Source organism: Thrips palmi, unplaced genomic scaffold, assembly GCF_012932325.1.
Source record: "Thrips palmi isolate BJ-2018 unplaced genomic scaffold, TpBJ-2018v1 HiC_scaffold_11, whole genome shotgun sequence".
Taxonomy (NCBI): domain Eukaryota; kingdom Metazoa; phylum Arthropoda; class Insecta; order Thysanoptera; family Thripidae; genus Thrips; species Thrips palmi.
Window position 1 is genome coordinate 1696743 of NW_023144622.1, and position 67257 is coordinate 1763999.

At 52.2% G+C, this 67257-nt stretch overlaps 6 protein-coding genes across 13 annotated transcripts; 4 read left to right on the forward strand and 2 right to left on the reverse strand.

Annotated features, from left to right (window-relative positions):
- Nucleotides 1-12710: 12710 nt before the first annotated feature.
- LOC117639669 (fibronectin type-III domain-containing protein 3A-like) lies at nt 12711-27386 on the forward strand. The gene is made up of 18 exons (XM_034375543.1): nt 12711-12778; nt 17017-18415; nt 18765-18909; nt 19348-19506; nt 19766-19926; nt 20011-20186; nt 20267-20617; nt 20703-20949; nt 21062-21266; nt 21344-21565; nt 21692-21870; nt 22031-22492; nt 22583-22836; nt 22926-23135; nt 23207-23373; nt 23458-23585; nt 23663-23851; nt 23930-27386. The coding sequence occupies exons 1-18, from the start codon at nt 12711-12713 to the stop codon at nt 24038-24040; spliced, it is 4833 nt and encodes a 1610-aa protein (XP_034231434.1). The 3' UTR covers nt 24041-27386.
- A 658-nt stretch (nt 27387-28044) lies between these two features.
- On the reverse strand, nt 28045-32163 carry LOC117639158 (mRNA-capping enzyme). 5 transcript variants are annotated; one of them, XM_034374543.1, is made up of 14 exons: nt 32022-32163; nt 31329-31543; nt 31046-31238; nt 30856-30967; nt 30666-30769; nt 30515-30584; nt 30296-30436; nt 30113-30214; nt 29874-30009; nt 29636-29764; nt 29357-29542; nt 29173-29273; nt 28894-29084; nt 28045-28804 (listed from the first exon to the last, which is right to left on the reverse strand). In XM_034374543.1, the coding sequence occupies exons 2-14, from the start codon at nt 31515-31517 to the stop codon at nt 28680-28682; spliced, it is 1779 nt and encodes a 592-aa protein (XP_034230434.1). In that variant the 5' UTR covers nt 31518-31543; nt 32022-32163; the 3' UTR covers nt 28045-28679. The 5 variants fall into 5 exon arrangements, with proteins under 5 accessions (XP_034230434.1, XP_034230436.1, XP_034230437.1 ...); XM_034374545.1 differs by having other exon boundaries at nt 32001-32131; XM_034374546.1 differs by having other exon boundaries at nt 32062-32130.
- A 255-nt stretch (nt 32164-32418) lies between these two features.
- LOC117639340 lies at nt 32419-39863 on the reverse strand. The gene is given in 6 exon segments (XM_034374906.1): nt 32419-33925; nt 34007-34333; nt 34430-34868; nt 34949-35068; nt 35323-38553; nt 38556-39863. Coding segments are annotated over 6 exon segments (5067 nt in total). The 5' UTR covers nt 39253-39863; the 3' UTR covers nt 32419-33672.
- Nucleotides 39864-40226: 363 nt separating this feature from the next.
- Nucleotides 40227-46771, forward strand: LOC117639493 (uncharacterized MFS-type transporter C09D4.1-like). Of its 3 annotated transcripts, none has more exons than XM_034375203.1 (9): nt 40227-40404; nt 42677-42970; nt 43314-43538; nt 43615-43756; nt 43927-44132; nt 44706-44809; nt 44895-45005; nt 45203-45308; nt 45793-46771. In XM_034375203.1, the coding sequence occupies exons 2-9, from the start codon at nt 42713-42715 to the stop codon at nt 46003-46005; spliced, it is 1365 nt and encodes a 454-aa protein (XP_034231094.1). In that variant the 5' UTR covers nt 40227-40404; nt 42677-42712; the 3' UTR covers nt 46006-46771. The 3 variants fall into 3 exon arrangements, with proteins under 3 accessions (XP_034231094.1, XP_034231096.1, XP_034231095.1); XM_034375205.1 differs by lacking the exon at nt 40227-40404 and adding an exon at nt 42275-42432; XM_034375204.1 differs by lacking the exon at nt 40227-40404 and adding an exon at nt 42320-42578.
- Nucleotides 46772-47041: 270 nt separating this feature from the next.
- On the forward strand, nt 47042-50757 carry LOC117639492 (organic cation transporter protein-like). Of its 2 annotated transcripts, none has more exons than XM_034375201.1 (9): nt 47042-47590; nt 48010-48253; nt 48604-48710; nt 48881-49035; nt 49117-49448; nt 49768-49868; nt 49960-50174; nt 50281-50462; nt 50535-50757. In XM_034375201.1, exons 1-9 carry the CDS (start codon nt 47337-47339, stop codon nt 50706-50708), a joined length of 1764 nt encoding a protein of 587 aa, XP_034231092.1. In that variant the 5' UTR covers nt 47042-47336; the 3' UTR covers nt 50709-50757. The 2 variants fall into 2 exon arrangements, with proteins under 2 accessions (XP_034231092.1, XP_034231093.1); XM_034375202.1 differs by having other exon boundaries at nt 49771-49868.
- A 218-nt stretch (nt 50758-50975) lies between these two features.
- Nucleotides 50976-59801, forward strand: LOC117639670 (synaptojanin-1). The gene is made up of 22 exons (XM_034375544.1): nt 50976-51173; nt 51432-51518; nt 51606-51748; nt 51826-51950; nt 52030-52194; nt 52307-52451; nt 52528-52701; nt 52779-52945; nt 53031-53112; nt 53197-53349; nt 53438-53594; nt 53676-53858; nt 53971-54079; nt 54166-54353; nt 54429-54574; nt 54652-54789; nt 54872-55046; nt 55126-55319; nt 55402-55584; nt 55667-55826; nt 55948-56111; nt 56184-59801. Exons 1-22 carry the CDS (start codon nt 51047-51049, stop codon nt 56730-56732), a joined length of 3714 nt encoding a protein of 1237 aa, XP_034231435.1. The 5' UTR covers nt 50976-51046; the 3' UTR covers nt 56733-59801.
- The last annotated feature ends 7456 nt before the right edge of the window (nt 59802-67257 follow it).

The window sequence follows — 67257 nt, forward strand, 5'->3', positions numbered from 1 at the left end:
GGCGCCCTATGGGTGCGAGAGAGACGGAGTGACGAGAGGCGCTGCCGGAATCAGCCCGCTCCCCCGCAGAGCGCGCGGGGGAGAAAAAGGCGCAGGTTATATTTCGGGGAACCGCGAGGCGAGAATTTCCGCCAAAAGTATGAAGAGGCGTTCTTGTTTCTTTTTTGTTTGGCCTACTCCAGCGGGACTTTGGGAGTTGCCGTCGCCGCCTTTGGCAAATGGCGCAGCTTGGCGCGGCTTGGAACGCCTCCGCCCGCTGTTCCGCTGTTTTGCACCTGTCGCGCTGACGGCGGTCCGCCCCTGCCCCGCGCCCCGCGCCCCGCCCTGCGCCCCGGCCCCGCCTAGCCGCGGGCTAGAGCTTCTGCCGCGGGCGCAGCGTGGATTTGGCGCGAAACCGGCATGGCGGCGGAGGCATAGACTGTGTGTGTGTGTGTGTGTTTGTGTGTGTGTGTGTGTGTGTGGGTGTGGATGTGTGTGGGTGTGGATGTGTGTATGTGTGAGTGAGTGTGTGCTAGTGGTTGTAAATGGGGTAAGTGTGTGTGCGTGCGTGTGTGTGAGTGAGTGGAGTGAGTGAGTGGAGTGAGGGTGAGAGTGTTAGAGAGTGTGAGAGAGAGAGAGACTTTAGGTCCAAGTGTTGGTGTAAGTGTTATTGTTAGTGACTGTGTTTGTGTATGTTGGTGTGAGTGTAGGCGAGTGAGGTGGCGGCGAAGGGACGCAACAGGTGTTGCTGGGCCGGGGGGCTGGTGGCGCTGCCTATGCCTATGGCCCAGCCGCTATCTTATGAGGATCTGCCGCACTTCCCCGCTGAATTTATACATGGGTTCGTGACTTGCGTGCCCTGGGAAAGGGCTGACCTCTGCCCGGCCAGCCACTGACGACCCGCGATGAATGTCATCACGAGATAGAATCCAGCGGTGCGGATAGGCCGGATAGACGGGCCAGAGGATAGAGAGAGAAGGCCTGCGGCACGCCTCGATGGCGCCAAGCGTGAGCCTCTTTCTGGGGGATCCCACTTTACATCGGCGTCGCCGCGGTTCAGGGGATCCCACTATGCTCTGGCATGGCCTCAGTCCAGGGGGGTCCGCGAGGGGGCCCGATGCCGACGCAGGAGGGGCATCCCGGGGGGATCCCAGGGCATCCCAGTGAGCTCCAGTCGCCACGCATGTACAGTCTGGGCCGGAACGTGTTTGTCCGCGCTGTCGGCCAGGACTGTTTCGACGGCCCGCCGGCGCGGCTCGGCGCGGCCCGGCCCGCACACCCACGGGGACTTCCGCTTGATAAGCCCCGCTCGTGTATCTCACCCACACAGTCCACACAGGATCTGAGGTTGGCCGTCGGCGGCCCTAGTGAGCCCTAGTGCTGTCCAGCGGGCTGAACGCTGCCGCGGGAACTCCCCCCAATTCACTGTGACATTGCTCAAATTCCATTGTGGAAAAGATTTAGAGTGTTGGTTGGTTTCCACTTGCATTCCGTGTTCACCAAGGCCTCCTGCTGTGACAAAGCTAGTGGTTACCATACTTCTGCTCTAATTATGTTGTAATTGAATGAATTGACTGAGTGACTGACTGACTCTAAATGTCTGACTGACACTAAATGACCGACTGATACCGAATGACCGACTGACACTGAATGAATGACTGGCACTGAATGAATGACTGGCACTGCATGAATGACTGACACTGAATGAATGACACACCGAATGAATGACTGACACCGAATGAATGACTGACGAACAACTGACACTGAATGAATGAATGATTGAATGAATGAATGATTGAATGAATGGCAATGAATGAATGAACGCTTGAATGGCCAGTTTGTAACTCTGCTGTGTACTCGCGGGGTCGATGTAGTAAACCCCAGTCTATCGGGGGCAGACGGGGCGTGGAACCTTCTCCTCCCCCTCCCTTACCCCCTTCGTGCTGTGGCTTGGGGAAAGGGGGGGGAGAGCAAGCGAGCGGCCGACTGTGCTTGAGAAGTCAATAATCAATGTGTCAGTGGCGGGAACACGCACTACTGCACCCCGCGGAGCCCCGCCACTCCACTGCCCCGACCGGGGCCCCGCCCTTTCGGCGGCAGGGTCCACGGCGGACTTGGGAAACGGTCGCCGCCTGCGCATTGACCCCCAGCAGACTGAGACTCGTTTTCGTCGCTCTGTCTCCCTCGCACTCATGGGCCGTGCCGCACAGTGCGAGAAAGACGGAGCGACGAAAACGACTCTCAGTCTGCTTTGTTGATTTACTGTGCCCCGCAGCTCTAGATCTCAGAGTCCGTAGAAAGGAACAACGTGGAGAGACATGAATGAAAATGTGTGTTTTGGCAATGACATGTCCTCCACTGCGAAATGTCCCCGCTAAATGCTGCAACTTGACTGTCTCTCGGCTTGGGTACAAATGGCCCACACTGTAGGAATATCGCAGCATTGAGACCGACGTCGGTTCGAATTACTTACTAACAACCACTGTGTGGCGCTACCGCGAACATAACACACAAAACAGATGTGCACTTCGAGTGAGAGTATTATCGCAGCGCAGAGTAAGAGAGAGAGAGAGAGAGAGAGAGAGAGAGAGAGAGAGAGAGAGAGAGAGAGAGAGAGAGAGAGAGAGAGCAGGGTATATACCCGTACTTGGCCGCATGCACTTTGCGCGAGGTGAGCTGTCCGTGTTCCTGGAGGTCATCTAGATGCCGGTGCGGCATGCCTGGAGGAATGGGGTCGCCAAGTCCGTATGCTGCTACACCTTTTTATTTATTTATTCTCTCTCCCCCCCCCTCTCTCTTTCCGCCACTACATTCTTTCGCACTCACACACACAGACGCGAGATACGCAACGCCGCACCATAAGTGTATGTGTGTGCGTGCGAAAGGGAAAGTTTTTTTTTTTTTTGAGGGAAGTCATAAGTGCTCGACTGACTTAATTGGTGCATAATAATGATAATCGGGTGGAGCAGAAAGTTCGTGGCGGGTCGTGTATGTGCCTGTGTGTGTGTGTGTACGTACGAGAGAGAGAGAGAGAGGCCCTGGATCCGTTTCGGCGGTATAACGGGAAGCGCGTCGTGGCGCTGGAAAAAGGGGGCGGATCCAGAGGGGGCGTGGTCGGCCTGGCCCTCTCCATTCACGGCCGAGGTGTTGACGGACATTATTTGCGTTGCAAATTCGGACCGGGCTGTAATAGACGAGACGCGTGGGTGATGGGGCTGCTGTGGTGTGGGCGTAGCGCGTCGCGGGGGGGGGGGCTGTGGACGTGGACCCAGCAGGCTGACTCCGACTGTCGCTGTCGTCGCTCTGTCTCTCTCGCACTCAAGAGGTATCCCGTGTAGGTGCGAGAGAGACAGCGCGAGGCGGGGGTGGCTGAACACGGTGAAAATGGGTCCCTGTTTTCCCAGGAACTCCCTGGAAATTGCCTATGTCTTTACCATAGGCCTCCTTCGAAAACCAGGAACCGTGGGTGAGCCTGGTGCCCGTGTTGTCGTTGCTGCTGATCTCTGCGCGTGTGGTTTCGCGTTTTTCTTGTTCGTCCGAGCGTGCGCTTGATTGAAGGCTACTTTTGTCGGTGCAACCCTCTGGCTTCCCCCCCCCCCCTTTTCTCGTTTCCAGCCCCTAAGTCCTTCCGGATGCGGTGGATGGTGCTTGCCAGAGAGTCGTGTCACCGCTGCCCGGTCGCGGCTTCCAGGCTACACTGTAAAAATAATGGATTGCCTCCTTTGGACCCCCCCCCTTTCCCCTCCCCCAAAGCGTCCCTGGATCCGCCCTTGCCCGTCAGGACGGAATCCCTGACTGTTCGTCGCACCGGATACGCTTTTCGCAGTGGCGGTCCCGGCTGTTGCTTTGGGCGTCGTTATCTGCAATGCCTTTCTCCCGCCGCCTTATCAATCGTAATCTGTCGTTTATTAGCGCCACTGTGCACAGCGCCGCACAGCGCCGCACAGCGTGGGGGCCGGCCTGCACTTGACTGCACTTTCACCCACTCTTCCTCGTCGACCCGCCCAGCTTTGGCGGAGTCGACTGTGTCTTGGAGTGCGGTCTGCACGGCGGCACGCGCAGCCTGCACAGACTGGACTGCAGGTGTATAGTCGGATCAGACCAAGGTGGGTCGAATCGAGTCGAATGCGGTTTTGTGAGGCGGCGTTCCGCAGGGGTTGCCGGTGGCGCAGAGGGGAAGGGGTGGCGGGACAGGGAAAGTCTGACAGCTGATTAAACGGGCGCGGGAAGTCGGGGGGAAATTCAGGGAAGCGCGTCGTTTCGGGGGAAAATCGCCTGTTCTCGGCGCGCCACTGGATTTCCGCGCCACGGGGTTCTCCTCCACGCCGTCGCCGCGGCTGCCGCTTCTCCTCTCGCGGTTCTCCTCCTCCTTCGTCGTCTTCTTCCCCTCCCCCATTATCGAGTCCTCTTGGAGCTCTTTGCCGGTTGTTTTGCCCGCTCCTCCCGGCGTCGCGGCCCGGGCGGCACTCGGCGGTTCCGAGAATCGCCAAGGCCCTGCGCCGCTCGCTGCGTCACGCCGCCCCGCCCCGCCCCGCCCCGCCCCGCCCCGCCGATCGTTGCGCAAATGAAAATGTGTCTGCGTTGTCGTGTGGGTAATTGCCCAGCGACGAGGTGCTCGCGTGGTGGAAAAGTTCGGGATGCACCCACCGGCCAGCCTCGGGTTCGAGTCCCGGCCGGGGCGGCTTTTTCTCGCGTTGCCTGCCCTCGCGGCTTCGGCGTGCCCGGCCGCGCTCGGCGTTTGCACGGCGGTGAGGCGTGTGAGATACTCGGCAAGCTGTGACCTTGCTGTATCCATCAAGCAATTGAGTCGACGAGCCCCTTGATTCGTCCACGACTGTCGCGCTGGCCGCCGCCGCCTCTGCGAGCCCGGCTCACTGTCTCTCTCGCGCTCGTGGGGCGTCCCGTAAGAGTGAGAGAGAGTGAGTGAGTGAGTGAGAGGAGAGAGAGAGAGAGAGAGAGAGAGAGAGAGAGAGAGAGAGAGAGAGAGAGAGAGAGAGAGAGAGCGGCCAAAACAGTGCTCGGAATCAGCCTGCAGCCCCGCTTGCCCCGCCGGCCGAGCTGTCAGCCGCGCCGCGACGGCAGCCGACGGCAAAGACCCGCAAAGTTGAAGAGGGCTGGCTCGGTTCGGCTCCCCGAGTCCGCCGGTCGGTCCCAGGGCCGTGCCTGGCGAGGCGACGAAGGCCGTCCGGGTCCAGGGCGGCCCAGGGCGGCAGCGCGGCACTCTGCACCTCGCCGAAGCCAAGCACGCCGAGCTGCCTGGCGGTCTCTCTCTCGCACTCGCGGGGCGTGCCGTATGGGTGCGAGGGAGACAGACCCCTTCGGAATCAGCCTGCTGGGGTCCTGGGCCAGCCGGCCCCGAGGAACGGGGAATCCCGGCCGCGTCTGCGCCGCCCGTACAGTGGCGTGCCCGGCGCGAACACGGACTCGACGCACGCGGGCCGCAGAGCGAACGCGGAGGCCGTGGTCAGTGATGGCTGTGAGTCACTGGTCTGGCGGAGGATAGCGGACCCGGGCGCCGAGGCGCCTGCACTGCCGCCAGGGACTCACAATGGTCGGGTGGCCTCGCTGCGCCAATAGACTCCTCGCTCTGTCCCTCTCGCACCCCTGCGGCCGACGGGACGCCCCACGCGTGCGAGAGAGACGGGGCGCTTCGGCTTGGCTCCGCCACTGGCTGCCGAGGCGAGAAAGCTCGTGATTCAATGGCTGGAGCAGGAGTGTCGTCGTGATTGTGTGATGGGCGGCAGGCGGGGCTCTCCTTGGCGGTGAGGCTCTCCTCGGCGGTGAGGCTCTCCTTGGCGGCAGGGCTCTGCTTGGCGGTGAGGCTCTCCTTGGCGGCAGGGCTCTCCTCGGCGGTGAGGCTCCTAGCTGGCAAGACTGCGGCAGACGGTTAGACAGTCGTGCGAGACGCTGGACCACCCGCGGTGCGTACAGTACCTTCTCGAATGGAGCCGAACGCCTGCCGCGTAGACAGGCCTGCCACGCAGCTGTGCAACAGGGCTGCCTACCTGGCGGGGGCTCCGTGCGAGAGCGAGAGAGAACTTCGCCGCCGTGCCACTTCCCCGCTTGGCGGCTTGGCGGCGGTGCTGCCGTACCGCTGTCGATGTTGTTTTCGAGTTGGTCGGCCGGCCCCGTTCTCTCGGCGCGTGCGCCGGGCGTGCGCTGCACCTGTGGAGGGGGCAGAGGCGGGCAGAGGCGGGCAGAGCCTGGTAGGGGTAGTAGAAGGGGTACGTCGCCAGATCGATCCGACGGCAGCAGCAGCAGCCAAGCCGTCCCGTCCGGACCGCCGTGGCGCGCCACCCCGTGTACCCGTCTGAAGACGTGTTTGCGTGCGTGCCTCTCTCTCTCTCTCTCTCTCTGTGTGTGTGTGTGCATCTGTGTGTGTGTGTGTGCATCTCTCTCTCTCTCTCTCTCTCTCTCTCTCTCTCTCTCTCTCTCTCTCTCTCTCTCTCTCTCTCTCTCTCTCTCTCTCTCTCTCTCTCTCTCTCTCTGTGTGTGTGTGTGTGTGTGTGTGTGTGTGTGTGTGTGTGTGTGTGTGTGTTAGCGCGCTCAGTGTAGATGCGTCGCGGGATGCATTATGGATTCGTTGAGATGCAGTGGTTCTCTGTTTTATGCGAACACGGCCCGCTTTCCTAGATTTGTGGTGCTGGCGTCAGTCCCGTCTGTCTGTCTGTCTGTCTGTTTGTCCGTGCCGTGTTTCCCGGTGCTCCGGGTGCGTCACTGGGTCGCGTCTGTTTGAATTTGGCGCGTCACGTCGCGGTCACGAAGTGCGGGCCGGCGGGGCCAGCGCGGCCAGCGCACGCGGTGCCGTAGGTCGGCGTGCCTCGGCGTGCCGTGCCGTGCCATGCCCTTGCCTTCGGCGTGCCGCCCCGCGCGTGCCAAGCGTGACTGGCCGGTGGATGCGTCACGCTGTCGGGCTGTCAGGCTGCCCTGTCGAAACATAAAGACGTTTTTGTTTTTGCGATGATTGCGAGAGAGGTCAGGTTTGCAGAGGACTAGCAGCTTTGATGGTGGTGATGATGATGATGACGTTTAATGTGGTGATGATGGTGATACTGTCGGTGGTGATGATGCTGATGATGATGGTGATGTGATGGTGGTGGTGATGATGGTGATAGTGATGATGATGATAGTGATGATGGTGAGATGAGAGACTAAGTGTGGCTTTTGTTTTGTGTGTTGCAGGCAACGGGACGCCAGCCGCGAGCTGGATGCCGCACCGCGCATGTTGAAGGCGATGGTAGCCGGGCAGTCGGCCAAACCGAGCCAGGATAATGACATGTATTGCTCGCAGTATGCCGAGTTTTACACAGAAATCTACGCCCACCCCCACCACCTGGCCGGCAACCTGCCTGGCCCACAGACGGGCGGGCCTCAGTCGCCGCCCCAGCAGTCGTCCCCACAGCCACCCCAGCAGAGCCCGGCGCAGAGCGGCGGGGGGCCCCCGCAGCCCGGACAGGCACCGCAGCCGCCGGGTCCCCCGGGGCCGGACCTGTGCCCCGCGCACGCACAGATCTACCACCACGGGGACTACGGTGAGTAGGCCAGCCGGAGGAGGGTGGTTGCCACACTGTCACACTTCGTTCAATTGGCAAAACTCACCTAGTGGCTATTTTTTCCAATAATAATTTTGATGCAATGTTTTGCCATAAGGCCTTCAGAAAATGCCCCAAATTTTCTACGTATTGCCACAGGAAAACTGCATCCTTTGGATCGCAAATTTTCTACTTGTAAAAACATTGCAAAATGAATGGCCTTCTGACATTTTTCAACATTTCATCAGTTTTTCGCACTACTTCGCGATCGCGGTCTGATCGGTGGCGCCTGCCTATTGTGGAGGCTGGCCAGGGCGCGAGCCAGGGCTGCCCTAACCGATTCCGGAGAGTTCATTCCGTCGCTCTGTCTCTCTCGCACCCCCACGGGCCCTACGGGACGCCCCCGTGGGTGCGACAGAGACGGAAAGCGGGGCGCGTCGCGGGCGTGACGCCGCTCATTTCGTATTCAGGCCAATCAGAGGTTATTGAGTACCGCCGGATCGAGCACAATGCGCCTAATCTGTGCCGTGCCTTGCCGCGCCTTGCCGCGCCGTGTCGAGTCGCTTGTATTTTCAAGCCTTTTGTTCCTGGCCTTTTCAATCCGTCGCTGGGATCCCCCGCAACGACATGGAAAACCGGCGCACGACAGTGGATTTGCCAGAGGACCGGCGGGGGCGGCCAAAAAACTCCAGACGCGTTTTGAGCTCCAGAGTCGCGCTCAACAGGACTCGAACCGAACGTGTGACCCCACCAATGGATTCCTCGTTCGGAGAGCAATCCATTGGTGGGGTCACACGTTCGGTTCGAGTCCAATTTAGCGACTCTGGAGCTCGAAACGCGTCTAGTTTTGTCCGCCGGCGCCCCGGTCTCCTGGCCCACTGGCGGGTTGTTGTTGTTTTCGTTTATGCTTTTTCCCGCCCTTTCTCGCTTTTTGGCGGCACTGCCTCCACTTCGGCGAAGGGCGGCGCCTGGTTTCTTCACGTCCGGTCCCCGATAGCCGCGCTATCGCCGACGGCGGCGTTACGTAACGCTTGACCGTTTGACCCAGTTTACCGAAAGGTGCCCTATCGGCTGTTGTTGCTGCCGGTCTTTTTTATCAATGGGAATGCACCTCGGTCATTGCTCTGCCTCGGGTGAAGTGCGTGCGCACGGCTGCAAGTTTTTATTTTTTAAGTTTTCTTTTTTTTTCTTTTTACTTGTGCTCTCGAACTGAACGGTCGCTGATGGAAAGGAGTTTTCCCGAGGTCTGCTTTTCTTGGCGAGTTGCCTTTCTTTGTCCGAACGCGATGAATCGAATGGTTCTGAATTGACCCGCCTTCCGTCCGACAGACAGACAGACAGACAGACAGACAGACACTGACACGAGCGCGGCCGCCGTTGTCCGCATTAATTTTGGGAACAAAATGTTGGCTTTATCTCTGTTTGCTTTTCATTGATGCGGGCCCAGACGGGGCGATTCCGAAGAGGGGCCGCTGGGTCGCCCTGTCTCTCTCGCACCCCTCCGCGACGGCCCGTGAGTGCGAGAGAGAAGGACGGCCTGTATCGCCGCCACGATCCGAGCCGAGAGGCCGAAACCCATCCAAAGGTCTGCCCCAGAGCCACGCAGCCACGCTGTTTTCGCGTGTCGCGACGTCGCCCGGGAGGCGCGGGTTCGAATCCCGGCAGGAGGCCCGACTCCCCCCCCCCCTCGCTCGCGTTTTCTTATGCCTTATTTCGTTTTTCGCGACACGGTCCGGTCACGTTCGCCCGCAAACAGATGGCACGTTCGTCCCGAAACGTGGAGTACGTGTTGGCCAGGGCGACGGCCAATCTCCGCCCGAAACGTCCGAAAATGGGAGACTTTTGACACCAGCAGGAGGAAAGAATGCCATCACGTGGAGCACTGCTGTCAGCTCGCTGCTGCCACACTGTTAAAACTGAGGTGTAACATGGCGCCTTTCGTGCAGCGTACAGTCCCAGGGGAATAACTCCAGCCGTATTTGTACACCAAAATGCATTAATCATGCATTAAAATGCTTCGAAATTCTTCTCAAAATTCAGTGTTTGCCTGAAATTTATCAAAATTCGACTGAAATTCATTGGATTAGTACGCCGAAATTCACCGTGATTTCCCCTTGGCACAGTAGTCCATACGCCCTTCTTCTAGCGTACAAGAGCTTAATGCGCTCCTCCCCTCCGACAACTGCTTGTGGGGATTTAAGGGCGTAAAATTTTCCAGCGTAGTTGCGCACGCTTGAGTGGAGCGAATAACTTCGCTTTCGTTTTACCAGTGCTGCGTCCTTTCGTACTTTTCCGCCGCGTCCCCGCAGGCCGTGCAGGCGTGCCCACCTCTCTCTCCCGGTCCAGGCTGCCGCCCTGCCGGCCCTGCAGTGCAGGCCCGGAGCCCGCATCCAAGTGCGAGCTTATCGTGTCCCGTCCCCTGATTGGGCTGCGGAACATGCCGGCCCCCTCCCTCGCCCTGCCTCTCTCGCACTCGCGGGGCGTCCCGTAGGGCCGTGGGGGTGCGAGAGAGAGAGAGAGAGAGAGAGAGAGAGAGAGAGAGAGAGAGAGAGAGAGAGAGAGAGAGAGAGAGAGAGAGCGACAGTCCTCGGCGTGTCGCGGTCCGTCAACTAATACGTTCCAATTAGCGCTTCATTTTCACTGGCGGTACTCTCCTCCTCCTCCTTCTTCTTCTCCTCGCGGCCCTTTCTTCCACTGTAAGGCAAGTCTTGGACTCGCCCAGCACGTGGCTTCACTCGGGCGGGCCGAGAGCGGCGCCGCGCCGCCCCGCGCCGCGCACAGTCGAACCAACTCTTTTGCCTTTTATTAGCTTTGGACGCCCCCTCCCGTCCCCGACGCCCCCCCCCCCCAATCCCTTTGAGACTTGTTTGGAATACCGCGGGCTGCGGCGCAAGGCTCCACTCCGCCGACTTGAGTGGTGATGCTGGCGGGGAGCCCGTCAAACCGTGCGAGGGCAAGTCTCGAAAATGGGGGAAATCGGCCGGGATTCGAACCCGGGACACTAGCGGGTGCTCTGCGTGGGTGGCGCGCGTGCCTTTGTTGTGGCTACCAAGGCCGGCACAAAGCCGTCTGTCTGTCTGTCTGTCTGTCTGTCTGTCTGTCTGTCTGCTACGCCGCCAACAATGGGGCCAGTAGCCGCGGTGCCGGTGCCCCCCACCCCAGCCCTTTTTCACGACTCTTGATTATTCATCGGATCCAGTGGATGAACTCTGAAGGTCACCGGAGGCCGAGCCGGAGTCCCTGCACTGTGCTGTGCACAACACTGGCTGCCCTGCGCCGCTGCGCCGCCCGTTGGCGCGAGCCACTCTCACAATGGGTGCAGGGACGCGCGCCCGGAGGGAAAATGGTCGAAATGGCACGGCCGCGGCCGGGATTCGAACCGGAGACTGGCGCTGTGCGCCGCACTGGATTCGGGCTTTGTTTCGCGATCGACGGCCGTGATGAGGGGAGATGACGAGAGCGAGGACCGCGATGGCGGCGGCGGAGGGCCGCGACGACGACGGATAGGACCGCGATGAGGACGGAGAACCGCGATGAGGACGGAGAGGACCACGATGAGGACGGAGAGGACCGCGATGAGGACGGATAGGCCCGCAATCGGGCCCGCGATGACGACGGAGGACCGCGACGACGGAGGACCGCGACGACGACAGAGGACCGCGACGACGGAGAGGACGGCCGCGGGCCGCGGAGTGGGCGTGGTGTCAAGGCCACGCCGGCTACACGGGCAGGGTCCAACGGGGGCAGGCAGGCCAAAGGCGGGCGGGTGGGGCACAGGCCGGCACGGCCGGACCGCCGCGCCACGCCGGGGCGGGGTCAGCGACCCGCGCGCCAAGTTGGCACGGGCTTTATTCTGACTGCGTGGACGAGGAGCCGGCCTAGGCTTAGGCCTAGCCGCCGTGCCAACGCCGTGCCAGGCAAGCCTGGTGGCTGTGGCGGCGCGTTTTGGCCGCCAAGTGGTCCACGTACTCGTCCACGTTTCGTCCACGTACTCGTTGACGAGCAGCGTGCTGTGTCGGCCGCTTCCTGCCGTGTCGCGTGTGCCACGCTCCGCCCACCCCGGCCCGGCCCGGCCGGCCACGCTCTGCCACGCGCGCTGTTTGACGCGCTCCGTGCCACTCCGCGCCACTCCGTGCGACACGTGGACAGAGTCAGCGGCGCAGCGGCCACCGTAGCGCCGTAATTGTCGCCGCGCGGCGTGAAGGTCCCTGATCCTCCGCCATCTCGTCCTCCTCGGGTTCGAATACCGGGTGTGAGCTGCCTTTCTTTTGGGCGTTTTCTTCGCGTATTTTCTTCCAAACACGTCTGACTGAAGTTTGCCGTTTTCTGTTCCAGGCCCGGTGACTGTGCCCATGGTGGCCCACGGCGGCCATGGCCATGGCGCCAGCTCCTCGCCGCCCCTGCTGCCCGTGGGGCCGGGCATGGGCCCCGTGGGGCCCGTCGGGGTGCCGCCGCACGTGCTGCAGCAGGTGGTGGACGAGAGCGGCACGGTGCGGCACGTCATCCTGTCCCCCCACCAGCACCACGTCCTCAACCAGACGCACCTACACTACGTAAGTATCGAGTGCATGTCCCAGCGCCACCCCGCACAGTGGGCCAGAAGACCGACGCCGACGACCGAAACGCGTTTTGAGCTCCAGAGTCGCTAAATGGGACTCAACCGATCATATGACCCCACCAATGGATTGCTCTCCGAACGAGGAATCCATTGGTGGCGTCACACGTTAGGTTTGAGTTCTGTTTAGCGGCTCTGGAGCTCAAAACGCGTCCGGGATTTTGACCACCTCCACCGGTCCTCTGTCCCACTGAGCGTCGCAAGTAGGGGGAGCTACCACTGGCGAGATCCTGTGTCCACGTGAGCGCCCAAAAACCCCTTCCCTAACGGGCTAAAAACGCTAGTCGAACTTGGCGCTAAATTCCGAAGAAATCTCCGATCCGTCTTCCTCTCAGAAAGATTGTGGCCATGACGTTGCGTGTGGGTGCGCAGGAGTGCTGTGCTGCTGATGTGCGTTTGCTGATGTGGTCGGGACCAGTAGCGCCTGCGAGGTAGGCCGCGGATCCGTCCCGCAACACACCGTTGTGGAGACGGTGGCCTATCTTACCCCTGTGAGGACGACGGGGGCGAGGTAGGCCACCGTCTCCACACCGGTGTGTCACTGGGCGGACCCGTGGCCTACCTCGCAGGCGCTCCAGGCCCACATGTCCGCAGTCTGGATGACTTTGCAAGGGCTGGGTTTCGACCGCCCCTACCGGTCTTCTGGCCCACTGTGAGTCGCCTTCGCTCGGCGGCGAGGGCGAGGGGATGCGCGTTCCTCGTGGATCTCACCCTTCGGCGCCGAGCTTGACCAGGCCAGGCCCATGCGGCATCCGCTTCCGGAGTTGAAGTGCGATTCTGCGATCTGTGTGCGGCCGGCCGACTTCGACTTTACTGCCGGAAGCGCTCGGCTTGGCGTGCTTCGCGTGTCGCGGCTCGTGTCGCGGCGCGCTCTGGTGGAAGCTGGTGGAAGGAAACGAAACGAAGCGATTCGCGGCTCTTTGTGCGGTCGCCATGGCAACCAGAGGGGCTCGCTGGGGCTCCGCGCGGCCCGCGGCCCCGCCAGGCTGAGCGCCGAGCCAGGCCCGGACGGACGGACAAAAACAAAGACCAAGTGGCGTTCGATTCGAACTGCGCCGCGAGCGGCCGCGAGCTCTCTGGAAAGCAGTGCGTGAGAGTGGGCCACACCTCTCTGGTCGCCATGGCAACGAGCGGGCTGGCTGGCTGGCTGCCTGGCGGCCCGCCTGGAGCAGCCTGGAATGCTGCAGGCAGCCTGCAGGGGCTTGTCGACGCGGCGCCCGGGCTCCTCGGCCCGTCCACCGAGGCTGCCTGCGCGATGCCTGCAGTCGGACTCCGAACGGCGGCGCACAGTGGGCCAGAAGACCGGTGGAGGCGGCCAAAACCCTAGACGCGTTTTGAGCTCCAGAGTCGCTAAATGGGCCTCGAACCGAACGTGTGACCCCACCAATGGAATGCTCTCCGAACGAGGAATCCATTGGTGGGGTCACACGCTCGGTTCGAGGCCTGTTTAGCGACTCTGGAGCTCAAAACGCGTCTAGAGTTTTAGCCGCCTCCGCCGGTCTTCTGGCCCACTGTGCGGCGCTTCGTCGCTCTGTCTCCCTCGCACCCCTGCGGAGCGCCGCGTGAGCGCGAGAGAGACAGAGCGACGGAATGAACCTGGCGCCGTCATTGACTGGGCAAGATAAGGCACTGCTTCGCCTCGGCCAGGAAGGGACCTGTTTCCAGACGGGCTGGCCTGTTCCAGCGGCCCGCCGGCCCGTCCTTGAGGCTCCGGCCGGCCGAGCCGGGCCGTGCCGGGCCGTGCCCTACATGCAGGGCCGCCAGGCCGCCGCCTTCCCTGCTGCACTTCCCTGCAATGGCGGCGCACCGCGGCAGCGCGATGCCCTGCCCAGCCATTCCGGAGAGTCTTCTCGTCGCTGTCTCTCTCGCGCCCGCGCGGCACGTCGCACGAGTGCGAGAGAGACAGAGCGACTCCTCGGAACTAGTCTGCTATGCACTGCGTGCCTGGCTGGCCCTTCTAGCGCCGTGGTGGTGTGCAACCCGGTAGCGCGGCTGCGTTGCGGGCCGGGGCGTTTGCAGGTTGCAGGCATTGTTCAGGGCCCGGCGGTACGGCTGCCGCTGGCATTCCTGCCAGCGCGGCCTGCGCCTGCCTCACCTTGCGTACTCCTTGCTGGCTGCTTCGTTGTGCGGCCCGGGGGGGGGGGGGGGGGGCAGCGCGGCGCTCCGGGCTCTGGGCTCGGCCCGGAGTGGAGTGTGGGGGGAGCGGCCGCGGCATGGCGGCGTGGCCGTAGCGAGGTCGCGGTACTGTTAGCTCGTGGCCCGGACGGCCCGGGGCCCGGACCCGCACCGCGCCGCCCGCCGCGCCGCCGTCCCCCGTGCCCCTTTCCCCGCCGGGTGGCCCGCCTTGCCCGCCTGGGCCGGCACGCCGCGCGCCGCGGCACGCCGGCACGAAGCGCTGCCAACAATCGCATGAATGCGGAGGAATTCCGCGCGCCCCGCCCTGCCCCGCCCCGCTGGGCCCTTCCTTGATTCCTGGTGGGCCCCACGGCCACGGCCCTTGCCCTGACCTGGCCGCCCTGCTGCCGCTTGACCCACCGCAGGGCGGAAAAAAAACACGAGTCTTGGTGCGAGTGTGTGAACCCTGGGGGTGAAGCCGGAGGGAGGGAAGCCATGCACGCGCCCCCTTCGGGGCCTCGCGCCCCGCCGCGCCCCGCCCCCCGCACGGGCCCCAGGCAGGCCGGGCAGGCCGTCGGCGGTACCTTCCTAGACCTCTCCGGCGACCCACAATGGGCCAGAAGACCGGTGAAGGCGGCCAAAACTCGAGACGCGTTTTGAGCTCCAGAGTCGCTAAACAGGACTCGAACCGAACGTGTGACCCACCAATTGATTCCTCGTTCGGAGAGCAATCCATTGGTGGGGTCAAACGTTCGGTCCGAGTCCCATTCAGCGACTCTGGAGCTCAAAAAGCTTCTGGAGTTTTGGCCGCCTCCACCGGTCTTCTGGCCCACTGTGTGACCCAGCTCTCGGCCAGGCGAGCGATTCCGACAAGACGTTTCGACCTCTCTCTCCCACCCCTACGGTCGCACGGCACGCCCCGTGAGTGCGAGAGAGACCGAGCGACGAAACGACGACTCTTAGGCATCAGTCTGCTGGTTGGCGTTCGAACTCTCAGGGAGTTTGCATTGCAAGACACGCGCTTGGAAGCGAGTGCTGCTGTGCAACGCAGCGGAGCAGGGCGATCCCGTACAGTGTATCGTCGCTCTGTCTGCCCCACTCGCACACCCCGACGGCCGGATCGCCCCCTGGACTGCGAGAGAGACAGAGCGACGAAAGCGAGGCTCGGAATCGGCCGCGTTCGGCAGGATCAAGGCGCGATTGGCTTTCCGTGTAAGTGCGCGACCCCCACTGGAGTACAGTGGAGTGGCTCCGAGAGTCGTTTTCGTCGCGCTGTCTCTCACACGGGACGCCCCCTGAGTGCGAGAGAGACAGAGCGGCGAGAACGACTCTCGGAGTCAGTCTGTAGGATGGAGCCCCCGCCGCCCCGCTGCGGCGCCAGATGCCGAAAGGGGCGACGGCCCCTGTGCAGGCTGTTCCGGACAGTGGTTCCGTCGTCGCTCTGTCTCTCTGGGGCGTCCCGTCGGGGCGCGAGAGAGACGGAGCGGTGTGGTGGACGGGCGCAGCTTTCCCGCCAGCGCTGTGTCTGTGAGTGGCTGCCCCGCGCGGGTAGGCAACCCAACCGACTCCCCTGCCTCGCAGTTTGCAGTGCAGTGCCCCCGAGTGCTTCACTCAGCGTGCGCCTGAAGCGTAGGCAACACGACGCTCCTGTTGGTATCGCGAGCACTGTGTGTGTGTGCTGTAATCGTGCGTGTTAGTAGTGTGCAGGTTTGGGGGCGTTGACTGGTGTAGGAAAGGGCTTGATTTCGAGGTGGCGTACGCGTCCAGGGCTAAATCTGCCGCGTCGACTTGTGTGTTCGATGCTTTCTCTCAATGAAGTAGACATGTTTCTTCGGAGGGTTTTATCCCCATTGCCTGCCTGGCGGCCGACTGTCCTGGCGTGGCTGTCGCTATCTCTCTGGGCCGCCCCGCCCCGCCCCGCCCCGCCCCGCCCCGCCCCGCCTCGCCACGTGTGCCGCGAGTACGTGACGCCAGGCGATATGGATTTGCACTGTTTTCGTGGCTGTGCGCGCGGCCCGCGCGGTGCCTCTAGATTTGTGGCTCAGCCGCGCTCTTGGGTGGCTGCTGCTGCTGCGGTGGTTGCGGTTGGGCGGCGTGGCTGCAGCTGCAGTAGCGATGATTCCGAAGAGTCACTCCGTCGCTCTGTCTCGCTCGCACCCTGCCGGCCCCCCCGTGAGTGCGACAGAGACAGAGAGACGATTCCACGGAATGGGCCTGCAGCGGCACGGCCTCCGAACCGCGAAGCGGCGAGGCACTGCCAAGCGGATCGCCCTGTTAGGCCCCGCCGAGCGATTCGGAGGAGTCGTTGGTTCGCTCTGTCTCTGTCGCACTCGCGGGGCTCTCCGTTAGGGCGCGAGAGAGACAGAGCGACGCGGCGCGCTTCTGCACCGCTCGGCTGGCTGCGCGCGCTGCGCTGCGCTCCACGCGGCAACGTCAGAGCACGTCAGCCAGTAGCCGGCGGGCACCTCGCCTCGCCTCGCGACAGCACACAGTGCCGCACGGTTTACAGTGCCACACACGCGACAGGTGCAAGTGCTCTCCGCCGGGCAAGCCAGGGCAAGCCAGGGGCAGGCTGCCGGTACCGGTACCGCGGTACCGCACGTAATGCTCTGATACCGCGAGCAGCGGCCGACTTGCCCACGTCACTGCCACGCGTGTGTGTGTACGTGCGCGCGCGTGAGTGTGTGTGTGAGGGCGTGGGCGTGTCAACGCCACCACGGGGCAGTGCTGCTCGTACCCGGACGGCCAATTCGGCCGCCCGGGGGACCCCGTCAGCAGAGGGCGCCGCGATCTCGCGTACGGCGAGGCGGTCGCGCTCCCGGCCGACGAGAAGCACCCCGTCAAGAAGAAGCGGCGCGCCTGGCCGTACCCGCGCCAGTCGCCGCGGCAGCGCGGCGCCGACGCCCCCGCGGTGACGGTGGGGCCCCCCGAGCCCCGCGACGTCACGGCCGCAGCTGCTGAGGTGGCGGACCGGGGAATACGGACCGGGCCGCCGCCGTCGTCGCCGTCCTCCCGGACCCGCCAGTCGGACGGCGAGCAGAGGCAAGTTCGCGACGTGGCCCCGCCAGCGCCGCCAGCGCCGAAAGACCCACGTCCACGTCAACGCCCAGACCCTCCGGCCACTGATAAGCAGCCTGTCAAACAACCTGCGGCCAGCAGCGGCCCTGGCGCTCAGCAGGAGCAGCAAGACCTGCACGTCCTGAAAGGCCTGGAAGACCTGCATTACCAGCAAGAGCACGCGCCGCTGAGTTGCCGTGCAGTCTTGGTGCAGGAGGAGCCCTTGTTTGGTGAGGCGGCTGTTGTGCGGGAAGAGCCCTTGATTCAGAAAGCTGTCATCGTGCGGGGAGAGCCTCTGACAGGAGCGGTGCAAGCAGAGCCCGTGAAAGCGGAGGATGCCAAGGCAGTGCCGTTGAGTGAACAAGCCGTCGTGCAGGAAGAGTCGTTGAATGAGAAAGCTGTCGTGCAGGAAGAGTCGTTGAATGAGGAAGCTGACGTGCAGGAAGAGTCGTTGAATGAGGAAGCTGACGTGCAGGAAGAGTCGTTGAATGAGGAAGCTGACGTGCAGGAGAAGCAAGAGTCGCTAACAAAGAAAGCGGTTTCTGTGCATGGAATTCTGTTGAATGGGGCGCGTCAGGAAAAGTCATTGAACGAAGCACCTGTTGTCCAAGAACCTTTGCACTTCGCGGCAGCTGCCCCGCTACTTTCTTCGTTGAATCCATCCGCAAGCGAGCGAGCGCAGGCGAACGGGTACGCGAACGGGTACCTACAGGACATTGCCGTCGCTGATTTAGAGGAGGCCGCCGACGGCCACCCCAACGGGCACCCGGAGCACCTCGCCGTCGCCAACCTGGAGGAGGCCGCCGACGGCCACCCCAACGGACACCCGGAGCACCTCGCCGTCGCCGACCTGGAGGAGGCCGCCGACGGCCACCCCAACGGACACCCGGAGCACCTCGCCGTCGCCGACCTAGAGGAGGCCGCCGACGGCCACCCCAGCCGAGCGCAATCGGCGGTCGACGACATGCCCGGCGATGGGTCGCGTGTCGCCGAGGGGGCGGAGCGCGAGCCCCAGTCCGGCCAGGGCCAGGGCCCCGCGGACGTGGCTTCGGCCGACTTGGCTTCTGCCGACTTTGACATGGACGGCGAGGAGACAGTCGTCATCAAAATTTTTGCGGTATGAGCAGAGATAGCGTTAGGCCGTTAGGGTGGGCCTCTGGGGTGGATTTCCGAATCGGTTTGCGCGATTAGGTTTGCAGTGTGGGAGCCATGTCGCGAGGTAGCTGCCACTTGAGGCTTCTGGTCTTGAACCCAGCCGTGTGGAGGAAGTCCCTCGTCTTGTTCGGGCCGTCTGAACCTCAACACCGCGGCTGCGGCTGTCCCGGGTTTGAAAGTTTTCCTGAAATCAAGGTTACAGTTCAGTGTGAATGTGTGCAGCCCGCTGCCCTTGCCCCCAGTGCCTAGTACCCAGCCTGTCTTCTGGTTTCTTGCTCGTTTCTGTTTACTAACGCTGCTTTGGTTTCCAGGGTCCCGGTCCCGGTTCCAATGCGCAGCAGCAGCACTGGCTGGCTCCGGGGTACCCGCCACCTCAGCACTTCGGGCCGGTGACGCCGCCTCTCCAGCAGGGCGTCGCCGGGGTCCTCGGCCACGGCCCCCCGCCGAACCAATCTGGTGCGTATCACAACCACAACAGCAACGCTTCCTGGTGTTGGTTGCTCTCTCACATAGTGGGACCATTCTAAATGTTGATTAAAAAATAACAAAAACAACTTTTGTGCGGGAGGGAATGACACCGCCATGTCCCTGTTTGACATGTTCTCTCTGATATTCGGCATCACTGCCGATCGGTTCAGATGGTTATGTTGGCAGTGGTGGAGAATTGTTGATGGGCTAACATATGCTAATATAGCCTCCTCATAGACTTTACTATTCTAACCCAGCTTGCAATAAGCAGTAATGTGGTTTGCCTAATAATTAAGTGCATACAATGAGACTTAAATATGGCATTGTGATTTTAATCTCTATCTGTACATTTGCCTGTATACTGGACCAGATGCTAGAAGCGGTTTCAGTGCATCAGTTTTATGCTTACTTATGGTTTCTGGGCAGGCTTGAGCTTCCATAAGGACGAGAGAACTCAACGCCAGCACATCAGGCTTAAACGCAAGTTGGACCAAAAGCAGTCTCTAAAGGGAGAATCCATGGCGCAAGCTGGAGTTTTAGGAGGTGGCTCTGGCCATGGTACACCCCCTGCCTCTCCCAGAAAAGGTAAGCCAGGGAAAAAATTTAGGAGATGAATGGATAGCTCTTTCCCCTTGCAAGACCTTGAGCTGAATGTTTTGTGAATGCGTTGTTACCTGTAGATTCTGTCTGTTTTTCCTTTTTTTGAATGCATGTGGAAACCGAGGGTGAAAACCTTGTAAATAGTAATCTTAATTTGTTTTAAAATGTTACATTGTATTTAGAAAATTCACATATAGTTCATGGTATTTACTTTTATCAACCTGCATAATTTATTTGTTTCTAGAACTTGCCAATGGACTCCGTTCTAGAGTGATCTCTGGAAAAGAACGTGGTATGAGCAGTGTAGGAACATCCGAAGATGGAGAGGAGAGCTCAAGTCTGCAAGATGATGAAGATGAAGTTGAAATGATCACCGAAATGCTGTCATCTGTAGCACCACCTCAGGTACAAATGTGATGAGAAGTTTTGTTGGACATCCAGTAACACAAAAGGGAACCTCTCTCTGACGCTACCTTGTCTTTCTTCCAGGTTGCAGACCTAGACTCAACAAGTGCATTGCTTCAGTGGTCATCACCAGAAACACTGGCAGATTTCCCCAGTGATGAAATATCTGAGACAGACTTGAGATACGAAGTACTACTTAGTGATAAAGGAAAAGACGGTCGTTATAAATCTATTTATAGTGGACTATCTCACTCCTGCAGGTGAGTTGTTAAGCCTTCTCTTTCTTAATTCTTGTATTGGCAATTTCTTAATGTTACTCTTGCCATTTTCTTCTTTGCAGGATTCAAGATCTTCAGCCGGGCAAAGAATACTCTGTGTGCCTTCTCGTGCATTTAGATGACTGGAAGGGACAAGCATCAGAGCCAACTACATTTTTGACCCCTCCTTGCCGTCCAGAAGCACCTCTTCCACCGAGGCTTATTCAGAAAAACCGATTGAGCCTGCAACTTCGCTGGCAGGCTGCTGTTGACAATGGTGCTCATATCCAACAGTATATCCTTGAATGTGATAATGGTACAGGCGTCTTTAGTGAAGCTTTCCGGACTAGATTAAAGCAACATAATCTATCAAGGCTCCAGCCGGGTACTTCATATAGATTCCGACTGGCAGCTGTAAATGAATGTGGAAGGAGGTTAGTTTTCTTATTAAATTATCTGCGGACCCAATGCTTCTACTCACAAGGGATTCTTTATCAAATATTTTGTCTTGTGTTTCAGCAATTATTCTGATATAATAACATACACAACAGCAGGAAATGTTCCAAATGCTCCTGCTCCTCCAATCCTAAGGAATGCAACAGTCAATTGTTTACACTTAGCATGGGTACGCAGGCCAGGTGATGAAGAATTTGTCCTGCAAATGGATGACCGTCATTCAAACTATGGTTACCTAGCTGTGTACAATGGACGAGATACCCATCACTATTGTGATAACCTCCGTAGGCACTCGGAATACAGATTTAGGGTAGGTCTCCTTAACTTGTAATTTATCTACTTTAAACTTTTTTCTTTTATTTTATTTGCTAACTTATTAATCTGTAATTTGAGGCTAATTTGTAATTTTTTTTACCACACAGTTGAAGGCAAGTAATGAAGATGGTTCATCTCGTTGGTCGGAGGAAGTATGTTACCGTACTCTTCCAGACCGTCCTAGCCCTCCATCCAGGCCTGTTGTCAAAGGAAAAATTCATTCCTCTTCCTTTAAAGTAAAATGGGACCCTCCTCATGACAGGGGTGGCACTGATGTCTCTAGTTACACCCTGGAGCTTGGTTCGGATAAAGGTATGCTGCTTTGTAGTTTGTCTTTTTCACATGCAAATTGTGTGCCTTTCTTTACCTTCTGAATTTGTGTGTTTCAGGAAACTTTCATCAGATTTACCATGGGCCTCACACAGAGCATGTGTGTGACCGCCTAATACCTGGAACGCAATACCTGGTTAGGGTTTGCTGTACCACTGCAGGCGGTAGAAGCGACTTTTCGGAGGTGTCTTCCATCGTTACAGAGCCAGTTTGCCCTGGACAATGCCAAAATTTCCGGTCTCATGGAAAGCCTCGAGCAACCTCCTTATGTTTGAAGTGGAGTAAGTACCAAATTGAATTCCTCATTTCATTTCAAGTTTGGTCCTTTTTTATGGAGATGGTTCTTTGGGAGTAACTATTAACGGATGAAAGTAATTCTGCTAATTCTGAACTATTGTAATAAACAGGCAATCCTCTAAATGATGGTGGTGCTCCAGTAAGTCAGTATGAAGTTGAGATGGCGATGGCAGAGAAAGAAAAAGAAAGACGCCAAGCCTATTTTGGTCGTGAAACTGAGTGTACTGTACAAGATCTTCTGCCAGGGAGAAACTACATCTTCCTTGTGCGTGCTTGCAACAAAGTTGGGGTAAGTGTAAAGCGTGATTATTTTTTTAAATAAATACATTTCATTAGCTTTAGACAGGTTAAAGAGGCATTTGTCTGTTGTGTGCTGTTCTTAACAAGAGAACAGAAAAGAAATTATCTTAAATTCCTCTCTTTTCAATCCTGAATTATTTTGCTTTCAGCCTGGCCCCTGGTCTGAAGTGCTGAAGATCCAGAGTGGAGCTGCAGCTCCTGAAATACCTCTACCTCCTCAGACCCAAGTCTCACCTCGTTCTACTGCTACATCAAGTATTGCAGTGATGGTGTCCTGGGTTGAGCCTGCGAATAATGGGTCTCCAGTCACGGAGTACACATTGCAAGTTGGGAGCTTGCGACCCACTAGCCCAAGCCCTGCTCGTTCTACCAGTCCATCCACGAGGCCAGTCAGTCCAGCCAGCTCTGTCAGTTCCAATAGCACAACAACACCAAATATCCCTGCCAGTCCTGTCCGACCCCCTAGGCCCTCCATGCAAGCCCCTCTTGACACTGTTGAGATTCTGGACACAGTCTCTCTCATTGAACGGAGAAATGCATTTGTAGGGACAGGAACTAGCACCGAAATCAAGAACCTCCTTCCTGCTACTACTTACCACTTCCGTGTTCAGGTAAAGTTGAATGAGTACATTATTGCTAGGGTTTAAGGGATTGAACTTCTGTTGTGGTTGTTTATTGATATTGGTTTGTTTTGCTCACAGGCGACAAACGCTGCTGGATCAAGTGGTTGGTCCTTGGACAGTGTGCTGACTACTCCACCTGGTCCCCCTGCAGCACCAACCTCAATTCGTGGTGTATCGACTCCTTACTCAATATCACTGACATGGTCAGCACCCAATTGTAATGGTTCACCCATTTTGAGCTATCAGATTGATCTGCCTGATAGAAATGTGAGCACAGAAGGACCTGAAACTCAAATAGTGATTGATCAATTAAAGCCTCAATCTCAGTATAGGTATGATATGTTTGATGAATCAAACACCTATTTGTGGTTTGTCTTTTACTTACTTAAAAGATTTCTAATGATCTTCTCTGGCTTTGAAGGATACGAGTCAGGGCTGTGAATTCTGTGGGTGTAGGACCTTATTCACAGTCTCACAAATGTACAACCAAACCTCTTCCACCTTCTGCACCTGCTGTAGAATGTGTCACAGTTGGCCACAATAATTTAAAACTAAAGTGGGGTGATGGCCGGAACCCTGATTTTACTCAGTACATTTTGGAAATGGAAAATCCTCGAAACACAATTGAACAGTAAGTAGTTCTTGGGATATTCACTGGCAGACAGATGTCCTCAGGCTCACATTTTATTTGCTTTCTTGCAGGTTTCAAACTGTGTATCAAGGCACAAATCACACCTACAAGGTCAATCGCCTGCAAGAATTGACCCTCTACAGGTTCCGTATTGCAGCCTCAAATGATGCTGGTCAAGGAGAATTCTCTGAAATTTATGAATTTTCAACATGCATAGCACCCCCAGCATCTATTAAAGGTATGTTATAACAATGGTTGTAAGTAACAAAGTTTTTTCCTTATTGCAGTTGATTTTCATGTGATAAATGATGTGTTCTTGCAGCTCCTAAAGCCACTGAAATTCTGGAAAGAAGTTGTGTTGTTGAATGGCTTCCCTGTCGTCCTCTTCCTAGTGATCCTGTTGAGTATCAACTTCAACTGTGCCGTCTTCGTGACCAAGCATATAAAGTGGTAAGTTTGTGTAAATAGAACAGCCCTACTCACAGTAGTGGTATCACAAAAAGTGACACACAAATTTTATTAACCAGGTGTACAGAGGAACTGATACCAAAGCAACCCTGGAAGACCTAGAAGCTGGTGCAGAGTATGAAATTAGGGTCATGCCTGTTCGTTGCACTTCGAATGGAGACCTTAGTGGTGCCTTTTCTCCTGCATCTACATTTTCAATACCAGCTGTGTCTGTGCCTGAACCTGTAGCTCGTGTTGTTCCTCAACAGGTAAGAAAATAATGGCATTATTAATGAGTTATTGTCGCTCATTCCAATGTGATCTAAATTTTTATAATTCATTTCCAGGCTGTTCAACCTGCACCTATGACAGACAAACAAAAAGCTGCAATAATCCTCGGCATGTTCGGCATGTTTGCCGTTATCCTTGCTGTGATTCTACATAATGTTCTGGGATGAGTGTGCGTGGCCCAAGAATCTGGTCCTTTTCGGCAGCCGGCCTTTTATCCTTTCTTTTCCACCTGTCTACCATTTTTCCGTGTACCGTCCTACCTCTTCCATTTCTTATTATTTCCTCTTCCAATTAGCCTTCACCTCAATCAACCCTTATAATTAATAATATTATTTATTGTTTAAGATGTGTGCATATTTTATTATGAGGGGGTATCTGGTATGTTCAGAATTGTGGGACATTTTCTCATTTCGGAAGTGATACAGTTCTTTGTAGCTGTGAGCTGTTACGGTAAATCAAACCGAAACAACTCAGAAGACTGAAGTACCCTGGGAGCTTAAGTCTCCCCACTCTTTCTCTCTCTATCTCTATTTCTCTCTTTTTGCATGAGCTCTCTGTGATCTCTGCATGTACATCCCCCTCTTACTCCACTATATCTTACTTGTTACAAATGAATTGTAAGAAGTGATAAGTGTTTTTGTCTTTTATAAAACGGTTCACTATGTGTCTTTATTTTTTATTATTGTTTATAAAAATGTGCTGGAGCTGCTTTCCAACACTATACTTTTGGTATAGGAACGCATGATAGTTTTGACCATGAAAGGAAGTATAATATAAAATGTTTTAAGCCAAATAGGCTGTCAATTAAACTTGTATTGTTTTCTTTTTCTTGTTTTAAAATTATTTTATGAGTATACTCTTCCCGAATTCTTCTAGGTATTTGTGACATTTGATATTATTATTCTTGTCTTACAAAGGTTCTATCAAAGATTCTAATAGTAGATGTTATGTATGAAACGTAAAAAAAATTCCTGTTGGTAGGTGATAAACTATTTCCAATTACTACTGATTAAAAATTGTGTCAATGAATGTTAAAGTCTCTTCAGGCTAAAATCAATTAATGAATTCCATGGCTATGTTTTGTTGTGCACAATTTTCTGTTATAGAAGATGAAATGTTCGTGTTTACATATGCAGAATTTAGTGGTTTGTCTGCTTCCTTTTATTGTTGTTATCTGTTGAATGATATAGTGAGTTTTATTTGCTTGCCCATTTTTGGCAACAGTAAAAGTGCATTTTTTTAGTGCATTTTCTCAATTGGTTATGGTACTTTGATTCATTCCATGAACTTAAATGTATGCACAAGGACTTTCATGAAGGTCTTCCACAGTTACCCTTTTTCAGTCTTGTCGTTATTTTTAACATTATTTTCTTTTGTTGCGTTATTTTGTTCACTGACCTTTCAGTTTTGTGCTATGCACCTACAAGTTAACACCTTGTGCTTGCAGGATGTTCAAACTGTTCAGTTATGTGTGCGTTGTTGTTTTAATTTTTAAAAGAGTATTTTCTTGTTCTCATTGTATTGTTTGTGTGACCTACATATTAATTCCATGTGCACTATTTTAGTTACCTATGTACCGAAACACAGATTAAAATTTTCTATTCTGAGTTACTTAAATTTTTCTAGTATGTATGTATAGGATGGGGAAAAAGAAAGCATGTCAGGCTTGCCTGTTGCACTGCTTCTTTCTATTCAAAATGTGCTGTTGTAAATTGCTAAAGAAAGTTTATTTCCCCAGTATTAACTGCACAGGGATTGTTATTGTTGCATTGTAAGAGTGGGGACTGTGTAGGATATTTTATATATACATATATGTATGTGTGTATATATATAGTTGTGTATATGTATACTATATATATATATATGTATGTTAATGTATACTTATATTTTAATTTTCTTGTTAATAGTGGACCAATACTGCTTGTCCCTTACCCTCTTGTTTGCCTCATATGTACATTTATGTTATTTCTTCTCTTTGTTAGTAAATTGACCAAGTGATGCTGTGTTTCTAGCCTTCTTCTTTGTTGTCTAATTCTTTTGGGGAAAGTTAATGCTAGAACTAGATTTTCCTGTTTCTTTTTGGTGCTAATGCATTTTAATCCAAAACTCAGAAGATTGGCATCTCTGCTAAAGGGGGAGTAAAGACATGGTATTGTAACAAATCAATTCTGATTGTGACTGTTATCGCCAGTGGGCATGAATTGTGGGGCAGAATTGTATTTTATTATGAACAATTTTAATAGTAATCAAACGGGCCTAATGTATTAGTAAATCACATTGCGAGTATCTTTTGTATGTTTTCCGATTCTCCCTGTATCTTGCCCGTATCAAAGAACTGATGTGTTGTTGAAATGGTTCCATCGCTTGGCTTTATTTCAGTGAGCTTGGGCATAAATTTGCATGTATTGAAGTAAACACAATTTTATTAGGCTGTTTTCCCAGGCCCATCATCAAACTTCCTTCTATTGTAAACTATTTATCCTAAATCAACCAAATCAACCAACTTATTACAAGAATTGTGATTTAGTTATCATTGGGTTTGATGTAAGTTTTCTTTCTTAGTCAAAGATTGTTGTGTTAATGTCTGCATTGCTTGGTGCATTCCATGTTTCACCAAATAGTGCTCTGAAGGAATAGAATTAAGCAAACAGGGATTGTGATGTCCTTTCTTGTTCTGACCCTTTTTTGCCATAATATAGTTTGTTTATAATTCCATACTTAAAATATTTTGGAAAACTGAATGTGTGTTAGTATGGATTGATTGTTGGATTATGTACTTGCTGGCCCGCCTCAACCACTGTGATGCCAGGCTTGCACAATCGAGATAGAGAGTTACCTCGCGTGGCTGGAGCCAGTGCCACAGGCCGCAGCAAGGAGCCTGTGACAGGCTGCCTGTCTGGTCCGTCATGACCTGATCGAGTCAATGAATTTTGTACATAATCACTTTATTTACTTTATTATGGTTGAAGAGGTATTAAATTATTTATGTGGAATTTACAGTTATTATTTTATGGCTAGATCTTTTATATATAAAATATATAAATACATATATAAACATATATATGTAGCTTTTGTTGCAAATGATTGTCAGCATGAAGAGAACTTATAGGTTGGAAAGCAGAGCTCTTAATATAACCAATGTATTAATCTGCTTTTTATTACAAATGAATGAATTAATCAAGGTTGTATTGAGAGTCACAGTATATTTTTTTCCAGTGGTAAGCAGTTCAACTGAAAACAAAATTATGTTTATCATTTGATGATACTATGAGGATGAAAGAGATTGCCACTGATTTGTTACTGGAATGGTCCCCTTTGAGGGAGCTAGGTACTATTATAGAGATTTATAAAGGTATATATATCTATACATATATATTATACACATATATATGTATAAATATGTATGCAAAAATTATAAACAATACAAAGTATATTTTATGTAAGTGGATCACTAATAACTCTTCTCCACAGAGTCATTTTCTCCAATAAAAGCAAAGTGAAATTAAATCAGAACATCCTGACATTATTTCTTCAAACCCCGTTCCCATTCTGCAAATATGGTTTGACCCTCAGATACTTGAACCAGACAGAACCCTTTACTCAATTCACCTCTCGATTCCAGTATTGTAACTAACTAAAGGTTGGGGGGGGGTTTTCCTCGAGAACTTTTTGGTTGAAACAGTTTCAATTTGCAGATTTAGGTTTACTTCTGACAATAAACAAATAAGTAAAAAAAAGACTGCTGAGAGCTGAGAAAGGTAGCGGCCGCCCTGATAAAGGACCTGGGTTCTACTCCCAGGCGTGACAATTATCCGATGTCTTGTTTTGCACGTCTTCCCTGTCACGTGCCAAAGGGGTGGTCTACCTTCCCGGCGCTGTGCAACAATGGGGATAAAGAGTTTAGAAGGAAATAGTTGCCATGAGAAAGGTAACTCAGGGAATCGAATCCAGGGATATTTAACTCCGGCCCACGCCTTTACTTGACCCTGCCAGGCCAGCCATCCTATCCATAATACTGGGTTAATGTGATTAATCTTTGAGTCGAACCCAAGTCTTCAACGTGAGCAAACAATTTTAATTGCCCAATTTGGAGTATCACAGCAATTCTGCTTGTGAGGGTTGTTTCAAATATGTCCATCAGTTCGGGTGAAATTAAAAAATTGCAAGACTGTTACACAAAGTAAAAGTTTTGCTTTATTGGCGTGAACACATTTCTTATCGTCAGCTGTTACACAATCATACCTATACAAAAGAGATTTTCATAAAAATTAAATAAATAACAGTAACTAAGTACAATAGCGAATCATTGTCTCTCTCCCATTAACATTAAATTTGAATTTCTTCCTTAACTGAGAATATTTTAAGGCAGTGTCATACATAAATAGACCTCTGAACATTCATTTCTTCAAATTTCAAATCAAATTCATTCAATGAACAACTGACATTCTACAGAGGCAAAGTATATTTTGTTTTTTATCCCTACATAATGGATCATGATTTTTTTTATGTACAAATGTTTATTGCTAAGAAAGACTGAAAAATTTGAGTTTTCCATCTACAATTAACAACATAAAGCTTGATGAAGTAAAACAATGAACAGGACACATTACACATGATAAACTGGTGCTGCAACCCAGAATGACAAAATTGATTGAGAAAATATTGCATGAAGCCACATGCAGTGGTGTTGCAAGTATTTCCATCAGAAGGAAATAAAAACAAATGGTATATGGAAGGAGCTTTTGATATTTTTCGTTTCTTTACATTGCAACATTTCAGAGCAGCTAATCTTTAATAATAATACATTCAGCATCGTCGAATTTTTGCTGGTGGAGGCATTAGATCTTGATCATCAGCTCGCCATCTACAGCGGTCTATGAATTCTAGCAGGTATTCTGTTGTCACAGGATCACGGATACTGTTGAAAACGGCTGAAAACAAGAAAGAACCACTTACCAAACAATCAGCAACACAAATATGGAAGAATTAGTTGCAAATTATTGAATTTCATAGACATTACCAACTGCTGTGTTGTAACTGTTTGGGAATGACTTGTCCGTTCGCTCCCTCATGAACTCCCACTGGCCGTTGTTAAACTTGCATTCTACTATTTTATTGTTCATATCCTTCAATGCTTTACTGTACTTCATAGTACCAAAAGGATGGTCCATACCACCAGCAAAAAGGTGAAAAATTTTTCTTGTCAGTAATCTGAGAAAATAAATTTGTTATAAAAATTACTTAATTAAATTTTAAGGTGTAAAAGAATGTGGCAGTATGAACGAAAGTAAAGACTTACCCTTCACCACTTTCAGTAACAATTTTGGCTCTAAAATCTACAGAATTATGGCTAGATGGTTTCCACTTCAAGCTTTCAGGGCACTGACCAGCAACATAGGGCTAAATTCAGACAGGAAAGGAAAGAAAAGGTTTAGCACTAAATTCAAAGGGAAAAACTATCTTTTCTTAATAAATTTGCTTACATCACTGCTAGGTTGAAATATCAATCCATCTGGCTCATGCGATAGTTTCTTTGCAAATTTGTCACTCAGCAAGTAGCCTGTGGTCATCAGATCCCAAAATTCCTTCCGTCTAACACTAAAAGGTTCCACAGCTTTGTTGATAAGGCCTTTCATCATGGCATTATTTCTAGTGTCAACAATTTCCTCCTAAGGAAAGAAAAAGGGGCAATAAGATATCAAAAATTTGAACAACTAAAAAACACTGAAACTATTGAGCAGCACCTATTCATTTGAACTCACCCGAATGCAATTATATCTGATAGGGTAGAAGGGCTGACTCATTAGTTCCTGATTGTTGAACTTAATAATATCATACACTAAATATCGAGGAATGCTTTCACCATTTTCAGTTTTGTCAATAACCATTTCCTGAAAAAAAGTGAAGGGAAATTGAAAATTTGATAAAAGTGATGACCGAAGTTGGTCAAAGATAAGCATGTTGCAATAAACATTGCCAAAGTTATCAAAGTTGACATACCCCATCAAGTAATGTATTCTCTATATGCCGTTGTGGATCTTTCCTCATAGGAAAGCGCAAGTTTTCAACTTGAAACACAGAATTGTCCCTGTCTAAGAAAAATATCTCATTTTTTCTTAAAATTAGCATCATATACCTGACAAAAATGGAAAGACAGAGGATAAAGATTAAAATAACACATTATGGGATACTTAATAAAGAATAAATAACATTCAAGAGGAGAAGCGTGTTATCTATACCTTGTTCCATCTGCTTTCCATGATACTCTGTAAGGTTTCTCTGCTAAAAGATTTATATTTTTCATATCCATTGAAACTGGTTGAGAGCCTGGAAAGCCACTTCTGTAATTGAAAGAAAAAAGAGATATTAATTAAGTCAAAACAAGAAGAATTACGAATGAAATAACACAGAATAGCACTAACTTTCTCCATCCACACATTTCTTGTGCCCTTTTTTGCACTTCAGTCTTTTTAGGATCATGAACAACAGAGACACCAGGAACTCCTTGCATGAAGACAGGGGTTTTCTTAGATTTTCCACGACGCTGGTTACTTGAGCCACCACTGCAAGCACAACAGTACATACAGTAAGACAAGCAGCTCACATAGGATTCTCTCATAATATTAATAAAGATCATTCACCTGCTATTGGAATTATCACCCTCTTCCCCATTATCCTGTTCACCATCATTACCGTCCCCATCATCAAATTCTAGGAAAGAAAACAGTGTCTTTTAGTTGGCATATAATTTTGCAGTGTGCATAACTTGGAAAGAGAGTGGTTTTATCTTACCTCTACACCAATCAGGCCTCTCAGGTGGCAAGGGCATGTCATTTATATCATCATAACGCTTATATAGTTCCTGAATGTAATCTACCTTGTAAATACCAGGAGGTCTGTAAGTAAAACAAGTATGTTAAAAATATAACCTCCATAATGTAACTCAATCAACATTTAATCTTGTTTCAGACACATCACTTACCTTGCAGTGCTGAATTCATGTAAGGCAGCATCAACAGAGAAGTCCATCTTTTCGACCATGTAAGCTATTATTAGGAAGCCTGTCCTGTTAAAGCCATGGGTGCAATGCACCCCTAGAAAATAAAAGCATGACAAATAAGATGCATGTGACAGTAGAATTCTACAAAGAAAATTATTTCAAAATTAACTACCAATGCTTTCCAATGGATTAGTACGGATGAATTTATCACAGATATCAATAAAAGTTTTGGTTTGGTCACGACTTGGAGTTTCACCATGACCTCTACATTGGAGTTTGACATATTTTGCCCCAAAAGCCTCCACATCTTCTTTGTTATAAAATCTTGAGGTGAAGGTCAGATCAATCCAGAGACCCAGTTTAACCTGATCAAAAAATAAATTGTTAAGTGCAGCAAGAAGAATAATTCATACTTTAAAAAATGTCTTCGAATACAAGAAAAAAATTACAATTACCTTATAGCTATCCATGATAGAGACTATCATAGAAGGGTAAAATAAGTGTAATGCAGGAATCTGACTATTGTAGCGCTTGTCCAGAGGCGTCTTGAAGGCAAGAAACTTCCCAGCTACCATACCATTAGCTTTGCGAGGACATAGAAGCCATCGATCAGGTATTGGTCCTGGCCCCCTTGTGTCCGCCATGGTGAAACCAGTTTATTGGTCAAGTCCTACAAGAGCAAACCCATAAGAAACAACACTCATTCATTGCACTAACTCAATTAATTTTGACCCAGAAAGGAGGTGGACTAATGAAGTAAAACAAAACCACAAAAGCTACTTTAAACATTATTAAAGAGTGCGTGATGTCACCTCATGATCTAGTGCACAACTAGTTCTCCAGTGTTAAGTGATCATTGTTGTGTTGTACTGTTTGACAGATTAGGTTATGCCCCGTCATATTGCAAGAGCAATTCAATGGTAAGAAGTATGCGAAATAATAGGACAATTTAACTAGATAATATCTTTGTAAGAATATTGAAGACATCAGTACACAAATAAATAGTGCAAGCAGAAGCAAAAATTAAATGTCAGTGTTGCCCTACAGTAATGAGGTTAGGTTTCAATGAGTTACATTATTTGGGAGCCAAAGAAAATATAGATTTAAAAAAGGTTGATACATCATACGTCAATTTTTCGTCTTATTACCACGAAAGTTCACATTAACACAATTTTCAACACAACACACCACTTCTTAGTGGCACTGTATTCGACAGAAAGCAGCTGTCTCTGTCTGTCGTCGCTTTTTTTTGCCGGAAGAAAACACACATTCATATTGGCGAATTGTGAGGTACCCTTTTCCCGACTATGAGAATTTACGCGTCCAAATCTAGTGGGCGAAGTGGGCGTAGAAGAATCCTAAATAGAGGCCTATGTCCTAGGAGTGCAGAGGGAATGACCGTTCGAAATATTCAAATCCTGCTGTATCGAGAATTAATTCTGTGGCAGTAAAATTTTACCAAGGGATAAGTTGTCACTCAAGAACAGTCAAGATTCAAAGCCATTAAGGTAGTAGAGGTAAAGGAGTTAAATAAAATGTTTTAACTGATATTTATTGAGTAGAGTAGTTTATTTGAGAAAATGGCGTTCAAAGCAAGCTGTCATAACAAAACCTTAAACCTTAGTTTCTTACCATTACATAGAAACTTACAAACCTGTTCCTTCCATTCTCATTTTGTCATTTTTAGCTTCATAAAACTCTAAGTTGTGCATTAGAACAAGTGCACAACATCACTCACTCAACACAACAAACTTTAAACACAAGAAAGTTTGACATCATAATTTCCAAAACTAAAACATTTCTAAAACTCCTGAGCAAGTATTACAGAGCATATATTGCACCATGGAAATAAAAGTAGAGGAATTCAGTTAATCATGAGTGTGTGGTAGTAAGCTTATAGTACAATGAATATGAAGAACCTGAAGTCTGCTGCTGAAGACAGTAAATGTAGTCAGGCACAGAGGAGTGTAATTTTGAGCTATTGTTTCTTCAATCATTCTAGACAAAATCAAACAAGAAACAATTTTCCAAATATTCACCTACTGTAGCACTAGTATCCCTAGGTTTCAAGTTTGGTACACAAAAACATAACAATAACATAATTTATATTTTTTCAAATTTTAAAACAGACCAAAGTACATAGTGAATACATACTTTCGACAATAACAAATGTACCACACTAATGAGAAACTGGGATAACCAAGCATACTCAATTCACTCAAAGTACTAGTGTAAATTCTGTAACATTAACAGTGACTAGTTCAACAAAACTTAATGTCTCTCTAATTTTTATTTTTATTAACATTTTGTACACTTTAAAAGTGAAACATTAAAATATTCTATAAATAGAAAAATAAGTGAGGCCTAAGCAAACTACACAAGAAATAAATGGACATACACAGAAAATGCTATTCCAATACAACATGAACATGAGAAGGCCCCACTTTAAGACATAATAATATAAAGATATGCCAGTACATAATATCAGTCTCACATTGCCACCACATTGCAGGAGTGTTTCGCACTCAAGAATTCACACAGCCCTCATAACATTATTTGGTGTAATTTACATAAAAACTTACTCAAAAAAGAAAAACAATCACTGAAGCACAAGTAAAGAAAAAAAAAGAGAGAAAATTTATAATAGATCTAGGGTGAGAAAGAACACAGACACAAAAGAAAGCAGGGTATAGTAACCATACAATGCAAAGTCAATCTGCTTCTTCTAAGTGGAATGCAAAGGCTAAATCAAGGAAATATTGAGATCAACACCACGGGGAAGGTTGTGTGTTGCTTCTGCTAGGGGTACGGGAGCATATCTCCTCCTCTAGAATATACATAAAATCCTACAAAGAACGTGGCTGAGGCAAACAGCAAGCGCATCGAGAGACGCTGCTGCTGCACCACCCACGGCGGCATCCAGCGATTGAGCACCATCATGGAGCCGCCGATGCGATCCTGGATCTCCGCGAGCTGCCACGTGCCGCTGGCGGTGCGGCGCGCGTGCCGGCGCCGCAACGCGCGCACCCTCTCCCTGGCCTCCGTCTCCTGCCTGCAGGACAAAGCAAACCTCTACTTAGTTGCTGGAAACCAGCGGACACTCAACCCAAGGTTTACAAAGCGAGACACATACTCGTTCCTGAACCTTTCCTCCACTTCTCTCTCAATGCTTTGCGGAGGGAACTTCATGTACAGCTCTGTAGCATCACGGAGGAGAATCTCCAGAGGGAGGGAGTCTGGTATGTGCGAGAGTAATGCGTGGATGGCAGCCATGTCGCAGTCGACAGCAAGCACCTCATCAGCACGATGAGCCACCAGGACAGCCGCAACGTACAGGGGGGCCAGTGGAGGCGAAGCCAGGAAGTGGTCATACAGACGAACGACATCCTTGTAGTGGTCCAAGCTGTGGCCGAACCAAGTGAGGAACCACGGCAAACAGAACATGGTCCCCACTTCAGACCTTAGAAAAAAAAAAGAAACAATATACAGTTTAAGTGCAACATAAAGGTATACAAGGTTTAAGATAGCTTTGATTACAATTTTAAACATTAAATACCTCTCTAAGTAATCTGCTAAGGTAGGATGAAGACGGTGCAGAAGAGGATAAATAAAGTGGAGCAGGTAAGAGGTGCGCTCCATTGTTGGCTGCATGCAGTCTGATAAGTGCTCCGTAGACAATCTTTCCATTATTTGAAAAGCTATACTCTCTCCGACCACAAGAAGAAATGTAACAGCTACATCATGGTAGCCTTGGTAATATCGGAGGTGTGGATGTTTAGATATCACATACATAATCAAACGAGTCAATTTGTCTTGGAGAGTTTCCCTGTGATCTTTAGGAATGTCAGGTGGAAACCTTTTCAGGGATCGATTCACATCTAGAACAACTTGCTCGTATTCCGGATGTGATTTAAGATCTTCCAAAGACGGAGCATTCACCTCCAGGGTTGGATCTAAGCCAAGCATTCTTGGCCAAGCTTCACGTCGCAGGGCATCTGAAACATATGAAAACTGTTGTTAGTGGACTAGATTAAAATGAACAGCAATAAAAAAGCAACAGGTGATGGGATAGTACCATTTATTAACCCTCCTTCAGTCAAAGCAAGACGACACAGCTTCACAGCAACATCATCGTCAGAATCCAAGGCCTCTTTAATAGCTTTCTGCTTTTCCCGCATTTCTGGAGTATCTGGAACTAGAATTTGGGAGAAAATACATATTACATAATGTACGGTAAGTCTCAAATTTATTGTAGTTGCAAAATTGCTAAAACCAATACTGTACTAATACAACTATACATTTAATTAATGCAGTATAAAGTCAAACAATAAGTACATAACAGAATAAAAACATTTCAAAGTAGTAGCAAACAGAAGAAAACTTTTGTTACTGTATCTATGCAAAATAAATATAAGGAAGAAATGATAAGAAAACAAAGCTCTACTATACCTTCTGACTCACCCCCATTGGCCCACTTTTCAGCCATTCGCTTCTTCTCATCTGAGTTACTGATATCAATTTCTGGGTGCCTTAAAACCAGTGCTCTACAAGTGACCTCTGATTGTTGCTCAGTTGCTCCACTAAAATCAGATTTGGCTCTATTTCTCAACTCATTATGAGCTAATCTCTCCTTTGAAAGAAAAGCACCAACAGCATCCTCAAAAGCATCACAATCAGCACTGAATGGGTCATCAGAGGTACCAAATTTCTCTTTATCATAGCTGGGGAAAGACGCAGAAGTAGATAAAGTCTTTTCGGGTCGCTCTTCAACTGGAATGGTTGTATCAATCATATCTTCATCTTCCTCTTCTACGCTTTCAAAGACACTTGTGCATGTGCTGGCTCTTTGAATTTCATAGAAAACATCTTCTTCTATTCTAAAGACACTGAGACTTTTACCAGTATCTGAATCAACTTCTCTGTTACCAATGGTGTGAGCCACTCTGTCATACGCTAGAAGATGGTCTTCATTTCTATTTTCAGGTATGCTACAAAATACACTAACATTCCTGCCACTTTCAAAATCCATGAAATGCTCTGTCAACATTTCCCCACAGGGAGTGGCAAGTTCCTCGTCTTCTTGGAAGAATTCTGAATCCAGAGCAAGACTTCTGATTTTCACAGGGCTTGTCTCACTGGATGACGATTCCTCGTATTTCTTCACAGCCTCTTGTAGCACACCATCTACAAATAGACTGGCCTCTGACCTTAAGCCCAGCTCAGACGTTGTGAGCAAACTACTTCTGGACAAATCTGCTCCTGCATTCTCAGTGGATGAAGTCCTGACAGAATCTTTTGATTGCCCATCAACTAGACTATCACTCAAGCTATTGTCTTCTGAAATATTTACAATGTCTGAGGTGCTATCGCTATTGATGTTAGAAGTCGTTTCAGCAATGCAAGGCAGATTTTCGTCAGCAATGGCCTGGCTCTCCTCCTGGCTGGGCTCAGTCTTTGCTTCACAAACGTCTTCTGAAATGTTAAGAATATTTTTCTGAGAATCTGGCAATTCCTCTGTGATGTTCACAGTACTCTCTGGGAAACTAACAAGACAAGGTTCTGTGCTGAGAATATTATCAGTGACTTGAGAGTCTACAGTTGCAGAGGAGCTCGCAGGGTGGTGGCTCCCACTGTCTTTAATATCACAGATTGTAGAGATTTCAGCCTTTCCAACATCAACAAAACTTGCATGCGCTTCACAAAGAACACCATCAACAAGTATTTGTGCCACTTGCACAGCTTCAACACGATCCTCAATCAAAGATTCTGATGAAGTCAATTTTTCTTCTACCTTAATCATTGCCATTTGTATTATATCATCCACAAGCAAACTTGCTATTTGTTGAGCCTCATCAAGAGTAGCAACATCATACTGTTTAGGTTTGGACAGGCCTTCTCTGTTTGACATGTTGAAGAGGTCAAGGAATTCAGAGAAGTTCATGCCAGATGACTTCTCAGGTGATGGATTGTTTTGATTGATTTCAGGCAAAGTTGTTGGCCTCTCAACAGTTTCAAAAGATCCACTCTCATTGGGGAAACCAGTCTCAGCATGTGAACTGATAGAGTCCGAATTTTCTTTCAAGTCCTCAACTAATTGTGACCTTGCAGAAAAGTTCACATTCAAACATTCTTGTGCATTATTCATTACTTCTTCCGAAAGAGCACCTTCAGAAAGAGGTGATTCTACCACTTTCCCTGAGTTAGGACTCTCAACTGGTTCAGAATTTTTGGCTTTACTGTCAAGCATCACAGTTGCAGACTGTGTAAGATCTCCATTGGCTTGGAAGCCATCATTAATATTTCCAGCTGGCACAGAAAGTCCATCCGAAGTAGATGAAAGATCGCCATTGATGGCTTCCAGAGAAATAAGTTCCATGGTTCCATTGGAGCTATCACAACTCATGCGCTGAAGTGATTCTTCTGATGTTACACAGTTGGACATGGAAAGAGCAGAGTCAGCAGGAGACGGAGTTCTAGCAACTTGAGAACAGTTAGATACATCTTCTATGTTTTGACTGTCCATAATATTTGTCGTAATTTTCTCAGAAGTATCCACACTTATATCCTCTCCAGATACCAATGAGGCTGTAGAAGATGAAATATTTTCTTCAAGTGGAATATTTTCATTGACAATTGACGTTTGAGAAGAAACATGTTCTTCAGTTCCATTTGCCTCATTTTCCAAAATTGATGATACAACAGGAGCAGAGCAAGAATTGTCTTCATTTGAAGTTGATGACACAAGAGCTTCATCACGAGAGCCAGTTGAAAAATGGATGTCATCCTCTGTTGATGATGACAGTGCAACATTAATGTCAACATTATTAGAAGTACTGATGGACATTATTTCTTCAATTGATGTTGATGAAATATTTTGGGAAATTTCAGGTACTTTAGCAGGAGAATCTGGATGCAACATAAATGAAATAATATCTTCTCCTTCACAAATGCCAACAAGATTATCATTTGAATCCTGCACACCTGAATCGGTCGGATGGTTCACATGGTTTCCAGTTAGTAGACTTGAAGACATCACAGCACTGTTAACTTCGTTTTCTTCCTCGTGGAATTTTTGGTTGTCATTTTCATTTGGTGTGAGAAGAGCAGAAGGTTCAGGCTCTCTTATCTCAGGAGAGGAATTCACAGCATCCTCCTTATGCATGTCTATATCATCCTCAGGAGAGTTTAATATAGAGATTTCAGGTACATTTAAGGATTCAGAAATATTATGGTCACCATCGTACATTTGCAATTCAATGTTAGATTCATTAGGAGAACATCTTAAGTTATTTTCAGCATTGGAGTGAGACAGGTTTTCTACAACAGGACATGACATTTCTTCGGCACCATTGGAATCTAATACAAGATCTCCACATTGAATGTCAATGGTTTCTTCAACAGGATTGGGGTCTCTGAAAACATCCACTGACTGTGGGGATGCAGCTCTAACAGCACAAGCAGATTCTTCACTTTCCACTCTGCAACTATCTTCAGAGTCCTTTTCGCTTAATACTTTACTATCACAATTAACAAGTCTTGCTTCATCTGCTTCACTTATTTGCAACACATTCATAAATGCTTCGGAAATGCTTTCATCCACTGCAGAGGACACCGTCTTTGAAGATTGAAGGGATGGGCTGGATGGACAACTACTGGCAGCAGATCCAGCACCATCAGTCAAGGTGCAGATGGGTTCACTGCCAAGCCAAGCGTTTCTTTGATAGAGGAGTCTAATAAGTTGGAGAGACCTGATGAGTTTGAGGCCTGAGAATGTTTAGACGGTGAGTCCACTTTGATATCACAGGAAAGACTTGAAAGAGTAGCAATGCTTTTTTCGTCATCATCGTCTTCCCCGCCATGCTGACACATTACATCATATGAAACTGTATCGAAGTTGATTAGATCAGACGATTGAGACTCAGTATCATCAATGGTAATCAAAGGGTCCATATCGTCATCATTCGAGTTGTCACCTTCCCCGCTTTCAGCACTATCATGCTCAATAACAATGATTGGTGTAACGCTCTTGAATTCACAAACACCAGTCATCTCTGCGTTCTCTTCGGAACACTCAGCACTTCCACGTACAATGTTTACAGCACCGTCACTTCCAGCACACTCTTCGCTTGTCTTCTCTTGCAGGACTGCGGGAGAACTACACTCGGAGTGAGTTTCTTCCGCTGCCTGTGCCGACGCTTCCCCCAAAGCCTCGTCTGTTGACTCGGGTGCATTCTTCGGGCCATCTTGATTGCACCCTCCTGTCAGTTTATCTGTGGCGGCCGAGGCTGGGGCTGAGGCTGCCCCGTCGGGGCCCGCAAGCTGCCTTTGCCCCGTGTCGAGCACCGCGCCGTCCCGGTCGCTACACGGATGGGGCTCCATTCTGAGGCATGGGGCAGCTTCTCGGTGTCACGGCAATTACACAACACAGAACACAGGCAGGGGCTGGGGCTGGGGGCCTAGGGGTCTGATTCATGCTCGGTGAGGTTATCCATTCGCAACATCAGGGCGACGGCAGGTCCATGACGCGAGCACTAACGGGCTGACGTGGGTCGACACATGTTGTTAGCCAAAGTCAGTCACTGTTAGAGCAAACGTTCTTGCAGGTCACAGCATGGTCAGCACAAAAACGATCGAAGAATCACCCAGACGACAGAAGTCTACGTCTCTATCATCCTCCATGAAAACTTTTCCAGGGCTGTCCAACTGCCAATAACAAAGCAGGCAGCCGATCCAGATTCACATTCGGATGCGCGAGTGGCAGAGTGGGGCCTGGCGCGAGGCTAGGGCTGAGTTTTCCGTTTCCGTGCGCCCGGCGGCGTTTCGTTGAAATTGAATGAAGGACAGGACGTGAACGGTGACACGACAATGGCGCGGGAACAAGAAACGAAGACTTGGAACAAAAGGTCGTTGCTTTCGCGAGTGTTCCTTCCCAACACGGCTCGCGCCAGGACAAAAAAAAACATCGGAACGTGCCAGCAGTGCTCCAACACGGCCAACTACAACCAAACCAGTCAAGGCAATGTCCTCGTTGTGCCTCCCGGCGTCTATACTTGCAGGCTGAGGGGTGTGTCCGTACGGATTGCCTTCCTCCTGGGGCCTTCGACCGCACATTGCCAGCAGATTGATTCCGACAGTCGTTTTTGTCGCTCTGTCTCTCTCGCGCCTATACGGGGCGCCCCATGAGTGCGAGAGAGACAGAGCGACGAAAACGACTCTGGGGATCAGTCTGCAGCGCGATTCGCAGGGGACGCCCCCTCCCGCCCAATAGAGACCCCCCCCCTCCCCCTCCCCCGGCCCTCCTCTAGGCTAGACGGGGCTGGGCTAGGCTAGGCTGTGCGGGGCTAGGCTGGGCTAAGCTGGGCCAGGTCGCAGGAAGTGCCAGGCAGTGCAGAAGAAGACCGTCCAGTCCTAACAGTCGCGAGCGTCCCGGCCGTCCTGGCGCGACGCTGCGGTCCTCGGTCTCGGTCTCGGCCTCCTTGGTGGAGAACGCGGTGACTTCACCAGTGGGGCAGCAGCACGCAGCCGAAGCAGGTCAGTTTGAACGACGAGCCGAGCAGTGATTCCGAACCGAGCTGACAGGCGTTTTTGCCGCCTGAACCTGGAAACTGACTCGATAGCAATGAATGAGGAGATGAACGGGTGGCGTCGTGTGGACACCCTAGCCAGGTACGAGGCAGTGCTCGCCGCTCTGTCTCTCTCGCAACCATTCGCCGCCCTCATGAGTGCGAGAGAGACAGAGCTACTCTCGGGAAGTGTCTGCGGGCAGCAAGGCAAGGCGCCCGTCTGACCGAGGGTAGGCCGCCCGCCGCACCAGCCGGCCCAGCGGTACCGTCCACCCCGCGCGCTGCAGGGGCTTTGGCCCGCTCGGCCCGGTCACTGCAATGGCGGCGGTCAAAACCCCGGACGCGTTTTGAGCTCCAGAGTCGCTAAATGGGACTCGAACCGAACGTGTGACCCCACCAATGGATTCCTCGTTCGGAGAGCAATCCATTGGTGGGGTCACACGTTCGGTTCGAGTCCCATTTAGCGACCCTGGAGCTCAAAACGCGTCTAGTGTTTTGCCGCCTCCACCGGTCTTCTGGCCCACTGTGCGGCCTTGCCCTCGGCCCAGCCACTCCAGACGACGCGAGACGACGCGCCAAAGGGCTTTATGGAGGAGGACCGGCGACTCCGCCGCGCTCCGCCGGATGGACGGAGTTGGAGTCTAATTCGAGCGTCGGACTCGTGGGCCGGCACAGCTAGCAAGCCGACGGCCGCGAGGTTTGCACGCCACTAATCCTAGGCAAGGTCCTCGAGGCCGCAATCCTTCTCTGTCGCACTCACGGGGCGGCGCGTAGGGCTGCGAGAGAGAGGGAGAGAGTGCCCTCTGACCCACACGTGTCGTGTTGGGCTCCATTAGGCCCATTGGGACCAGGCTATGGCAGCCCTGTGGTTCGGAAGAGCGGTTCGTCGCTCTGTCTCTCTCGCACCGAAACGGACCGTCCCGTGAGTGCAACAGAGACAGAGCGACGGGACGGTTCCCCTGGATCACGCGGCTGACAAGGGCAAGGTCTCCCCGTCAAGGTCGCAGGCTGGCTGGGTGGCTCCCCGACTCCCTAGAGCGATCCGAGTCGCGGCTGAGAGGGGAGAGAGAGAGAGGAGAGAGGACCGCGACGCACCGCGGGCCGCCCCATGAGTGCGAGAGAGACAGAGCGACGGAACCATGTTCACAATCAGTGTACTGGAGGAGTGCGGGTCCGACAGTCCGTCGACCGCGGCAATGGCAATAACAACATGACATAATGGAAAGAGGCAATCAAAGACGCCGCCGCACCTTCCCAGTGCTTCAGAGTGCTTGCCGGCGGCTTGCCGGAGTGCTGCACTGTACTGCACTACACTCACTCCCACTACGCCACAGGGACACAACACGTGCGTCTCGAGATAAGTCCCGATAAGCGCACACCGCTGCCTCGCTAATTTATTACTCGAATCACTTGGCTTTGGTCCACACACTCGACACGAGAGGGGCCGGGCCAAAGGGCCAAAGGGTGAAGGGCCGAAGGGCCGAAGGGGTGAAGGGGCCGAAGGTGCGAAGGGCCGAAGGGCCGAAGGGGTGAAGGGGCCGAAGGTGCGAAGGGCCGAAGGGCCGAAGGGGTGAAGGGGCCGAAGGGCTGAAGGGCCGAAGGGCGAAGGGCCGAAGGGGTGAAGGGGCCGAAGGTGCGAAGGGCCGAAGGGGCGAAGGGCCGAAGGGGCGAAGGGCCGAAGGGGTGAAGGGGCCGAAGGTGCGAAGGGCCGAAGGGCGAAGGGCCGAAGGTGCGAAGGGCCGAAGGGCCGAAGGGCCGAAGGGCCAAAGGGGGCCGAGCGCCACAGGCGGCGGCAGCAGCGGCAGCGCCATGCGAGAGGGGTATCAGCAGGCCATCTGCCATTGGCTGCGATAAGCCGAGGCGCGAGCGCGCGATTTAGAGAAAGCCGGACAAGGAACTGGCAGTGAGTGCACTGGCAGTGCGAGTAAACCGGCCGCCACCGCGCCGCCAGGACGCCGAGCACGCCGAGCACGCAGAGGACCACGCCGTCGGCAAGGTGAATCGCACACCGGCACCAGGGCCACGTCCAGGTCGCGTCCAGGACACTGTAACCGCGGGGGCGGACGACACGACGCCTCTGCACAACTGCACGTCAAATTCTTCTCCCATTCGTCACGAACGATTTTTGCACATGCGTTGATTGTGCGTGATTGCGTCATCGTTCGTCAGCCACGTATACGTAAAGAGTCACCGGACACCCCCTCGGACAGCCCACTCACACCCTGCCTCTCGGTTCGCAGTGATGCTCCACTAGGAAACTCTCAGCGCGGCACGACATGGACGTGGTGAAGGCGGCGGTGGCCGAGGCCGGGCGGCCGCAGATCAAGGTGTACAAGCGGCGCTGGGTCATCCTGGTGCTGTACGTGAGCGTGCTGCTGCTCAACGCCGTGCCCTGGATGCAGTACACGGTGCTGGCCGACGTGGTGACCGCGTACTACGGCATCAGCTACGAGTCGGTCGAGTGGACGGCCCTGGTGTACAACGTGACGGCCACGGTGCTGGTCGTCCCCGCCGCCTACTTCCTGGACAAACACGTGAGTCGAGCCACGCCATTGCCAGGCTCAGGGGAAGAGGGAAAATATGCAGGGGCGAATCGCTGCCCGATGCACAGTGGGCCAGAAGACCGGTGGAAGCGGTCAAAATCCCGGACGCGTTTTGAGCTCCGGAGTCGCTAAATGGGACTCGAACCGAACGTGTGACGACCCCACCAATGGGTTGCTCTTCTAACGAGGAATCCATTGGTGGGGTCACACGTTCGGTTCGAGTCCTGTTTAGCGACTCTGGAGCTCAAAACGCGTCCAGAGTTTCGGCCGCCGCCGCCGGTCTTCTGGCCCACTGTGCGGTGTGTGACACTGGCGGTTCTACCTACTTGGACAGGGCCTGCGCCCCAGCGTGCTGTTGGGCGCCCTGCTGACGGCGGCGGGGCTGTGGCTGCGCGTGCTGGGCTGCTGGCCGGAGCACTGGTGGGCGGTGCTGGCGGGCCACGCCATCGTCTCCATCGCCACCAACTTCCTGGTGTCCGCGCCGCCCCGGGTGGCGGCCGTGTGGTTCCCGGCCAACGAGGTGTCCTCCGCGGTCGGTGCCTCCATCGTCGGCTCCATGGTTCGTTGACGAGTTTGCCGGTGAGCTGGCTGGAGAGAGAGAGTCCGACTCTACGGCGACTCCTCGTTTTCCCCAGGGGGGCGTGTCCATCGGCTGTGTGCTTGCGCCCATGACGGCGAGGGCCAGCTGGACGCTGGAGGAGAACTTCAAGGGCTTCCTCGGCTTGAACCTGGCGCTGGCCATGGCGGCCACCCTCCTGTTCGCGGCGGTGTTCTTCCGTAAGGCCTTCACGATACTGCACACTGATTACGAGAGTCGGCGCTCTGTCTCTCTCACCTACGGGACGGCCCATGAGTGCGAGATAGACAGAGCGACGAAAACAACTCTCGGGAACAGTCAGCGGACTGCGTTAGTGGGCGTAGGCTGAGAGACTGACCGGGCGGTGCAGTGTTCAAACAGGCGCCCCCGCTGCCGCCGTCGCCGGCGCAGGCGGCCGCGGCCGCCACGGTGCCGTCGGGCAACTACTTCGCGTCGCTGCGCACCATCATAAAGCAGCCCAGCTTCATCCTGCTGCTCGTCTGCTTCAACCTCATCCTCAGCGTGTACGTGGCCATCACCACCGTCATCAACAGGGACATCACCGAGTTCTTCCCGGTAGGTCTGCCGAACGGCGCACAGTGACTTTGCCTGATTTTCCAGAAGACCGGTGGAGGCGGCCAAAACTCCAGACGCGTTTTGAGCTCCAGAGTCGCTAAATAGGACTCGAACCGAACGTGTGACCCCACCAATGGATTCCTCGTTCGGAGAGCAATCCATTAGTGGGGTCACACGTTCGGTTGAGCCCCATTTAGTCACTCTAGAGCTCGAAACGCGTCCGGGGTTTGGACCGCCTGCACCGGTCTTCTGGCCCACTGTGCGGCGCTCTGTCTCTCTCGCACTCCGCGGGGCGGGCCGTGGCGGTGCGAGAGAGACAGCGACGGAAACGCTTTTCGCAGTGCAGCCGCACCTCTGCTTGATCATGCTGGATGAGGCGCCATTCGGCTTCGGTAAACACACTCGGCCACTCCAAGGTTAATCCATGCGGATTACCCGATTACCCCCCCTCCCGCCTCTTTTTCCCACCGATATCATAGCCCACTAGAGCGGCACAGATAGCACGCATGACTAGACGAGTTTTTTAATTAACGATCTTTCAGTTTTGATTTTTGTTTTTGTTTTCCTGTCCAGGATCGCACCGCGGAAACGGGCTACCTCGCGACGCTCATCTGCCTGACGGGCATGGTGGCCACCATGGTGTTCGGCATCATCCTGGACAAGACCAAGAAGTTCAAGTGCGTCCACCTACCGTTCCGCCACGCAAAACTATTCGCGAAAAATGAAAGCGCTAACAAAAAGTTTTTCCCATTGTGCCTTCAGAGAGCTGTCCATCATCACGTACTTCGGTGCCTTCGCCTCCGTCATCATGTACTCCGTGTGCATCGCCACCACCTCCATGGAAGTGCTGTACGTGGTGGCCGGCATCATGGGGTAGGCGCTCCTGTCTATCTGTCTGTCTGCAGACTGATTCCGAGAGTCGTTCTCGACGCTCTGTCTCTCTCGCACTCATGGGAGGTCCCGTATAGGTTTGAGAGAGACAGAGCGACGAAAACGGCTCTCGGAATCAGTCTACTGTCTGTCTGGCTGTTCGCCCTTGTTCGCCCTGCTAACTGGCCGCGTCGTTGCAGCGTGTTCATGACCAGCTACTTCGTCCCCGCCTACGAGATGGCCGTCGAGCTCACGTACCCGGAGCCCGAGGGCAACCCGACGTCCATCCTCAACTGGTTCATGCAGGTCAGTGCGAGGTCGCCGTCGTCATCGCCGACGTGGCTCAGTGGGCCGGAAGACCGGTGGAGGTGGTCGAAATCCCAGACAGGTTCAGAGCTCCAGAGTCGCTAAATGGGACTCGAACCGAACGTGTGACCCCCACCAATGGATTGCTCTCCGAACGAGGAATCCAATGGTGGGGTCACACGTTCGGTTCGAGTCCTGTTTAGCGACTCTGGAGCTCAATGCGCGTCTGGAGTTTCGGCCGCCTGCGCCGCCGGTCTTCTGGACCACTGTGGGATAGAGATGAGGAATGGGCCAGCCCGCGGCCTAACCGCCATGGCGCGACAGTGCGGCGGTATCGGCTGCAGCAGTAGAGCGAGACGAGCGGTCTCTGCCGCGCTGCCGCCGCAGCCCATGGGCCAGCCCATCCCTCAACTCTGTGAGACGTCAGGTTGCTCCAGCTCCAATAGCCCTAACGCCCCCGCCTGCCCCTTTGGCCTGCCCGCAGCCGTGCTCGCTGGTGTTCACGCTGGCGTACAGCCGCATCTTCACGGCGTACGGGCCGCACGCCGCGCACGGCCTGCTCGTGGCCCTGATGGCCGTGGGCTTCGTGTCGCAGCTCTTCATCCCGAAGCGCTACCGCCGCAGGGAGGCCGAGCTGTCCCTGGCGCGCGACGCCCTGCCCGCCGAGAAGCCCCTCATGAAGGACGCCAAGTCGTGAAGCGCCGCGTCGTGCGAGAGAGACGCGCGCGTGACACGGCGTGTCGGAAAATCCAATCGGGGAGAGAGAGAGAGAGAGAGAGAGAGAGAGAGAGAGAGAGGGAGAGAGAGAGACAGCGAGCACGCGGCGCTGCATCGCCTCTGTAAACGGCGTTCGCTCCTCGAGGACCACGCAGAGCATCTTCTGAGCCGCGTTGACTCGCTCGGGAGGTCCGCGCGAAGTCCGCAGACCTGCTCGTCGCGCGGCGCCTCCGAGACCCCCGCCGGCGCGACACCGTCGCCGTCCTCTCTGCGTCCGGACGGCCGGACACGGAGTGCACGAAGTGCCACGGAGTGCGCCTTCCTTCGACAAGCATCGCGCCACCGCTCCGCTATCGCCAGACCAGATAGCTGCAGACTGATCCCGAGAGTCGCTTTCGTCGCTCTGCCTCTCTCACACTCGTGGGACGTCCCGTGTAGGTGCGAGAGAGGCAGAGCGACGAAAACGACTCTCGGATTAAGTCTGCAGGGCTTCGTTCACATCCTCTCCGCGATAAAGCCATAGTGCAAGGGAGTGCTCTGAGTATGCGCGTATAAAGATGAGTAGTTGCTCACGATGTGCGTTTGTCTAGCATTGAAGCTCGACTCCACTGCGCACCGAGCAGCAAGCGTCGAATCGTTTCTTCGCCGATCTGTACTGTGTAAAACCTTGTTGGCGTGAAAGTGTGTAAGCGACATGAAATGACGCGATGTGATAAAAAATAAAAAGATACAAGAGTCGATGGAGAGACTGCAGCATATTTATTTGGCCCCTTATTTTTCTTCGTTCAAAAGAATTCAAAACAAAAACAATTGCAAACGTGACCCGCGACTGCGGAACGGTCTCTCCGCCGGCGTGTCTCCTTAGTAAGGACGGCCATGTCTCGTTTTGCAGTGCAGGCGGGCATATGTGTCGGTGGTAATGGTAATGGCGGGGTAGGCCACCGTCGTGGAGCAACACACACAAGCGCAAACGGGACTGCCTACCTCGCAGGCGATTGCGATTGCGATTAATGGCTGGACCACAAATGATCGTCTGGCGCCTTGCCGCGGCCTTGCCCACCGCCAGTGTTGCCACGTCAACAGGCAAACCATTACCGCCAAACACCCGTTGCAAAGGGTTGCTGGCGCCTCGTGGGACTTTGGGCCTTCTTCTGTGGTGCCACCGCCAGCAAAGGAAGAGGGGCGTGGCCGGGCCCCAGCGGTGCGTTTTGAAAGCCGGGCGCCGAAATGCAGCGGCGCGGGGTATCGCCGCTTCAATTCGCACCTACCCCGTGCGCGAGGTGCTCTACGTTGTCTTTATCAGGAGACTGAATGAGCGTGTCTGACGGCGAGACGCGCAGACGGCCAGACACACGGTGGGAAGGGGCCATAGCCACCGCAGGCACCAGGCGTGCGCGCCACCGAACCAACATGATCTCCCCGGAGGACGTCGACCGCGTGCTGCTGCAGGTGGGCAAGTTCGGCCGCTTCCAGTTCATCAACTGCCTCGTGGTCAACATGCCGATCATGTTCTCGGCGCTCTACAGCCTGGCCTACGTGTACACCGCCCAGGACCTCGTCTACCGGTAAGGCTTCGGCTGCTTCGCCGGGCTTGCCGCGCACGTGGTGAGCGTGGCCGTCGGCCGTCGCGTCTCCGACAACGAAACCACGGAGATTGTCACAATCTCTGTTGTGGTTCTAGTCGAGAGGGGTGGATTTCCATTTCTCTAGTTTAAATAGTACCGAGTTGCACCACATTTCCCTGCTCCCCTTTCCGGCGGCTGAAGCGCGCTGAAGTGCCCCCCTGGCCGCGGCTCTTGATTGGGGGGCTTAACGGCGTCTGCCGCCACGGTGCGCCACGGCGGTGACGTCGCCGACTAATCCCCGGCCGGCGATCATCAACCAACGCACTCCAAGTAGCCAAACGAAAGGCGACAAAAACTAACCCGCCTAAAACGGGCAGTGTTTGAACCACGTTCTCTGACTTTTGCCTTTCGTCTGACAGGTGCCTTGTCCCCGAGTGCGAGTCCAGCTCCGCGGCCTCCGCGGCCTTCTCCCCGCCGTGGCTGCCGACCGCGGTGCCGTTCAAGGCCGGCGTCCCCGAGCCCTGCGACCGCTTCCAGCCGCTGCTCAACGCCACCGAGGCCGTCGCCGAGGCCGGCAGCTGCTCCGCGCGGTTCGACACGGTGCCGCAGCGATGCGGCCAGTGGGTGTACGAACCGGGCCAGCGGAGCACACTGGTCAACGAGGTAGCCGACGAGTGTACCACCGCCCACGTGGCTCCGTGACCGCCGCTTTGGCGAACCGACGCGCTGCTGCATCCTCAGCCACCTCCTCGCACCTGTGAAAATGCCACGGGGGCGCGGAGGCAGCCACCCGAAGAACACGAAACACTCACGAAGCAGTCAAAGGAAGTCAAAAACTTGACATCAAAATGACGTCACTGTAGTGAGCGTTTCGTGTTCTTTGGGAGATGGACGCACGGCTTAGTCGAAGTAGCGGTGACCTGGCACGAAACCATCACATTTCGACGGCAAATGGGTTATTAATAGTTGAGAGCAGGAAATGACAACTCTTACTTTTTCCTTGATCGGCGCAGTGGGACCTAACGTGTGAGGACAACAAGTGGAAGCTGTCCCTGGTGGGGACCATCGGGTCCGTGGGCGCCTTCATCAGCATGCCCGTGTCTGGGTTCGTGTCGGACAGGTGAGTCCAGCCAGCGGCCGTCGTTTTCGTCGCTCTGTCTTTCTTGCACCTCCAAAGGAACGCCCCGTGAAAGCGAGAGAGACAGACGAAAACGGCTCCCGGAATCAGTCTGCTGGAACCTGGAGGGTGGTGGACGAGGCTGAACTGGTGACTGACGTGGTGGCTGTCAGGTTCGGCAGGAAGACGCTCTTCGTGTGGGCGTGGGTCCTCGCGTCGCTGTCGGGCATCATCCAGTCCTTCTCCTCCAACTTCATCATGTTCCTGGTCTTCGAGTTCTGCAACTTGTTCTTCGAGGCGGGCGTCTACGCCGCGGGCTTTTTGCTCGGTAAGGTCAGCATCACCGCAAAAGAGGCCGGCCCGTCGGTGTTGGCGTGATTCGATTGATCGATCCATCTCTGCGATCCAGCGATGGAGTTCGTGGGGCCGAAGCAGCGCGTGCTGCCCACCACGGTGCTGAGCATCTTCTACTCGAGCGGCAACGCGGTGCTGGGCGGCCTGGCCTACGCCGTCCGGGACTGGCGGTGGCTCCTTCGCGCCATCTACGGCGGCGGGCTGCTGTTCGCGCTGCCGCTCTGGTTCACCCCCGAGTCCGTGCGCTGGCTGGCCGCCAAGGGCCGCCTGGCGGAGGCCGACGCCATCGTGGCGAGGGTGGCCGCCATCAACAAGGTGGCCGTCGGCGAGACGCTGTCCAGTGTAGCCGACCGGCAGGCCGGGCAGGCCTCGAAGGCGGTGGGCAAGGTTGGTACGGCTGGGGTTCGCGAAAGACGAGACGATCATGCCAGAGCAAGCGAGAGCCTCACCAGGGCGCAGTGGGTCGCCGGAAGAACGGCGTCGGCGGTCAACTCTAGACGCCTTTTGAGCTCCAGAGTCGCCGAAAAGGACTCCAACGAAACGTGTGACCCCACCAATGGATTCATCGTTCGGAGGGCAATCCATTGGTGGGGTCACACGTTCGGTTCGAGCCCCAGTTAGCGACTCTGGAGCTCAAAACGCATTCGGCTTTCGACCGCCTCCACCGATCTTCTGGCCCACTGTGCAAGGCCGGTCTCTCTCTCAGCAGTCGGGGGAGAGCCAGGAGGCCAGCACGCTGCACAACCTGGTGGCCGTCTTCAAGTCCGCCTCTTTGATGATCCGCTTCATCAACTGTTGCTACTGCTGGTGAGTCCGAGTAAGTGAGCGTCGGCAAAGAAGGCGATCGTGCTCCCCGTCAACGCGCCGTCCGAGCCCTCAGCGCCCTCACTGCCCCCAGGATGGCCAACACGTTCGTGTACTACGGGCTGTCCCTCAACGCGGCCACCCTCTCGGGCGACCAGTACGTCAACTTCATCCTGTCGGGGCTCGTCGAGATCCCCGCCAACATGCTGGCCCTCTGGCTGCAGGAGGCCGCGGGCAGGCGGGGGTCGCTGGCGGGGACCCTCATCGTGGCCGGGGCCAGCTGCCTCGCCTTCCTGGTCATTCCCACAGGTTCCCACTACCTACACCCTTTAGTTTCTTTTTCTGTTTTTAAATTTTGCCACATTTTAAAATGTACCAGAGTTTTACAATTCGATTTTCCTTTTCCTCCCTGCAGATGTGCAGTGGGCACAGATACTAGTGTACATGCTGGGCAAGTTCGCCATCACCATCTCCTTCTGCGTGATCTACGTCATCACCGCGGAGATGTTCCCCACCAACGCGCGGAACTCCATGATGAGCTACGGCTCCACCTTCGGCCGCGTCGGCACCATCCTCGCGCCGCAGACTCCACTGCTGGTCAGTCAAACCCCTTTCCCCTTCGAAACAAAATTCAAACAAAATGAAACGATTGACGCGATGGCGTTTCAGGCGTCGATCGACGAGTCCCTGCCCCTGACCCTGTTCGGCGTGGTGTCCCTGTCCAGCGGGCTGCTGGCGCTGCTCTTCCCCGAGACCAGGGGGCGGCCGCTGCCCGAGACCACCGAGGAGGCCGAGAAGATGACCGTCGTGGACTGCAAGACCTGCCTTCCGTGCACGACATGAAGCTCGCCAGTTTGCTGTTATCCGCGTCGAATAAAATCTGCCGTGCGAAGCTCTTTGTTTTAAAACACATGCATACTCTCTCTCCCTTTTTCCTAAACCACGCGAATCACGACAGAGATAAATACTAGCATTTATCTCTGGGAATTCTCAGGGAATTCCGCCTCTGATCTGAAAAATAAATTTCTCATGAAAGTTAGCCTTGCTGCACTACTGGAAGAACAGAAGATCGAAACCGAATGTGAATAAGGTCCGTCTGCCTCCCACAGTCGCGAAGGGAGAAGGAAGGGAGAGAAGTTGGTCCCGTCAGCTGTGCGCCTCATCGGCGTTGGCTTTTTACCATGGCGATGGGAAAAGGATTTCGGGTTTTAGAAAAATCAAATCCTCCGAACCCGTACAGTGTTTTGTTGGAGCAAAGAAACAAGGAGGACACGTTGCTGTTCGAATCCCAGGCTGTGGCTGTCCTATGTGCGTATCTGTTTTCTCGTAGCTGTCAGTGGGGGGTGTTACTTTGACAGAAACCTTATTTGACACTTCACTCATCGTTATTGAATTGTCTTGCTTTTGTAACGCGACTTCTCAGTATCTTGTTCGCCTCTTTACCCTGTGTCACGTCTCCTTAGTTCCAAATTTGACGTTCAGACACAGATGTCCTCTGTTTTGAAGGTTAGATTTTTCTTTTGCTGTAACAGCTTAAATTACAACTTGTATCTTCTGTTATTTCAGCTCCACAAGAGACCGAATCAGTCAAAAGGCAATATTCTAAACTACTTGATGCTTATGGTTGTCTTGGAGTTCTTCAGCTCAATGCAGGTAATTGGTGTTCATTCAAGTCCAATACAGAAACAACCTGCTGTAGATGTCTTCATATATTTTATGTGCACCATTTGTGCTTTTCAGGGGAAACAACTGTACTGTACCTTGTTATGGTAACGGGCTGTGTTTCTGTTGGAAAAGTTTCGGACTCTGATGTGTTTCGAATCACTCAAACACATTTTGTGTCATTGAGAAACCAAGCTCAGGATGAAGAGAGAATATCTGAGGTATTTTTCTCAAAAAACAGTTATCCTGAAATAGTTCTTCCCATTGCAATGTTTTCATTTTATTCCTTGTTTTTTAGGTACGCAAACTATTAAATTCTGGCACATTCTACTTTTCTTGGACTTCATCAGGCGAGCCCTTGGACCTTACATTATGTGCCCAACGTAGAACTAAATCATCTGAAACTGACAACAGATTCTTTTGGTGAGTTTATCATTCCAGAATTCTGAAATTTGATTTGATAAATTTGAACTTCTATAAAAGTTTATTTGGACTCCTTCAGGAATCGGATGTTACACATTCATCTTCTAAGATTTAGTGTCAGTTGCTCGGACTGGCTCTTGAAAGCCATGTGTGGCAGTGTAGAAATACGAACTGTCTATGTTGGAAGTAAAAAAGCTCAAGCCATGATAATATCCAGGTTGAGCTGTGAAAGAGCAGGAACAAGGTGAGTTTCTGTTGTCTTGTTGTAGTTCCCTATGTTGGCGTTAATAAAAATGTATACATGTGGTAGAATCTTCATTATTTTCTGTACTCTTGACTTTAACCTTTGGTTTCAGATTTAACGTTCGTGGAAGTAATGATGATGGTCATGTTGCAAACTTTGTTGAAACAGAGCAAGCCATATATTTAGATTCTGAAGTAACATCATTTGTTCAAACCCGTGGATCTGTTCCTCTATTCTGGGAGCAACCAGGTGTACAAGTCAGTATCATTTTTCCATGTGTGTACTTTGTTTCAATAGAGTTAACGAATTTATAAAATTCTTTCTCTTTCCTAGGTTGGTTCTCACAAAGTAAAAATGTCTCGTGGTTATGAGGTGTCTGCTCCTGTGTTTGATAGACATCTTTCTCTTATCAAGGAAAGATATGGTCATCAGGTTATAGTAAATTTATTGGGTACTAGCCTTGTAGGGAGTAAGGAGGGTGAAGCCACCCTAAGTCAACTGTTTCAGGTAGACCGTTATTTCATCAGAACTATTTGGTGCTTATGTTTTTTAAAGTGACTTCATATTAACTTTTGTTTTTCTAGGCTCACCATAAATTATCCCAGCATAAGGACGTGCCACATATAGTATTTGATTACCACCAGGAATGTAGGGGAGGCAACACTAAAAATTTAGCCCGGTTGAAAGCAAAAGTTGAGAAATGTCTGAAGGCATTTTCTGTCTTCTATGGGAAGGAGAATGAAATATTGAGGTAAGATCAGGGTGATAAAAAAAGAAATGTTCAATCTATGTGATGTGTGTGATCAAATCTTATTGTGTGTGTTATATTTGTGTAGTGAGCAGAATGGAACTGTGAGAACAAATTGCCTGGACTGTTTGGATCGTACCAACTGTGTGCAGACCTTTTTCGGGCTTGAGGTAATTTTTTACTCTAACATGAAGGGTTTGGAATGTGGGAGAATGTACTTATGATAATATTTTTAATTTTTTTCCCCATTATAGACTTTATCCAAACAGTTGGAACTTTTGAACCTAATGGTGAAACAGACTATGGTCTCTCGATTTGAAGAAGTGTTCAGACAGATGTGGATCAATAATGGTAATGAAATAAGCAAAATATATGCTGGGACAGGCGCCATTCAAGGAGGTTCCAAGGTAAGCAAGAATGCTATTCAGAATGTTATGGCTATAAATAACTCTTATCTGCAGAAAGTTTCAATCTTTAATTTGCCATTTTTCACAGCTTATGGATGGAGCTCGCTCAGCTGCACGAACTATTCAAAATAATTTACTCGATAACAGCAAACAGGAAGCTATTGACATCCTCCTTCTGGGATCAACCTTGAGTAGTGAGCTTGCAGACAGAGCAAGGATTCTCCTTCCTTCAAACATGTTGCATGGTAAATTCAGTTCCTATTCTCTCAATATGACATTCTTATGTTTTGTCTTGATGTTCCCTAACTTATGTGACTCTCTTTCAGCACCTACAAGTGTTTTGAGAGAGATGTGCAAGCGCTTCTCTGAATACGTACTTCCTGCCAATGCCCGTATTGGGGTTGGAACTTACAATGTGAACGGAGGCAAACACTTCCGAAGTGTTGTGTACAAAGATGTCTCTCTAGCAGACTGGCTTCTAGACGCTCCACGTCTTGCAAAGTCAAACTGTATGTATTTTCTAAATGTTTTAATGTATTGCCTTTCGTTTTAAGAATCTTGTCTTTGAAAACTTTCGATTTTGATTGATAATACTATGTGCTGTTTTTCTTTTTGTCCTAGCTCTTGTTGATGTTTCCAATCCTCCTAATGAAGAATCTCCAGTGGATATTTATGCTATAGGGTTTGAAGAAATTGTTGATTTGAATGCGAGTAATATCATGGCAGCTAGGTATGGTCCAGTCTGTATTTTACAAAATTATATAATTTCTTTGATGTTTGCAATTGGCTTTGATTTTCTTACCTCTTTTTTTACAGTTCTGAAAATGCCAAGTTGTGGGCAACTGAACTTCAAAAAGTTCTCTCTCGTGATCGAGATTACGTGCCAGTGACTTATGTTCAATTAGTGGGTGTCTGTTTGTACCTTTTTGTTCGCAAAGAACATGCCCCATTCATTAGAGATGTGGCTATTGATTCAGTCAAAACGGGTCTGGGTGGGGCCACTGGTAAGTATCGATTCATTTCATCAAATAAATCTGGGTTTAAGATTTTCATTTAACTAAGTTGTAATCTTTATTTAGGAAACAAGGGTGCATGTGCCATAAGATTAGTCTTCTATAGCACATCTATTTGCTTTGTATGTGCACATTTTGCTGCTGGCCAATCGCAAGTCAGTGAACGTAATGCTGACTACGCTGAAATAACAAGGAAAGTTACATTCCCTATGGTGAGTAAGCTGTTCAATCGAAGCCTTCACATACATATTGTCTTTGTGCCATCTCTTAATTGGTAACATTTTTTCAGGGGAGAACATTAAATTCTCATGATTATGTATTTTGGTGTGGAGATTTCAACTACCGTGTGGACATGGACAAGGATGAAATAAAAGAACATGTTAAGCGTGGAGAGTTGGAACCTATTCTTCAGTGTGACCAATTGAGGGTATGATCTCTAATAGTTACAGTTAGTTTCTTCTAATTGCCAAATATCATATGTAATACTAAAATATTCTTTTCTTTTGTAGGTTCAACAAGAGCAAGGAAATGTCTTCAAAAACTTTATTGAAGGTGAAATTACTTTCCCTCCAACTTACAAATATGACCTCTTCTCTGAAGACTTTGACACGAGTGAAAAGTGCCGGGCCCCAGCTTGGACTGATCGAGTCTTGTGGAAGAGACGCAAGCAGCAGCCAGAAACAGGTAAAGACCTGTCAACTTTTGATGTGGAGTGTCAAGTGAAGGGTGAAATGCTCATCTATTTCTCATTTTCATATTGAAGAAGCTTGTGGGCCTGACTGGAACCCCGGCAGACTGGTGCATTACGGCCGTGCCGAGTTGAAGCAGAGTGACCACCGTCCTGTAATAGCAATAGTTGACATAGACATTTACCGGGTTGATGATGAGCGTCGTAAACAAGTCTTCATGGAAGTTATCCAAGATCTGGGACCGCCAGATGCTACAGTTGTCGTTCAGGTACATTTACTCTTCAACTTAAAAATGTTTGTCTGAGTAATGTTGAGCTGTCCATTTTTAATGACAAAGGTTAATTTTCCAGGCTGTTGATCCAAATGCCAGTGATGATGGCAACATTTTTGATGATGAGTTTATGACCGCTCTACTCCAAGAGCTGGCCCAAATTGGTGAAGTAATCCTGGTGCGCTTTGTTGAGGACACAATGTGGGTCACTTTCCGGGACGGCCAGTGTGCTCTGGCTGCTGTTAAAAAGGGAACCATGAAGGTAGGATTGGCAATATCACAACTTTTAGGAATGCACCATCGTTTGCCAATGCTTTTCATACCTGGTTTTCTTTTTATTACAGTTGATGGGCCACTCACTTCAGTTCTCTCTGAAGACGGCCAATTGGAGAGCACAGACAGAGAAAGAGATTGCCCTTTGCAGCAATAATACGACTGCCCTTTGCGAATACTCAGCTCTTAGTGGTTGGGATATTGATGCAGAATCTCCTGATGAAATGGACCGTAAGTTTGCACCCTACATTTTTCTATTTTCCTCAAATGCATGGAAACTTGTCGTGGGATGCACCCTACCGTATTGTTACTCAATTTAAGTTTTCTAATCAATACGATTTTTGACCACCAGCTGTACTGATTCGTGAGGGTTCACTTGGAGGATGGAGTCCTGGGGATGAGGACGACGCACCTGCCATGCCTCGTGGTGGACCGCCCCCTCCGAGACCTGCTCCCCCCTCAAGGCCCCCGCCCCCCGGCAGCTCTCCTGCACAGCCCAGGAAGCAGCCTCCCAAGGTCAGTACCAAAGTCGACGTTGAACCAGCCTCAAAGTGGGGCCCAGATTGACATGGCCGTGTTGTTTTTCAGGCTGGTGTCATCAGCTTGGCGGGCAACAAGCCCCCGGAGAGGCCCCCGCCGGCGCAGTCCGCCCCCGCCCCGTCTTCCGCCCCATCCCCCGCCCCTCCCGCCCCGACGTCGAGACCGTCCCCTCCAGGGCCCGCCCCCGCACCGCCCCAGCAGTCGTTCCGCGAGCCCAGCGTCGACCTCAAGGACGCGTCGGCGACGTACAGCAGCGTGGACGACGGCAACGCCATCTACGAGGAGATCCAGGACGACCCGGCGTGCCCCAGCGGGCCGCCGCCGCCACCGCCCCGCTTCGACTCGACGGACTTGGAGGACGGGACGGCCTTCCCCCCGCCCCTGCCGCAGCGCGCGGGCGGAGTGCAGGGCGGAGCGCAGGGCGCCCCCGTGCCGGTCATCCCCAGCAGGCCGGGCGCGGGGCCGCCGCCCATCCCCAACCGGCCCATGGCGCCGCCGATCCCCGCGCGCTCCAACGGACCCCCGCCCATCCCCGCCCGGCAAGGCGGAGCACCCTCGGGGCCGACCCCTCCGGCCACCCCGAAGCGGTCTCCCTGAGCATGAACACTGCGAACATCGTGGCGCCGAGCTACCGGCTGCCTGGCCTTATCGAAGGCGGGTGCCACTCTCGTGCAGGCTATTTAAAGTCATTGTTTTGAGTGAGGCCTCTTCATCGAGTAGAGGTGAAATCAGTTATTGCTCTGTTTGTAGATTAGCTGAGCATTATTCTAAACGTATTTTCTCTAGTTTCCCTGTTGACTATGAGCGCCACCATCTCCTGTAATTTTGCTAGAAGAACAAACCACTGTACTGTACTTTGAACATTCCTACACAGAATTGGTAGTGCTTTGATGTAACATTACTGCCTTCAACTAATGCAGCTCCCATACATGACTCCTAAGTCAATTCCAGGACTTTTACTTTAAAATATGGATCAATCAACCCGTTGTTGTTATGTAGATTTCTATGAATCCTTTTTTTTTTGGCTATTTTTAAAATAATTTGTGATAGTGAAGATATTTGTTTGTCTTAGAGACGCCTCTTGATCTTATTGATCCAGCATGTTATCACTTTATATTTTATTTTTACTTTGGATGTTTGAAGTTATGAAAAAACGTTACAAATTAGTTGTCCTACTTGAAAATGACACCTACCGAAGATACTCTCCTGAGAATGAGTTACATTTGATCTTGATATATGTCAAATTTGGCTCTTCTTGATTTGTTTCCTTTTTTATTTGTGATTTCTCAATCTCTTACCTGTTAAGCCATTGTTAGAAAATCTGATTGCAGTAGTTTTCTTCTTTGTTTCTATTTTGAGTTCAATGTTTTACATGTTACTTATGAATATTTTACATTGTTTTTTATTGTAGTTGTTGTTTTAGTTAAAATTTAATTCTTTTTCAGAATTATGTTATGGAACAAAGTGATTGCTCCAGATTCTTTTGTGGATTGAAAAGTACTTTATTACCATATCAGCTGCTTATGTCGTTCCACCAAAACGATCAACATGACATGTATGAAAATAGATTTATGATCATGGTATTATAAATGTTATCAGGAAACTTCTTGCTCCTTGCAGACCAAGCTCTATTTTAATTCATTATTATACGGAAATGTAAATGCTTTGTAATTTCTCTCTTCATGGTCTTTAAGAGCATGGTGTTTAGCAAAGCAGCCAGCCATTGAGAATAGTACTTGATATCTGCTTTATATGTTTTAAGTCCACATTGATTGGGCTATGGTCCAAGTTTTGTTCCTGTTTTTGATGTCTGGTATCAAAATGTTTTGTAGCATTGAGATTATTTTTTGGGAAGAAAGTATGTGCCTTTAGTGTCTCTCTTATTCCTTATTAAAATTTTAGAAAAATACTAGATTATGATTTAAAAATTCAAAAATAAGCTCTTGATGTTTTGTCACTTTGTTGCGGTGGTCACTGTGTGTGACTAAATGAATAGAAGCAAATGCCCAATAGCTGTGGATATTCAGTGCGAGGAGGCTTGGTGGTGTTTGTTTTCTATTTACTCTAGTTACACCCTTTGGTCCAATTTAAAGTTTATAAACCTCCTGGTTGTGTGGATGTACTAGATGCATGCCTCTTTTTGAATAGCCATGGTACTTGTCTGAAGAATCAAGGGGAAGCTAGAATCAATCTAAAATCAAGCTTTCTTGTATTTGCTGCTTCTTGGTATATATGAGGTGATAGGCAAAAGAACTATTTCTTAGCTGAATTTGAAATTTTATGCATGTCCCTATTTTTTGTGCAAGTTTGGTCTGTATCATTGAATTCACCATTGAATATAAGGGGCACATGTTGTGAATGCAATCTGTGGTAACCGAAAAGTATTTGTTTTGTTGTTATACATTCCCCAAGGATAGGTTTTAGTTACTTGTTAAAATGTCTCATGACAGTAATGTATTCAAAACAGTGGCCTACTTCCACCTTATTTGTGTAGGTCAAGACAAATAAATATTATACAAATATATTTATTTAGAGAAAGAGATATATATTATTTTGTCATGCTCTTTATGTATTATGTGGCTATTCTCAAGTTGTGCCACCTGAGGGGCTATTGCTTTGCATTACAAATGTGAAATGTTTTAAGATGTGTATGTCACAATGTAATTAATTTCACCCTGTTGCTCTTTATTGTACCTAGGCTGGGTCAACTTTTTCTTGTTTAATCTGAACCTGTGCAACTAATTTTGTGTGAAAGAAATTTAAGATTATTAGTGTTAGGACGGTTTCATTGGTGTACTACACATTTGTCGTGCTTTATTCATTTTGTTGTAACCTTACCTCAATGAGGATAAATTCTATGAGTAATTTGCCAATCAGTATTTCACCGACTTTCTAGGACACATTGATCTCCTTGCTTTTAGTGATATAGGTAACAGTCCTCCGAATCTTGTGTGTCACTTTATGAATTTAAAGAAACTGTTATTGCGTACAATCTAGCCTATGGACTTAATTAGCTGAAAATATCCAACTTGTATCAAAGCTACTGTATTTAAATGGCGTCTGAAGGTTGAAGAATTACATGCTTGAGTTCCATGTTTGAAGTTGTGGTGTTCTGTGAAAACCATGGCTTCAATGGTGCTAATTATTCTGCTCATGGAACATGGGGGATGAATTTTGTGTTGTCAGTTAGATTGATACTCATACTGTCTTGTTCAATGCATTGTAAATGTGTATTTTATTAGTTCACTGATGTTCTGACAAAGTAATGTGAAACCAATTAGAGGTATCTTCGCCGCGCTCCCTAGTGTTTTGTGCAAGGGATTGGATTCATCTTACTTTTTCAGGCCTTCAGTGAATAGCAATTCCTCACTTGGGCTGTAATCTAGTAGTGTCATGAAAACGCGGTAGATGTGAATTATGCTAGTTTGTATCTATTAATTATCTGTGATTTTGTTTGGCGTGTACCTGTGAAGGCATGGGCACTGTAGGGGCTACGGACACTTATCCTAATACAGCTGAATGTACTCATAATTAATGCTAGAAGTAGGGGACGTGTACTTTTCATTGTCTCCTTGTTACCAAAGCTTTGCAAAATGCTTAAATTAAACATGTACTGTTGTATGAAATGTGTATAGAAGAGTATCAATTAAATGCAAATGTCATTAACTCTCGTGTTTGGTGTTTTTCCTTTTCCCTTTGCCGGGTTGCTTGCGCCGCGCTGTACAGCGACGTCGCTACGTGTGAGAAACTACTCACCACCAATTTGAAAGCGCCCAATTTTGAAGCAACTTTTTTTCGACCTTCGCTTTGCTCTGAGGGTATTAATTAGAGTGGGCACTGCAGTGGCACTTGCCGGGGACGATACGGGCTGACGCCGGGGGAGGTCGAGGGGAGGGGGAGGGGAGGGGGAGGCGCCGCGTTGCGTGGGTGCCCGTGGCGCCCGAGGCGCCAGAGGCACTGTTTTCGTTTAGCGGGTCGCTATCATTCAGAGGAGATCGCCGACTTGTTATATGCAAGTGGAGAGGGGGAGGGAGAGAGACAGAGAGAGGGGTGCTCAGGAGGCGTGACCGCATGTGTCGCGGAAATAAAGGGGTGCTTCGCCGGTGCCTCGTGAGGGGAGTGAGAGAGAGAGAGAGATAAGCCGTGGCGGAGAACAGATTGTCTGTCTCCTCGGCCTTCCCGGCCTTCCCTCCCCGGGACTGCCGCGCCGGGACTTCCCCGCCGTGCTCGCGCTGTCTCTCTCGCACCAACACGGGACGCCCCATGAGTGCGAGAGAGACAGCGCGACGAAAACGACTCTCGGAATCAGTCTGAACGACCTAACTCGGGGGGTCCGACCGTCACACCGTCACGTTCGTCACGCCTGACGAGCGACTCAGAAGAACGGTTTGTCACTCTGTCCCTCTCACACCCTTACGGAGAGCCCTATGAGTGCGACAGAGACAGAGCGACTGGTGCCTCGCGTCACCGCGGTGTTGAGGCCGCCGACCAAGTGATCCGACGGCGACGGTACGTCGGGGACGCTACGTTGCACAGTGGGCCAGAAGTCCGGTGGAGGCGGCCAAGACTCCAGACGCGTTTTGAGCTCCAGAGTCGCTAAATGGGACTCGAACGTGTGACCCCACCAATGGATTCCTCGTTCGGAGAGCAATCCATTGGTGGGGTCACACGTTCGGTCCGAGTCCTATTTAGCGACTCTGGAGCTTAAAACGCGTCTAGAGATTCGGCCGCCTCCACCGGTCTTCTGGCCCACTGTGGGCCGCGGACCAAGTGATCCGTCGGGGACGGTACGTCGGGGACGACAACGTAATGACAGAGTCAAGGGCCGCGGCCAGTAATGAGACCAAGGAGCGGCGCGGCGGCACGTCAAAGATGACGCGATGACGCCGACGATGAGAATGACTGAATGACTGGAGGGATGAGGACGAGGCCGCCGAGTCTGTCTCTCTCGCACTCATGGGGCGTCCCGCATGGGTGCGAGAGAGACGGAGCGACGAAAACGACTCTCGGAATCAGTCTGCAGGTCACGGCGGATGGCGGGGCGGGCGAAGCCGAACGCAAAGCAAGTACCTCGGCGCGCCGCGGCGGGGGAGGGGTGGCCGCATATTTTAGAACGGGACACACACACACACACACACACACACACACACACACACACACACACACACACATCGATATCAGGCACGTACGTGAGCACGACTCACCCAGAACCGTGGTGCTAGGTGCACATTAATACCCGTTTAAGTGACGGACGATGGACGCGATGCGAAGGTATTTTTGAAAGAAAGTGCCACGGCCACTGTAAAGGGCGCAATCACGGCGCGTGCAGTCCAGTCCCTTTGCTGAGTCGGGGGCGAAGGGTCGGGGGCGAAGGAGCGGGGGAGTGTGCGAGAAGGAGAAAGAGAGACATCCCCTTTGGTCTCCTCCCCGCCACTCGACGCACGATGGCTCGGCGGCACTGTTCATCAAACGGAGAAAGGAGAGGAGATCCGCGGCATATTTTTGTCTGGAGCGGAAACACTGGAAATGCACTCGAACGCGGTCGCTTCTCCGCGGCACGGCGGCACGGCGGCACGGCGCACACCCGCAGTGCTTTCGTCGCTCCGTCTCTCTCGCACCCCCGCGGGCCCCTCGAGTGCGAGAGAGACGGCGTGCGGCGGAGGGCACGCGGCACGCGTCGTGCGGCGTCTTTGAAGTCGCGCACAGCCGCGCACTCGGGGCCACTCCGTGACGACCCCCCGCGGGGCCACGCGAGGCCAGCGGCTCGTCGCGCTGTCTCGCTCCGTCTCTCTCGCACCCCTACGGGCCTGCCGGCCGCCCCGTGAGTGCGAGAGAGACGGAGGCAGCCTCGCGGTGGAGCGGAAGGCACGGCACGCACCGCGACGTGCGTGTGTGCCCCGCGCCCCCGCGCCGCCAAGGAGGCCGGCGTCGAGGCCGAGGGCCGCCAAAGACCGCCAAAGGCCGTCGGATCCACCAGAGTCACCAGAGCAGCGGATTAATTATTTATATTTATGCATCAATTACGCGCTTGTTTGTGGTCCGCGTCGTCCAGAGCGGCTCCGTGCCGTTCCAACGAGGACGGCCTAACTACGAATCAGCGCTGGAGCAGAGCAGAGGCTGCCGATGACGACGACGACGACGAGCACCCGCGCCGAGAGTTTTCTCGAGTTTTCTAATCGAGTTGGAGGCCAGCCGGAGAGCAGCGCAAAGTCCAAGGGTAGTTCGGCCTGCCAGCAGCCGGATTCCGATTCCGAGGGTCGTTTTCGTCGCTCTGTCTCTCTCGCACCTGTACGGCACGCCCCATGAGTGCGACAGAGACAGCGACGAAGACGTTTCTCGGAATGAGGCTGCCGGTTCCCGGATCCGCGGCAGGCAGTCGGTCTGAATGCTGAATTGCTGAAGGCTGAATGGCGCCGGCGGGATGAAAGCCAAGCCACTGGAAGCTGAAGCACGCCGAGGCAGTCGTAGACTGATTCCGAGAGTCGTCGCTCTGTCTCTCTCGCACTCATGGGGCGTCCCCTTTAGGTGCGAAAGAGACAGAGCGACGAAAACGACTCTCGGAATCAGTCTGCTGGCGAAGGCAGCTGGAGCTGGAACCGACGCGGCTGGAAGCAGCGCGCTGCCGCCGTGCCGCCGCGGCGGGCGGACTGGGGCAAGCGGCAAGCGTTTCCGTTTACATTCCGAAATTGGTTTGCCTGACTCGAGGAGATGCCGCTCCGGCTCCGCCATGGCTCCGCGCTTCGTAATACCCCAGTGTCTGTCTGCCCTGCCTGCCCTCCGCGGCCGCCGAGCGCGCCGACAGCAAATGCAGCCCCGCGCCGCGATAGATAGGCCGGCGAGGGAGAGGGAGCGAGACAGACGGAGCGAGCGGGGGCGGCGCGGGGGCGGGCGGGGGCGCGCGGGGCGGCGGGGGGGCGGGGGGCGGCGGGGGCGCGGGGGCGGCGCGGGCGGCCCGCGGCCCGGCGGCCCGCGAGGCCACCCTATCCTATCCCGTGTGTGTGTCTGCGGCTTAGAGCGAGACCTGGATCCCATCCCGGATCGGCAGGCAGGGCAGGCCGGAGACCGGAAAGAGTGTGGAGTGAAGAGTGAAGGCACGCAGAAGTGACCCAGGCCCGGAGGTCGTCGGGGTGCCTTGTGTTGGTTGACTCCGAAGAGTCACCTCGCCGCTCTGTCTGGCACCCCAAGAGTGCGAGAGAGACAGGGCGACGAAAACGACTCTCAGCCTGGCGGTCCTTTTCCCGGGGCCGCGGCGTTGTGCCCGGTGGCGTCTGGCGTCGCGGCTCTGCCATCCATTTCGCCATTTTTGCAGCGCGGGGCCGCGGCCGGGCCGGTGGGGTTGCTGGCGAGAGGGCGGGGCAGCAGGGTGGTGGCCCCAGGCACGGCGGGGCGTGGCGGGGCGCGTGGCGGGGCGCGGTGGGGCGCGGCAAGGCGTCGATACGGCACTCAGCGGGCCCCGTGGCGTGGCGTAGCGGGGCACGGCCATGGCACGGCGTAGCGGGGCGTCTGTTGCAGCCATTGCCGCCCGGTGCCACGCCCCACCATAGACATCCAGAGCCCCGCCGCGCGCCGCCACGCCCCGCCTCCATGGCGCCCTTCTGCCCTGGCCCTCGCCGCCCTCGGCGCCCTCGGCCACAACGCCCTCGTGGTGCTTGGTCCTTGGTCTCTGCACTGCCTCCTCACAGCGCGCTCAATCGGCCTGCAGACAGAACCCTTTCTGTATTTCCCGTGAAAGCAAAAGGGCTGTTGGAACAGTCGTGGTTCGTCTGTCTGCGCTGTGTTCGTCTGTCAGACGGGTGGCACCCCCACTAGCAAGACGACACGAAGGTAGTGTTTGGTGCAGTAACGCCGAGGACCGCTGCCTGGAATTCTGGAAATCTGGAACCCTGGAACCCTAGAGCCCTGGAACCCTGCAACCCTGGAAATCTAAAACCCTGAAACTCTGGAAATCTGAAACCCTGCAAACTCTGGAAATCTCAAACCCTGGCACCCTGGAACCCCTGCCGAACCCTGCAACCGTGCGTGGAACCCTGGATCCCTGGAAACCTGCAAAACTGGAACCGTGCAACCCTGTCACTCAGGGCGTGGCAGCGTGGCAGCCGCGCGGCTCAATGAAGGACAGGTTAATTAAAGCGACTGCCTCGCACTCTGTCCGCTAGCCTTTCTCTCTCTGTCTGTCTGTCTGTCTGTCTGTCCGCCCGCCTGTTCGCCCGCTCCCCCGGTCCTCACCGGCTGCACGCGTCCACGTCCCCGGCATTAATTTATTATTAATCCTTTCCTTCTGATCCCACGAGCCCGTCGGGCAGTGGCGCGTCGGCCTGCCGGACTAGCCGGACCAGTGGGGCGGAAAATATAATCCGCGTTTCGAGAGGCTGTTTGGCTGTTTGGCTGTGCCGCCGCGCGGCTGCAGACTGATTCCGAGAGTCATTTCAGTCGCTCTGTCTCTCTCGCGCTCAAGGGGCGGCCCGTGCGAGAGAGACAGAGCGACGAAGACGACTCTCGGAATCAGTCTACTGTGCCGCTGCGCGGCTGTTCGGGGCTGGCGCGGCGCGCGCGGCGACTGCGAGGGGGCAGTAATGCACCCGAAAGGTGCGCAAGATAAGGGAGGATGGAACAGTACATTAACCGGTGTAAAGTAGGTGAAAAGTAGGCCGATGTCTAAAATTGTGATCAGGGCGCTGCCTTTAGGTGACCGATATGTCCAAAACGCTTTTTGACATTCCCTCTCCCTGAGCGCGAGGGTAGTCTTTGATTTTCTGCGTCGGGTATTCCCAATTTTTTTTTCAATTTGGCTTTTTTTTTCTTGGCTTTGAACTAGTATAAAAGTTCACGACGGAGGATAAAAAAAATACCAAAACCTCAAGGAAAGTAAAAACGCGGCCTAACCGCACGACCGTAGACGCTCGGCTCACTGCCGCCCTCTTTGTAACTGACTTGCTCGCACACAAGTCTATCATCGTGTTTGACGTGCAAGGGGTTTAGCCACGCCCTGTCAGAGCGTGCCGCTGGCCGGCGGGGCAGCGGGCTGATTCCGTGGGTCGCTTTCGTCGCCCTGTCTCTCTCGCACGCATGGGGCGTGCCCTATGGGCGCGAGAGAGACAGGGCGGAGCGGGGATTGAGGGCTGGGTGCGGGATTAGCAGTGTAGCGGAGGACAGAGCGACCGCATAACGTTGTAATCCCTGTATGCCCTTGTCCTTCCGGTTGACAGCAGCGGCAGAGTCGATCCGTCGCTCTGTCTCTCTCGCACCCATGCGGGGCGCGCCATGAGTGCGAGAGAGACAGAGCGACGAAGCGGCCTCCTCGGAATCAGTCTGCAGTTGCACATCGCTGCTGCGATTCACACGCGCCTCGCCGCCTCGCCGCGTGGCTTTTCGGGGAACGGAACGGGGTCTTTCTTCGAGGAGCCTCGCGCCTCGCCGCCAATCAAAAAACGCCGCCAGGCTGCAGCCCGAGAGTCGTAGTCGTCGCTCTGTCTCTCTCGCACCTAGACGCAACGCCCCATGAGTGCGAGAGAGACAGAGCGACGAAAACGACTCTCGGAATCAGTCTGCCCGCAGCCGCCACCGCCTTTTTTAACACCGGGCGTGTCGTTCCGTTTCTGCGAAACTTGCATTCTCTCCGGGCCTCGAGTCGCAAAGCCGACACTGTGCCGATCATCGGATAACTCCAGCGGGGGAGGGGGAGACTGCCGCAATCGCCGACCAACCACCACTGTACTACTTCGCCACTGTTCCCTATTTCTTTCTTATATTCATTTTTTCGCGAGCTATGCTACCAGTTTGAATTCATCTGGAATTTCAAAGAGACAAGTTGGTAGATCACAGGGCGGAAATGGAGAATTTAGTCCAGATTCAGCTGATTTGACTGCACTGCATCGTCCAACCCACACAACTCACAGCTGTACATCCCACGCACATCGATCGACAAATACAGTGAACTCGGCCCGAAATGGAGAGTTTTTCTCCGCACGCGGTAGAGGTTGGATTGGAGTGCTATTCTCAGCCATTCTTAAAAGGCAGGAAGCTGCGGCTATAAAAGTGCACCGACGCGTTTAGGGCTCTTCTCCTCCCGGGCATCAGGCATCAGGCCCACCTTGTCCTCGTGGAGGATTTGGTCGCCAATTTGTTTGTGGAAGTGCACGGGGCTGGCGGGGCGGGGCTGGCCGCGCTGGCCTTGGGGCTGGCATTGGGTCGCATTGCTTCGCATTGCTTATTTGCCCCCCAATGGATGCAGAAGCAAAAAGCACGCCTCAAGGACCTGGAGACCGATTCCGAGAGTCGTATTCGTCGCTCTGTCTCTCTCGCGCTCATAGGGCTTGCTGTATAAGTGCGAGAGAGACAGAGCGACGAGAACGACTCTCGGAATCGGTCTGCCGGACGGCCTGGACAGCGCGCTCCAGCTCCTGCTTCTCGAAGGGCCGCTGGAGCATGGTCAGTTGATGGGGCCCGGGGCCCCGCGCGTCGCTCTCTCTCGCACTCGTGGGGCGTCCCGGCGAGCAGCGAGAGAGACAGCGCGATGGGGCCGCAGTTCGGAATCGGGTCGCAGTGCCGCAGGTTGGGCCCCGAGGACTAGACACACTCAGGTGACCGCCGGGGCGTCGCCTGAAGCTTTGTGTCCTGCGTGGCTCTGGCTCGGGGCTTGAATGGGCGCCCTGCTGCTCCGTCCGTCTCTCTCTCTCTCTCTCTCTCTCTCTCTCTCTCTCTCTCTCTCTCTCTCTCTCTCTCTCTCTCTCCCTCTGCCGGCCGCCGGCCATGCTCCGTCTCCCTCGCGCCCTCGCGACCCAGTGGCCGCGGGCTGGGCCTTTGGGCTCCGGGCCGCTTTGTTACACAAACATTGCTCCACAGGGACCTCATCAAACAGACACCCATCATCGTCCTCCATGGAAAAACAAACTTCGGGCCTTCGGGGCTGCTGCCGTGCCCTCGTCTCCTACTTTTTTGAGAAAATGGCGTTTTAAAAGTGTGAGTGGTCTGTGGCTGAAGTTGTTCAATGGTGATCTTATCTTGACTTTTGCCATTGAATGTGAAGAGAAAAGCATATGAAATGATGATAGGAATCAACTTCAGAAGTAATAAAAATATTTTCTCAGGTTTTTCTGTAATCAGTGTGCAAAGTTTGATGAAA

What these genes read in the sequence shown, in the direction of transcription:
- LOC117639669 (XM_034375543.1), top strand. Translation starts at nt 12,711, where the DNA reads ATGTCCGCAGTCTGGATGACTTTGCAAGGGCTGGGTTTCGACCGCCCC. An exon ending in ACTCGGAATACAGATTTAGG is followed by an intron (nt 20,950 to 21,061) that starts GTAGGTCTCCTT and finishes TTTACCACACAG; the next exon opens with TTGAAGGCAAGTAATGAAGA. An exon ending in GTGCTTGCAACAAAGTTGGG is followed by an intron (nt 21,871 to 22,030) that starts GTAAGTGTAAAG and finishes TTTTGCTTTCAG; the next exon opens with CCTGGCCCCTGGTCTGAAGT.
- LOC117639158 (XM_034374543.1), bottom strand. Translation starts at nt 31,517, where the DNA reads ATGGCGGACACAAGGGGGCCAGGACCAATACCTGATCGATGGCTTCTA. An exon ending in GGTGATAATTCCAATAGCAG is followed by an intron (nt 30,437 to 30,514) that starts GTGAATGATCTT and finishes TTGTGCTTGCAG; the next exon opens with TGGTGGCTCAAGTAACCAGC. An exon ending in TGGAAAGCAGATGGAACAAG is followed by an intron (nt 30,010 to 30,112) that starts GTATAGATAACA and finishes CATTTTTGTCAG; the next exon opens with GTATATGATGCTAATTTTAA.
- LOC117639493 (XM_034375203.1), top strand. Translation starts at nt 42,713, where the DNA reads ATGGACGTGGTGAAGGCGGCGGTGGCCGAGGCCGGGCGGCCGCAGATC. An exon ending in GTTCGCGGCGGTGTTCTTCC is followed by an intron (nt 43,757 to 43,926) that starts GTAAGGCCTTCA and finishes CGGGCGGTGCAG; the next exon opens with TGTTCAAACAGGCGCCCCCG. An exon ending in TCCTCAACTGGTTCATGCAG is followed by an intron (nt 45,309 to 45,792) that starts GTCAGTGCGAGG and finishes GCCTGCCCGCAG; the next exon opens with CCGTGCTCGCTGGTGTTCAC.
- LOC117639492 (XM_034375201.1), top strand. Translation starts at nt 47,337, where the DNA reads ATGAGCGTGTCTGACGGCGAGACGCGCAGACGGCCAGACACACGGTGG. An exon ending in CCTCGAAGGCGGTGGGCAAG is followed by an intron (nt 49,449 to 49,767) that starts GTTGGTACGGCT and finishes TCTCTCTCTCAG; the next exon opens with CAGTCGGGGGAGAGCCAGGA. An exon ending in CGCCGCAGACTCCACTGCTG is followed by an intron (nt 50,463 to 50,534) that starts GTCAGTCAAACC and finishes ATGGCGTTTCAG; the next exon opens with GCGTCGATCGACGAGTCCCT.
- LOC117639670 (XM_034375544.1), top strand. Translation starts at nt 51,047, where the DNA reads ATGGCGATGGGAAAAGGATTTCGGGTTTTAGAAAAATCAAATCCTCCG. An exon ending in TTAAAAAGGGAACCATGAAG is followed by an intron (nt 55,585 to 55,666) that starts GTAGGATTGGCA and finishes TTTTTATTACAG; the next exon opens with TTGATGGGCCACTCACTTCA. An exon ending in ATCTCCTGATGAAATGGACC is followed by an intron (nt 55,827 to 55,947) that starts GTAAGTTTGCAC and finishes TTTGACCACCAG; the next exon opens with CTGTACTGATTCGTGAGGGT.